The sequence below is a fragment of the Polyodon spathula genome, chromosome 3 (assembly GCF_017654505.1).
Source record: "Polyodon spathula isolate WHYD16114869_AA chromosome 3, ASM1765450v1, whole genome shotgun sequence".
In the NCBI taxonomy this organism is placed as follows: domain Eukaryota; kingdom Metazoa; phylum Chordata; class Actinopteri; order Acipenseriformes; family Polyodontidae; genus Polyodon; species Polyodon spathula.
This window is the reverse complement of record NC_054536.1, coordinates 81089653-81161741: the sequence shown is the minus strand read 5'-3', so window position 1 is coordinate 81161741 and position 72089 is coordinate 81089653. Positions and strand designations below refer to the sequence as shown.

Below are 72089 nucleotides of genomic sequence, written 5' to 3'. Positions count from 1 at the left end.
CAATACACCTTATCCACTGCTTTGCCTTTGATGATGGAGATGCTTCTCGACTGGTTGAGCTTGAACTGCATACATTCTTGTGGCAGGGTAGAGCCCTGTACGTAGAAATGTGTCAGGGTGAGAGCCCTGATGGTAGAGTCACAGGGTGTTTTTTTTTGGTGTTATGATTTAAAAAAGAAATGTATTTGTTTGAAGTTAAAAACACAACGTATTGTTATGATTTAAATGTATTATTTTGTATTAAGTTAAAGCACAGTATTTTGTTTGTTATTGTTTGGCAGCGTGGATGGGGTTAAAGCTCCATCCCTGTAAATGAGTGCAGAATGTGGCCGTCTCCAGATTGATTCATTTATTGCTAATTTGAAGATGGCCACATGTATAAAAACATGTTTTTCTTTGTTTGGGGTGGGTGTTGAAGAAGAGTGACAGTGAGAGACATGGGAGAATGAAAAAACAAAAAATGAAAGGAAAAATACAAAGCACCAGCATGGTACTTGGTTTTGGTTTCAGTAATTTTTTAGTTGCAAGATTTTTTTTATTAAAATCTTTTATTTTGGCTCTGTGAGCTGTAGTTTTTGTCTATCCTTTTTATTTTTGGCATTTAATATATACTCGCACCATCGCAGCAACCAGCAGTACCTATGTGCATGTGTCAGCTTCCTGGTCTGTGTACGTCCCTACCAAGCCGTGCTGTCACACGTGGTGTCCAGCACGGGATAACAGCGCCTCCACGGACCTAGGCCAGAACAGGTACTGTGGGTACATTTTTTTATTTTTTTGATTAAGAGAATATTTATTTTTATTTATTTATTTATTTATTAAGTATTTTTTCCAGAGCCCAGAAGAGGGGAACCCGAGTGTCCAGCACCCAGAAGGGGAGAGCCCGAGCGTCCAGTGCTCAAGAGGGGTAAGCCCACATCCCCAGCACCCAAGATGGGGAAGCCCGTGTCTCCAGCACCCAAGAGGGTGCCTCCTGAGGAACCCCTGCTGCCCTGTTCATCGCCTGGTGATGCCTGTTCACCATTGCCTAGGGGTGTCTGTTCGTCATCGCCTGGGGAGGACAGTTCGTCGACACCTGGGAATGCCTGCCCATCATCACTCAGGGATTGGTTATTGTCACAAGCAGCAGTTTCGCTACCAGAGTTTCTGTTGCCGGAGAAACATTCGGAATTGCCGTGCCAAAAACAGTGACTGCATTACAATAAAATATACAATTTATTTTTAATATAGCCCTTCATAAACTAATTAAGCTACACAAATGCAGGCACTGAGTCAGAGACTTCACTTTTTTTTTCCTCAAAGGCATGTGTTTAAAACAAAATCAAATATGTAAATACAGTATATTATTAAAATATATGCATTCTTGTTATAAATAAGATATCGCAATAAAGGCCATGACATACTGCATTTTTATGTTATTGTCACATCCGCCCATGACAAAAATACCACATTATCTCTGTCTGGAGAACACACACACAAGTATACCTTTTCATAGCCCTGTCACATAAGTCCTATGTGGCGCAAAGTTAAGCATGTGCAAGTAAGAGAGTGATTAGATGCTCACTTTAGTACATATCATTATGCACAGGTGCTTACTTTCTGCATCTCAGAGGTCAATGAGATGCTAAGGACCTATCTGCATATTCCCTGGAGCATCTTTCTGCAGAGATGCGCTTAAGAAATTGCAAATGCACATTTTTAGAGATGCACTGGGCATTTCCCTTTCATACATATGTCGCAATTTTGCACACGCGCAAAACATTTTTGCGCATACGCAACTTTATATTTGTGAAAGCACAACTTTTAGTACATAGGCCCCATGATATATAGCTCACCTTTAATAAGGTGAATGCAGAAAATCTCATGTATTATATCAAAATATTCAAAATATCAAAATATTCTCCATTGCTGGTGACACTGTTACAGTCTTTGAATAACGTGATTTTTTTCCACTTCACAATTAAAGCAATTGAAAACATAGCCTTTTAATAACCTACCATGAGATGCTATTTTTTTCTAGTAATAATTAACGTTTAGGAATTACCTAGAACAACCCTGAGTGGTCAATTTGACCGCTGTATTACAAACAAAATAAAAACGCCAATTCAATATAAAAGTGTTTTTGTTCAGGCATGACACCTACACAACTGAAACATTGTAAATAAAATAACATTTGAACAGAAATGGGTTTATATACAGGGCTCCCGCCCCCCCGTTTTTTTCTGTTTTGTCTTATTGTTATTGTTATTTCCAGATCTCTTCTTTAACATGTTTGTTAAAGGGAACAAGATATTACTTAAAACAGAAATGAACTTGTTAACACATGTTAACTGCAAGGTTAGCATTCCTACCTCTCAATACAATCAAACCACGCATTTTTAGTGCCAATCAGTGATAATGGGTTTATTTTACTTATGGTAATTTTTGGTTAGTTAAGGCTGGAGTTTAGTTTTTGACTCCACAGTAAAAGCTAAGGCAGAGCTCAAGCTGTGCTTATAATAAGGAAGATTGAATTGTTATCTTTTTTTCTGATTAAATTAAAACGTAATCAGTAACTGCACGCGCATGGAATTTTAGCAGTATCGCTGTAAAGAATAAAAGCTACTGTATGATTATTTTGGCAGCCACGTTAACCCTTACAAAATCCTTTAATATCTCTATAGTATCCTCGTAGCTTTTAAGTAAGTTCATGTGTGGTGGTTTCTCATAATCATTAATAGGTACTCTAAAAAAGCATAGATTGAAAATAATGACTTATGGCATGAAGCATATTCAAAAAGACATAAAATAGAACTTCCATCTATACAATTAGTAAAAAGAAAATTATTCTGTTTCCCTAAAGATCCAAAACAATTTACAATTTGGCAAGAGCCATGCAGTTTTAAACTAAAAATGAAGGTGTGGCAAAGTGGCTGGTAAGGGGAACAGGTGTAGCTGTGATGCAGTGCAGGAGTGATGAACAGACAATGGTAATTTAGTGAATAAGTGCTTATTGTGCCGTTTCCAGGTCTGGTGACCATCAAATAATAAACCCCGGCAGTACACAACAATGTGTAAAGCGCAGTGAGGGTGAATAACACAGTACAGTCCTGAACAGAAAAAACAAAGGCACGGTCACCAGTCCTGGGTGAATGTGAACGTGCAGGTGCTCTGTGCAGTGGTGCTCCGGATAGTACTTTCCTGGTGACAGCTCCGGAGGTGTGCTTTAACTGTCTAGTAGTGTGACAAAGACAGACAACTACAGACAGGCAGAAACAACACACAACACGTATAACACTTTTCTTAATATTCTCTGAGAGCTCCTCCTTCCCTTTGGCCTCTGGAGGACAAAGACCAGCCCAGCAAATCTCTGTCCCCAAGCTCACTTGGTGGATGGCCTGTAGGGGTTGCCATGGAGCAGCGAGGAGAAACAGTCTAAGCCGGATCCTACCTCCCCAACTCTGGGATATCCAAAGCCAATGTGGCCCCTCCTGGAGTCCCCAGCAAAGACTGGCTGCCACAACCAGGATTCGAACGTGCAATCTCTGGTTGTTTGACTCACCCTGTGCAGCAGTTTACCAAGTGAGCCATTCAGGGACCCCCATATAAATGGGTTTTATACACAATCAAAACAGCACAACATATTATCAAAGAAGCCCAAGTTTGCACAATCCACACAGATGTTGCGCTTCTCCACATATGCAGTGCACTTTACACACACTGCTTTTGTGCATTGGGTACAGCTATCAAGCGTTACCATGCACTTGGCATCCTGGCATTGTCATTGCTTGAGGCTGGCACCTGGGTTGCAACCTTCAGCTGCGGGTACCAGCTTTGCATCTTATTTTGTTCGAAATGTTTCTGGCTAGCTGCAATATAAAAGTTCTTTGGCTAGCTGTAATATATATTTTTCCTCTTTATCTTCCTGCCCGTGCGTTCCTTGCAAAGAATAAAATAGCTGATGGCTGCAAGATCCAATACATTGTAAAACACATGAACAGGCCACTTGCGAGACCCAGCTTTCACTGAGTATTTCCGTGCCATCTGGTCTAAAATGTCAACTCCATACTTTGTTGTATTTTTTCACCAGTCCTGATGGTAATTGATGGGTGAAGGGAGCTGAGCATAATTACATCCTTTATTGGCTTGCACTTGTAAACTGTTAAGTGCAGTCAGAGTGCTTCAGAATTGCAGTGGAGTACAGCTTGTTTGCAGGTCTCCTGCAGATGGTGGCAGTTCTCTCCTTTGTATAGTTACAGTTCCAACCAGGCTTGTCTTTTTCTTCTTCTACTCTTTTGCCAATTGCAATGAGGTAAACAAATTGCTGGTGGTAACATTTCTCCCTTTTCCTAAATAAGGTCTCATTAGCCAAAATATCACACTGTCACCCAGCCTTTGGTTAGTTGGGCGAGTTTCATCCTTGCCCAAGTAGTGATAGCCTTTGACCAAATATCAGCCGCTGGTAGCCAAAACTCAATCCTAAATTTGTCAGGTTTGTTAAACATATATTGAGTACACCAACAATTTGCTTTTGCTGGAAAAAGCTGCTCATACACTGTAATGTTCTCTCCTGGTTAGTAACAGAAAATTATCATAGAAGCGATTCCAAAACTTTGGATGCCAGGACAAATATATAATTTTGAAGTTACATATTTCTGGTCATCTTTAAATCGAAATGCAAACATTTTATAATTTCATAAAAGGGATTCTGTGCCATTGTCTCTGGAAAAAAAGAAGGTCCACACTTACTGGACTGTTGGCACCATATGCTCCACGAACAAACAACAGTACAATAAATGCTTTCAATCCCTCATAGGGCTCATATGTGGCGAAGTATATACTCATCTATCAAAAAAGCCCTCAAAACACTCTCATCAGAGATGTTGCATTTTGCGTATGGAGTGGGTCCTGAAAAACATTTTGTTGACTTCTTCTTCCTGCAGTGTGGAGACCAGGATTTATAATGTCCCAAACAGTGCCATCACAAACTACCACTGGAGAGGCTGCCTCAAGTGCTGGCGCTACCTCTAGAGAAGCGGCTGGTAGAGGTGCAAGGGATGCCATAGGAGCGTCTGTTCTTCCATTCCCCTTTGCGAGTCCAGTTCTCTGTCCAGGTGTTCCCAATGGAGTGCTGGGGTGATCTATTTATGCACTTGCTTCTGCACTTTGCTAGCATTGTCCCCACTTTTCACTGCTACTGGGATTTTCTACTACACAAACCCACTCTTCACCAGAGTCAGTGTCATTACTGTCAGTGGCAACAACGTTTTCATCTCCAGATTCATTTTCAGATAAATTCTGTAGTAACTCTAGTATTGCTGTACAGTACTGTTTCACCCTGTTCTGACAGCTCTCATTGACTGAAGCAGTGCTAGAATGGTCTCATTTGCCAGCTACAGCGCCTGTCATCAAAAACACCTACTTTGAAATTAGTGGGTTAAGTTTTCGCTTTAAGTATATGGTGACAGTTACTAGTTTGATTTGAAAAAAAAACACTTTATGAAAATTGTGCACAATACCCTGGTTGACGGCTGAAATCTCCGCAGCAGGACAAAGCTGGCCCATCTGCCTGGCCTTCCAATGACTCTGAGTCCAGCTGTGCTGAAGCAGGAGAGGGGGAGCTCAGACTCTGAATAATACGTAGAAGTTGGTTCTGTTCAACTACCTAATGTTTTGTTCTATGCATATTATTTTTACTCGTAAATGTATGCTATAAGTGTCTGTGTAATACACTTTTATATGTTGCGTTTACTACGGTTTATTTGAGAGAACGTGATAAAGTGGTTTCGCTATATGAGACATAAAAAGTGTTCTTTTAAAAGCACAAAGGTCGATTTCACCCATTCTCAGCTTGAATTGAAAAATAAAGATCCAAAAATTAACAGTAAATTCTTTCTAAAATATACGTTGATATTAATCTTCGATTTGGCAAAAAAATTTAAATTGAATAGTAGCAAGCATAATTATCAGTGAAAAGGAGAAAAAAATACCAGATAAATTTAGTTCCTGAAACATGATCTGCTTCTATCCACTCATTTCTTAATACTTATAAATGTCGTAAAAACATATATGTTGAAACACATGAGACTATAAGTCAAATACATTGGATTTATAGTGTTTACCTATTTTTTTCTTCGCCGTAACAAGTTCCTGTGTCATGTCTTCTCTGCGTGCTGCTGTGAAATGTCTCCGCCCTTTAAAAATGAAATGCCTCAGTGACGTCACACGAAAAAATGTCACTTGAAAAAAACGTCACATGAAAAAACAATCAGGCAGTGAAATTGAATCCCTCCCCTCCAATGATCTGCATTAACAAGCTGCACTGTAATGTATTGTGGCCCAGCAAGGCAAAGAAACGCAATGCATTTTTGATCGCATTTACTCGATCATGGGCCCAGAATGACACTTCAGTGTGATCATGTTTACACGATCAAGGTCGTTAAAGGGTGAAATGATTTATTTTATATATTTATAAAACATTAATAAGCAGCACCTTAATATTATCAGGCATTTTAATTATTACAGGCTTAAAATATCCATAAACAGAATTATGTTTAAACATCCCAAAGTACAATAGGTGGCTAAAAACAGTGCCCTTTATAAAATTGTAGTTCCGTCTATGGCTATTGCATGGTTATAAACCATCTATAATGCTGTATTAATACTCTATAACATAGTTATTAAGCATCTATTATATATTTATAAAACAGCAATAAGCAGCCCCGTAATATAAAGTGTAAAGTGTTACCAGGCATTTTAATTATTACAGGCTTAATCATGGATTGAAAAAAAAATGTTACCTTCTTCTTTTATCAGCTTGCATGGAGAATGCATTAACAGCATTTCAAGAACCAATGTGACATTTGTGAAGGTGGTTATTGGATGTGTTTTTAACCCTATAGTAAAAAAACATCTACGATTGTTGATTACACATTAGTAAATTATGGGCGATGCAGATCTCAAAACAGATTCAAATACAAACTCTATAGACAAGGACATATTTACATAGATCTACTTTATAAATCTCCAATTTGTAAACAATGTATATACACATTTTTAATGAATTAACCTCTAGTATTAAACTAACACTTAAATTCAGGTAAGCCCTAACAGGTTTGAGAAGAGAGTTAAACACAGACAGCTTTGAAAATAAAAATTTCATCCTGACTCTTTGCCTAATTAATATGGTAAAAGAATCCCTCCTGAGAGAGACCCATTTCATGAAATGGAATAGTTCTGTAAATTGAAGAAATTAAGTGCACTTTTTATTTAGGTCTCTTCTAAATTGGATTTTAATTTGGATTGTAGCATACTGGGGGTAATGGTGTGAAGCAGGTTAGTTTGGCTCATGTCCTGAAATGTGTCCTTTTTTCCAGGTTGAAAATTTTATACCATGGATAATATGGAATTAAGTCTTCAATTCGTATTTCCAATGTTCGATTAACAATATGGATATAAGTTTAACTTATTTAAACCTACATCCTCTCCGTGTCTATATCTGCCCAGACACCAATGTTATAATGAGGATGACTTTTTTTTTTTTTTTTAGCTCAATTTGACATGCTGATTTGATAAAGGATCATTCATTCAAAGACATTTTTCACTTTATCAGTTACTACAATAGATTGCATTGCCTAATTGTTGGGTTACCCAAAAAATTTGAGAGGAAAAAACAGAACACTGTCACGCAGACAAGCAATATGTTGGTTTGATATTGATGCATAAAGTTGACAGATTCGTGGGCTAACAGATGGTGACCACCACTGCCTGAACTGATGGTCCACCACTGCCTGAATCGATGGTTACCACCACTGCCTGAATCGATGGTTACCACCACTGCCTGAATCGACGGTGACCACCACTGCATGAATCGATGGTGACCACCACTGCCTGAACTCTTGGTCCACCACTGCCTGAATCGATGGTTACCACCACTGCCTGAACTCTTGGTCCACCACTGCCTGAATCGACGGTAACCACCACTGCCTGAACTCTTGGTCCACCACTGTTTGAATCGATGGTGACCTCCACTGACTGAACTGATGGTCCACCACTGCCCCCCACCCCCATGTTTTCTTTGTTTGTTTACTAAAGGCTTGTTAGACTGTTTCAATAATTTCTGTTTGCCTGAGTGTTCAGAAAGAATCCAGAACGAGCTGTGGCAAAGACAACTAACACATTTCACTTTATTCACCTTAAGAGAATGGGCACTATTGTGACACTGGTATTGGAGTAACAGAAGGTCTGACATCTTGTGGAGCCTATGGGGTAAAAACGGCATCTATCAGCTGCTGAGAGAGAATGTGTTGAAAAGGAACTTCCTATCTAAAAACAGCATAAATTTGCATTGCATAAAAAAGAAATACTAGGAGATCATCAGCTACTCTTTAGGCTACCGTGCCACTGAGATATCCACTTGACAAGAGAATTGAGGGACCAATAAGAAGGTGGTTGACAGCACCTGGGTAGTTAGCTAACCAAGGCAAGATTTATAATTCAATTGCAGAGCAAATAAATAAATATAGCTTTTCATAACTACAAATATATCTTCACAACTCAAATAAAAATACTCAAAGTGTAAAAAGTTTCTAGATGACGAGGGTATGTTAATTAATGAAACATTAGCAGTAACATACCATCTGGCAGAGCTGCTAATTTAAATTCACTACTTTGTCAAACCAACTTAAAGTCAACTGGCTATTTATATCCATCAACTCTGTAGGAGACTGGAGGTCACACTGTCTAGCATACATAACCCATTTCTTAAATATGGTAGACATCATTTATTAGGTTTTTAGGCTCATTAAATATCTAACATATTCTCATGGGCACTATATTTTTTATTGTAGGACCAAATCTAGCGGTTTTGGTCAGCATACATATAAAAAGATTGGGACTATGACCCACTTTTAATGTAATTTGAAAATTTAATATAATATATATATATTATCTATATATATATATATATATATATAGGTTATGCGCAAACATATATAGAACAATATAATATATATATTAATTATCATATACACTTGTTTATAAACAAAATGGTTTTTTAAAAAAAATTTTATATCATATTGTATATATATATATATTCATATATATATATATATATATATTTTATGTTCGTAATATTCTCTATATATATATATTATATATATAAGTTCAGAGAAGTCTGGTATAATGTGAGATACTTTAAGATTTAGGTTTTAAGGAGAACCTGAGATTTCTCTTTCACTCATTAAGAGAGCAATTACACCACCCTGTTAAAAACATATGGCACTGAAACAGATATGATCCTGGCTGGTGAACCAAAATATGTGTTAATGGACCAGCAATCTGGTTTGATCTGCCAGCTTTTTTTTTTTTTGGTGCCAAGTGTAAGCAAACTTTTACCAGCAAGACCAAATTGAACTTATAGGATTCAGACATTGTTATTCATATTTTCCCATTTTTTACTTAAACTTCAACATTTGAACATGACAACTTCAAGCACAAGAAAGAGGTCACACCAGCAGGTAGTGCTTGTACAGATCTACGCTCCTCTACTGGCAATATGGCAACATTTCCACATTACGTTTTTCATGTATAAGGAAGGCCTATTAGGGTTCGGCTTTGCGGTGCGGATCTGGACCAAGGTTCACGAGTTGGGAACCCCTGATCTAGAATAATTTGTTTTTGTGCAAAGGAGTCTGTTGTATTATCATTTATTGCACATTGGCTAGTTGTACAATACACTGAACAATATGATCATTTGAGTTATAGCCAAATATACTAACCTGTTCACTGGACACAAATGCCCAGTCATTTCATTAAAGTTTATTCACAGAGGACAGTCATGCTTGTAACATTTCGTAACGTGAATCATGGATTCTGAATTAACTGGCCAATCCAAAAAGAAACAAAAAAATGTACTATTTTCATGAAGAAAGGGAAAGAGAATAATTTTTATAAACGAAAAGCACAAATGCTTTGGCTGATCTGTTGTGTGAGTGTAGCAGTTGGTAAAAAGTGCAATATTCTCTACAACATTTGACGTTATACTGGTTTTAATCACTCCTACACACCCCTGCCCCCCCCCCCCCCCCCCCCACCCACCCCCCCCACCCCCCCCCCTTAACCTCTCTATACCTATCAAGGTAGGATATGTCTTTATCCTACCAGACTAATTGGAGGACATGCGCTGGATCACTAACCAATAGCATAACACTGCCACCACCCGGAAACCCAAGGATATTACATGTAAAAATAAGAAAAAGTGCAATAGGTATAAAATTATGAGCTACTCAACACTTCAGAGAAAAAGAGAGGGACAAGACCAGAGAGGTTTGAGTTTTAATTTAAGTTATTAAAAATCACATCCACAATAAACAAAATACATCTATACTACTATAAATAAAGTACTTAACTATCAGTCTTTATGTTCTTCAATTATTCATACCGTACTATATAAACATATTTATGCATTACACATCATACTAATTGCATTACCTATAGTGCTCATTATATAAACACACCAAGTACTTCTAAAACAACAAAAGTCCCATCTAGTAAATTATAAACATACACTTGTAATTATATTCAATCCACAAGAAGTCAAAACCAAATTATATCAACACACATCCTACATTAAATAATAAAACATAAAAAAACACTCTATATAAATAGTATTTTAAAACAACTATGTGTAAAAATCATACATGCTAAACACACCGCACTGCTTTTATATAACGTTTACCAGGACAATATATAATATCGAATTAGTAGTGGGTTTAAGAAATTACTACAGTTAAATGCTCTAACTAAAAAAAAGTATTCACAAGTCAGTCACCAGCACATAAAACTAAGAGGAGGGAGAGAGAAATGTGAGAGATTTGAGAGACAGGCTTACTGAACTCTAAGTATCACACAATCACTTCCGGGATTTTTTCCCATTATACACAGCCTGTGCCGAAATCTACCTGCAGCAGCTTTTGCAAACAGTATATTAACAATTAAGCTACCTGCATCCTCACGAGAATATTTCAATCAAACAAACAAAACGGGTGCATCATATCAAGTCCACACAAAGGAAGGAGAGGAAATTAGCTATAGTCGTTACAGAGGTACTATATATACAACTGTGCACAAAGATTTTTAAAACAGTCCTGCAGGAAGGGATGTCTGATTGAAGATAGTGAGTGAACTCAAGGAAGCTTTGCAGAAACAAATGCAGCAACAGAAGCATAATTTCAAGTCAATTACTTTCTGGCAAAAACCAAGCAGCATTTACAGATGCTTCATTAGTAAAGGGCACAATTCAGAGAATTAAAAAATAAGTCGGAGACAATGGCTGCTACAAATGATGAGCAGCTGGGAGCAAATTGTAACGAGGAGAGTATTGGCAATATCAACAGATGTCTGTCAAGAGTTAGAAGGGGATTTACATCATTGTAAGAGGTATTCAATTTGGTGCAATTCATTGCTCAGTTGGTTGTATTTGTTTGAGGACTAAGTATAAAAGAAGAATTTTTTGTTACTTTTTTGCCTTTAAAAGCAAAAATCAAATGGGAAGATATCTAAAAGGAAGTTAATTATTTTGCAAGAAAGAATATACCATTTCCAAATCTCCTGTCAGTGACTGCAAAGATTGGCTCTCAGATGGATTTTATTGCATTGGCCTGGCTTCCCTAATTTTTCAGCTATCCCTGTATTTTACATCACCTGGCACTTTGTGGGAAAGTAATGGTATTTGTCTATGTGATAAATGTGACTAAACTCAGCTACAGCTCGTCAGTTTAAGATTTTGCTCAACATCATCACTTTAAGATCCAGCTTGACAAAGTTTCCACCAAATATGGGGGTCTTTTGCTTCAGTCTCATGTAAGGTGGCTTAGTAAAGGAAGAATACTATGACATTTTCTTTCTCTTTTGTCTGAAGCTAATGTTATACTGAGTTGTCAGGCAGTAAGGGGTTGCGTGTTCTGACACTTTAACTGATGTTCGGACATTGGGTGGTTTTATTATCACTTCAGGCTGAACAAGGGGGTATTTAAGTTAAGATTATAGCCATCACAGGGTCTAGTCAGGGATAAATAAATCTGGAGCGGTTGAACCAGGGAGATGCAAGAAGGCGCAGCATCTTACAAGAGGTGCGTCTAGAGGTAAAGTTAGTTAGTGTCGCTCTAGCCCGTGTGTTACAGTGCCTATAGTAAGTATTCACCCCCCCCCCCCTTTTTTTCCCTTTGATTTACACAACCTAGTCAACACTTTGAAGAGGCAAGAGAATTTTTATTGTGACACAACAGTTAATGAAAAATAAAAAAAAAAAACTGAAATGTCTTGGTTAGATAAGTATTCACCCCCCTGAGTCAGAACCACCGTTGGCTGCAATTACAGCTGTGAGTCTTTTGGGGTAAGTCTCTACCAGGTTTGCACATCTGGATCATGCAATATTCACCCATTCTTCTTGGCAAAATTGTTCAAGCTCTATTAAGTTGGATGGGGATTGGTGGTGGATAGCAATCTTCAAGTTTTGTCACAGATTCTCAATCGGATTCAAGTCCGGCTTTGACTGGGCCACTATAGGACATTAACTTTCTTGTTTTTAAGCCACTCCAGTGTTGCTTTGGATGTGTGCTTGGGGTCATTATCCTTCTGAAAGGCAAATCTCCATCCCAGTCTTAAGTCATTTGCAGACTGAAGCAGGTTTTCCTCAAGGATTTGCCTTTATTTAACTCCATCCATTTTGCCCTCTACCCTGACAAGCTTCCCAGTCCCTGCCGATGAAAAGCATCCCCATAGCATGATGCTGCCACCACCATGCTTCATAGAGGGGATGGTATTACCTGGATGATGTGCTGTGTTGGGTTTTTGTCAGACATAACGTTTTGCATTTAGGCCAAATAGTTCAATTTTTGTTTCTTTGGACCACAGAATCTTTTCCCACATCTTTTCAGACTCTCCCACATGCCTTTTTGCAAATTCCAAGCAGGATTTTACATGGGCTTTTTTCAGAAATGGCTTCCTTCTTCCTACTCTTCCATACAGGCCAGATTTGTGGAGTACCTCAGCTATTGTTTACACATTGACAGTTTCTCCCATCTCAACCATGGAATGCTGTAGGTCTTTTAGAGTTGTCATTGGTCTCTTGGTGGCTCTTCTGACCAATGCCATTCTTACCTGACTGCTCAGTTTGGGAGGGCGGCTTGCTCTAAGCAGATTCTGGGAGGTGCCATATACCTTCCACATCTTAATGATCGACTTGACTGTGCTCCAAGGGATATTCAATGCCTTTGAAATCTTTTTATACCCCTCTCCAAATCTGTGCCTTTCCACAGCTTTATCCCGAAGTTGTTTTGAAAGCTCCTTGGTCTTCATGGTAGTATCTTTGCTTTGAATGCACAACCCAACTGTGGGACCTTACAGAGACAGGTGTAATTAATCTGAAATCACGTGAACCACTCTTATTGCACACAGATGGCTCCATTTAACTTATTGTGTGAATTCTGAAGGCAATTGGTTGCACCTGAGCTTATTCAGGATTGTCAGGGGGTGAATACTTTTTCAGGTTTTTAATTTTAATTGATCTATTTTTTCACACATTGAAAGTGTTGAGTAGGTTATGTAAATCAAAGGGAAAAAAATCTAAATGCATCAAGATTTCAGGTTGTAACACAACAAACTGTGAATACGTCCAAGGGGGGTGAATACTTCCTATAGGCACTGTAAATTAGGCTTTAATAAAGTACTATTAATCCCCCTTGGGAAATTAGGGCTGAAATGACATCTTCATTTGGTGACGTCCACATGTTCAGGAGACAGGCTTTTGTTTCCGCCACCACTCCCCCCACCCCCCACCCCGAACACTCTTCAATACATAAATGCATACCAATAAACCCCTCAATTAAAATGTCAGCGTTCTGTCTATGCACATGTCTAGTTACTAACATTGTGCCATGTAATTCAAGTTATTTTGTGCACAATGGGACCAAAAAGATAACAATCAGCAATGAGAAAGAACAGGTTCTGTACCAGCTGTAACCAGTTGATTTAGCATATTAATTTACCATATTAATCCATTTGAATTTGGGGAGTTTAGTTTCCAACATGGTGTGATTTCTGTTTTTAGGACTTGTGTAGTTCATAATTCTCTTAAAAGGTAATAAAAACACCTCTAGGTCTAAGATGCATTTTTTATGTTATGAACTTAAAGATACATAGAATTGGTTTATTGTTATATTCAGTGCAAGTACATATTTTTTATATAATGAAACAGTTTTTTTTTTTTTTGTGTGATTCAATAAAGGATGTCATCACTCCAAATGAAATGTGTGCATGTAAGTGCATATATAGTAGATAAAAGATGCACAATGGATTGTTTGTGATTCTACATTATTTACCACGAGGAGTGAAACCTTGAGAGAGTTACATCAAACGATGAAATGTCATTATTCTATAGGGGACATTATACATCATAGGGTCTGTGGGTTCAATAGCTCACAAGAATCTATAAGCACTGTTTTAAGCAACCAGGTTGCACTTTTTTTTAATAATAATTTTTATTTTTATATAGCACCTTACATAGTGGACCACCATCACAAAGCACTTTACAAGATATGAGACTAGGGTGTGTGAAAATACAGCAAAGAAACATTTAGCCATAAACCCATAGAAGTACTTATTCAACTGTGGTAAAACTAGGTATGGAATTTTTAAGTCACCAGACATGGATCGTAGGATATATGAAGACAGCAGTCTTACTGTCTGTATACCAAGCTTACATTTTTACATACAGTAAGCACATAGTGGATAAAGGTCATGGTGACCTACTTTTTATGTTACTAATCTGAATTTACTACCATGGCAGGGGATGAATGTCACTCTCATATTTGTTTAAACATTATTTAAACTACATTTTTAAATTTCACTCATAAACTAAAAGAGGTCCCAAGTGACCCATACAAATTGGTTGAGCTGATAATGTGACATACATTGGGTTGATAACAATCAAATTGGCTGAAATTAGTTGTATGAAAAAACTAGGGATGGACTGTTGAAAAGAAGCAACTGTGATTAATAATTATAAAAACTGTCACTGCTTCACTGTTTGTAAAATTCAAAAGAAAGTAATTATTATAACAAAGAGGTTGTACAATACATAAGCCCATGCTTACAGCAGATTTTTGTATTTAAATAAGAACAACAATGTGTTTACATGTTACTCAGGGTAATATCAATGCTGACAAAATGTTTTAGAGGAATTCAGTCTTTGATGAGTATGCAATGAAACACACTTCAACAATACATCCAACAATTGTGTTAATTCAGAGACTGGCGGTAATTAAAAGATAAAAAGTGTTGGTTCATTAAATGAATATGCAGGGTCATGCATTCAGACCCCTGTATTGATCACTGTTGACTTGCTGGCCCTCCCCTAACAATGTAATTTTGACGCCACATATATCACATGACCTATTTATAGAATGTTAATTAGCTGAACACTAAACCCAACATCATTAGCTTTTATTTTCAGCAGAACATTATTTGTGGTAATGAGGGTTATCAGAAAAAATGATATCAAGACACTGCAATAAAGGGCTTAGAAAAGCTGTGAGGAATGAAGTAGAGGATAATAACAGGCAACATTTTGCTCCCCTTCATTGGTACATTTTGACCTTGATGCAGATGAACTAGCCGAAAAATATAACCAAAACAGGCCTTTTGTTTTTATCATTTCTATACACATGAAGAAAGTGAGATTAAGAAAGTGGCATTTTACTGCTTGGTTGTATATAATGAATATGTGATGTGTTTTGTTCTAAAAACCAAAAGTAATACATAACAATCACTTTGTACTCACACAATTAGAAGATTGTCAGAACTGCATTCAAGGATAAACTGATAGTTCTCATAATCAATAGCTTTTATTTGCTGCTTTGTCTCTTAACCGCTGACAATATATTCTATTGCACCAATTGCAACTTTCTCTTGATTTTACTTTTTATATATGAGGCTGTGTGGTCCAGTGGTTAAAGAAACATACTTGTAACCAGGAGGTCAGCCACTAACTCATTGTGTGACCCTGAGCAAGTCACTTAACCTCCTTGTGCTCCATCCTGCAGATGACATGTTAAATCAATGTCCTATTGTAATTGACTCTGTATATAATGCACAGTTCACAGCCTACTTCTGTAAAGTGCTTTGTGATGGTGGGCCACTAAGAAAAGCGCTATATAAAGATATTATTATCTTGTACTTTTTATTTTACCAGATGCCGATAAACTTGCTAATCAAAAGCAGAGTTGGAGAGACAGCAGATCAAAAATGACATTCAGAAGAAAAGAAAAATGAAGCTTTGTAACAATGAAAGCTACCATCCAGATAAAAAGAGGAAGCTTGTCAATAAGCCAAAGGTACGATGGTATAGGCTACACATTTTGTATTTATTTATTTTACCAGGAGATTTATCCGTTGAGACTGAGGCTACATTTACAAGGGGGTCCTCGAACACAGACAAACAAACAACACATTAATACTTGTATGGTACAACATTTTTAAAAGATACTAAAAACAATAAAATATGTAGGATAAATGTAGCGCTCAGGTTGTAGTGGGCTACCTCAACTCCAAAATAAGTAAACTCAGTTTTACACATTAAATTCCCTTTCAGGCTTGTGCTGTTTGGGAACTGTGTACTACTTCTTATACTAAAATACATTTTATTTTCGTACACAGGCAAATGTCATTGCACAGCTCCCTTCGCCTCAACCGCATGACCGCATTTCATCTATGCAGCAGCGAACCCACATTGTACCTGCTCATCTGGCAAAGAACTATATTCTGAAAAAGCTTGTGCTGCAGGATGAAAAACAACGGAGAAGCATTAACAGCCTGAAGCGGCAACTTGTACATCTGCACAAAGCAGTCAGATCTGTTACCAAAGTTGCAAGAGAGCTCCTTGAATTCATGCAGAGTCATTATGAGAATGAAGCCACTGGAGTGTACACGGATGTGTGAAGCAATACCAGAAGAGCGTGTAACGACAACTAATTTTCATACATTGAAATTAATTTATAGCTTTGTAGGATGAATTACATTTTAAGCACCCCTATTGTAAAGACACTTGAGTGATGTGAAATAAATAGGATTGACTCCTGTTTTTTTTTTATTTCTTCACACGGCAACTAGGGCATTGAGCAATCAGAGAACAGCTTTAATGCACGTGGTCCACCAGATTGAAACAGTATCCAAAATGAGCGAGGAAAAAATAGTACTTGCCATGGAAAACTACCCAGGGCAATCTTTATTTTATATAACACCTTTCATAGTGGACCACCATCACAAAGCGCTTTACAAGATGCAGTAACAACAAGAAAAGCTATGACAAATGTCATCACAATTATAAAGATACAGATTTAAAAGGTAATTTATTGGAGTTCCTTTAGAAGGAACTGGATAAGTCCAGCTGTGTATGATTTATTGCCATATATGTTGAAATAGCATCAGAGAAGACACTCATAATTTTCAAAATCAATCTAGTCTCACACTGATGATGCAAAATGCCCTTGTAGGAAACTCACTTATGAAGTATTTTGATATAGAGAGCATATTGCTATAACCCTCGCTGAGCTCAAACCTTTCAAGAAATATGAAAAACAAAACAAGAATTGGAAACCAAATAACACCCTCTTACATTTATTGTACAGTAGTTGTCGAGTAACAATGGTTTAAAACTTGAAACAGTGCCTTCCTCTTCTATAATGAATTGAAGTGCAATAAAAAATGAATGTGTTGCTTAAATTAAATGCGCTGAATAATAGAAAAAAAAGGCCACCACTGAGATGGATAAATATGCAATAAATTTGGTACTTAAATTTGTACACAACGTTGTAAATAATGTAATATACTTTTGAGTATTTCAGGGATTGTAATTTCAGGACTTCATTAATCTATTCCAGGACTGCTTCATGTTTAGCTGTTGCAGTTAGTTTAACACAGTAGTCAAATAATTGAAATGTTTGATTCACAAACTCCATGTTTTAAGGAGAGTCATAATCTTAAACTATACACACTTAAAGGACCTTTTTGATGGCACGATTTTCAGTGAGAAATGAAATAATTTTACATTACAAATGGCAAGAAACTATTCAGAACAATAATTAAACTAAGTTGTTTCTTACTTGTTGATTGGTTAACATATATTATGAGAATGTGGATGACCATTCCAATATTGTTACTTTACATTACAATAATTATATATTTTTTTTGTAATTCTACCAATGTTAAAATGGTATTTGCATAGTCGAGCTACTAAATATAACACTGCTCTGCTTAATATAGGCCCCTTTTCCTGGGAGGTTCTTAGTACAAAACGTTAACATGTTCAGTTGTGTTGTAAAAGTGAATTTTTGTGAGCACTTTTAAAACACATAATGTATATCCTGCTTTACCTTTAGGACTCTTGGGCTAACATGCTACTGTACAGTATGTATTTCTAGTTATTTGTGTGAGAATGGACATCTACCCTGTATTTTTAAAGATAGTCCAAACTTGCCTTTCAGACAAAAACAGAAGAAAAACATGTAGTACTTCAACAGGCTCACTTGGGCCTTGTTGCTGAATCCTCTCAATTATTACTGACAGCAGCAAGATGATTTAGCCTATGTATTTAAATTAAAGCCAACTTCCCATTGTCTTTTACCTAAAGCAAACGCAATTTCAAAAGCAGAACTGATTTCTGCTTTTGATGTCAGAATGCTTTTTAAAGTCTCTCCAAACAAATCTAATTTCACAAAGATAAACATACGTCAATGCCAACAATTTTCTGGACTTTATTGGAAAATAGAAAATCCATCCAGAATTATTTGGAGACTTTGCACAGTAAATTCTATGAAAAAGATGTGACATTCTTCTTTAAAAAAATAAATAAATAAATAAACATTTGAACTCATGGTGATGCAGTAGGTTAACATGTAAGAAATTATAAAAAAAATAGATGGCATAGAATCCCTGTGACTCTATGCCATCTATAGGTAAATTACACAACTGTACATGCAATACTGGCAAATGTAATACACGTAGCCTCAATTTACGATGGTCTGTACAGCAAGATTCTTTTATATATTTGACCATAATATTAATGTTATAGTTTATTACATATGATACAACTACTCTGAACTTTCTCTGAAAAAAAATCATAATGCACAAACAACATCCCCAAAACACTGTCAGCCGTGATGCTAGAACAGATTGAACTAAATTATTTATTTCTAAATGATTTAGCGAAAAGGCTAAAACCTGTTCCATTTCCACATTGAACAAGCTGAACATGTCTGTGTGTACGCCTCATGAAATTTCGCTTTAACTAAAGGATGAGTAAAATAAATAATTATTATTAAAATGCTTTTACGAAAATAATTAATTAAATACAAGTATCTTAACGAAAGCTTATACTCAACATTGTTTACGTACTGTGGACACCTGATTCAAAACTCTACGTCTACACAAAAAATATCTTTACAAAAGTATGATTTTAGGTTAACTACGAATACTCATTACGTAAAACACTGTGTAACACTTCGATAATTACAAAGTTATAATTACTGATATTTTTGGCCATAAACACCCACACCCCCCCCCCCACCCCACCCCACCCCCACATTTTTGAGACATCAATGTCAGAAAAAAGCCTACAGGCCACACTGGTGTACAAGTTGCTCCCACCTTTTTAGGACCCCCTAAAATATCTAGAAAATAGACTTATACAATGTTTTTCACAGTACAGTAATTAATCAAATAGCTTAATCTTGTTACATAACTGATTTATTTAAATGTTTGTATATACTGTTACTTGATTACTGTCTTGTTTACAGTTATCTTAAAATAACTAAAATATTTTTGTTTGAAAAAAAACCACAATAATAATACGTTTTTCACCGATTCAGATTTTGCTGCTGATGTATTTATTTTCAAAATGTTGTCTTTGGTATTGCTGCATGATCACTTCAGTCTTGCACCAGGGTCCAGTAAATCCAGCGCCAGCACTGCTATGGACCGTGGACTATACTTGGGGTGAACACCTAACCTTAACTGGATGGGACAGTCCCTAAATGTAAAGATTTTGCCACAGATTCCTAGACACAGTGCAATTTTACAGTTTAGCTCCACAATTAATCCATAGTATATCTGCTTGGAGCCAAGCCCCGTCCCTGCAGCATAACTTTGCAATGCCTTACACAGACCCAGAATAAACGGAAATCTAACCCATCCTTTTGTACCGCTTCAGCACAGTCACTCATTTGATGCCTACCAGTTATGTGACTACCTACTGCAGCTAGTTAATGCTCAGTGATAAGGGATAGAGAACACACACACACCACACCACCACACACCACCCCCCCCCCCCGCCGAAGATACAGCACTTGATTCATAAAAAGAAGTATGTATTTATTTATAAATCAAAAAAGTCCAAAAAAGAAATCCAAGAATTAAATCATATACAGCTTATTAAAGAACATTAATACAATATAGCAGTGTTTTCCTGAAAGAAAACTGTTGCTAAACACTTTCCTTTGGAATACAATCAACCAATTATATGGTTACCATCAAGACATGTTTTCATTCACGGTACCAACCCATACAACTCAAGACCCTTACGGTGAAAAGCATAAAGAGCTGTGCATAAATACTTAAGCATCAGCTGGGCAATAAAACTAGAAATATCTTTGCAAACAATGTATTTAAGCCATGCAAAATACCTTTTAAGATTGTACCTCTTTGAGTAGTATACTATTTATCTTTGAAACTTTAGCTGTACAAAAAAGAAAATCATTACACCTTCTACAGCAATTCATTCTAATTTATCATTAAAAAAAACAGGTATAAAAAAGGAACATTGAATTGTCAGCAAAAAGGTACGCAAATTTATACAGAACAGATTTCTAGATTCTCAAAGTGTACATACAGCATTAATAGTAAATTATTTTTAATTTTCATCACCACCACCACCACAATACACATACTGTACTTAACACCAACAGAACTGGAATTCATTTTCAATCAGGAGCAGAATTTCTTATATAGGATAGTTCTGAACTTGTTGGTAAACTGTAACCGTGTGAGATATTGTATCAGATCAAGTAAAACATAGACTGAGGGAACAGCAGTGAGCTTGATATGAAGGTGTTTTTAAAAACAAAAAACTGATGACAGTAAGTATAAACCTTTTACATGTAATTATAAAACACATCTTTCATACAATTGCATACTTACCATAAAAAACGGCGTATAAGTCGCCCCCCTCTCCCCCTTTTTTTGAGAACAATTTCAGGAAAAAAGGCCTATAGGTCATACCAGTGTACAAGTCATTCCCCCCTTTTTAGAACCCCCTAAAAACACCTAGAAAATAGACTTATACAAAAGGTTTTTACAGTATTTGTAAGCTTTGGTCATAATTTGGGATTTTAAAAGTACAATGCTAAAATAAAGACTGAAATTGAACAAACTGACATTGTTTTACTGTTGCACAGCAAGCAGTGCTCCAAGCTAGGTAGGAAATGCTCATGTAGCTTTCCAATGCATATTGTACATTATTTTAAACAATCCCACTACCAATACTCATTTACAAAAAACAATAAAGTTGATAGCAAAAAGGCACACCAAAAAAAAACTCATTCAACCATTGTCTGTGCTTGACAGTTGAGAGTTAACAATAATGAAGCTTCTAAGTATTAGCAGGCTTGTCTGTAGACAAGAACAGAAGCATCTTACAATAGTAACACATTTTGAATGGGTGGGTTATTATGGGAGATTACAGTAGCAAAATCAGTGTTAGATTAAATGTTCATCAAATACCAAAACCCCAAATCACTCCAGCCTGTGTAAAATAGTCCATATTTTGTAAACACTGAATCATTTCGGTCTGATTGCAAGAGGTTCTCTTAAAAGCCCAACTAGTTAGTCCTCATCATGTCTTCATTTATTTGTGCAAATTTGTGCCAATGTTCTGAATTTTGGTCCCAATGTATTTAAAAATTCTATTCCATTGTCATCATTTAGGTCACTGCAGCACCCCACAGATCCACCAAATGAGCCTCTGCCTTCAAAGCCATAAACGTGCCTAATGTCTTCGGCAAACCTGTCCTTGTGTTCTGTGACAAAGCCATTCAGTTTCTGTAAAGTTAACAAAAAACATTTAGTTTTTTTTTCTTCTTTCTTTAAATTAAAAAAAAAAAGTATAAATAAAAATGGACTTCAAAATGAAAAATCTCTGTACAAGGTTCATACAAGTATTATACAAATCACTTTTGAGAGTATAAAAAGCCCATAATGGTTTAAAGAGCAACTTGGTACGCAAATACAGTGTAAAATGATTATGTTAACAAATGTATTATTCTTGTTTCGATTACTTTCATACTTCATTTTCTGAGTCTTCGCATCGTGGTGACTTTTTAAAGCGTATTTAGCTGCCAGAACTCTTTAAAATCAATCTTATATAAAATCGATGATCTTTCATGTCATATCTTGGCCATCAAATCACCAATCTTGTGGGTTTTTTTGTGTGGGTCATAGCCATGACTACGGGCCACATCTCCATATAATTGGTTTAGAGCTGGGGTGGGTGGGACATACAATATTATGTCACTCTTGTCAATTTAAAACGTCTGTGTCTCCGGTTGAACAAGTCCAGGAGTGCTGATCTACAAGATGTTTGAAAAGCAAGTACTTCGACTAACTAGCTGTTTTGTTATTTAAGTAATTTTTTTTTTTTTTTTTTTTTAACTTTATATCTGCTTTTAAAAAAAAAAAAGTGTTTTTTTTTTTTTGTTTGTGTGTGCGCACGCAGGAGATTACTTTGATAAATAGACAAGACTAACTACTGTACCAACATTATTAAATTATATACGTATTTGTTTTCCTTTTTTTGAAAACGTTTCTCCTCAGGAAGTAGACAGAGGCAAAACTAAATACCTGCATCTGATGCCAAACTAGCGGTAGAGTGATTTTTATTATTATAAGCTATGTATTTTATTATTATTAGTTTATGTTTTCTATGTTTTCTTTGTTTCTGTTTGTGTATTTATATATGTGTTTGTAAAAGGAAGGAGTCATTATTTAGCTGGAGTCTATTATTTATTATTAGTTTACTTTGTTTCTATGTGTGTGTGAAAGGATGGAGTATAATTATTTAGCTGTATTAGTTATTTAAGTATGTATTTTATTATAATTAAAAATCTTGCTATCAGTTTTGTCAAGTTCTTTTATAATTAAAAAATTGGGTGGTATTTCTAAATTATTGTGAATTCTATACTGATAAAATAAATATACTTTTATTAAAAACAGGGTAACATTGTTTCCAGTTTTTGGAAAGTTTTTTACAGCTGGTCTGTTTGCCATTTCAGAGGTTTTTCATAAAATAACTTGTGTCTGCAACTTTACAAGCTATTTCATTTCTGAATTGCGCAGCTCGTATACACTAATTTGTTTTCTATATCGCTTGGAAAGAGGTCGAAATTGGCAGTTTAAAATATTATTTATTACACATTTTTCAATATTTTTGGGAGGCGTGGTTTATATGAAAAAAAAACCTAAAAAAACATAATACATTCCACAACAATACATTATAACATTGGAAACAGCTACTTATGCCTTTCTGTAGATATACTGGGTTTTAATTTTTGGTTTAAAGTTACTAAAACTACAAGTACTAAAACACAAAAGTGGTCATATTCATGCCCATATACAGTCATTCTGCTCAGGTAGCAATGTGTTAAGTCAGGGGTACTTTGTTTAGGTTATTAATTACTTCCTTCAGCAGATGACTTAAGAGTGATTTTGTTTCTACAGCCCTTACCTGATCAATCATCAAGCCATTTGTTCTCCAAATACTGGTAATATTTTGATCTGCATAATGCTGAAATCCACCTCCAAACTGTTGTCCATAGTTAGTTTGGAAGGTGCTGTTGGTGGCAGAGAGGAATGAGCTAGGATCATTCTGCATACCATCCCCCAGAGTTTCACTACCATAGATATTATTAACATTCTGGAAGTCAGAGAGCCTAATATCTTGCAAACCACTTCCAGACTGCTCTAGAAATTGTGTTTCCTGTTGATGAGCGGCTTGTTGTGCAGACATCTTGAAATTTGGAGCCTGTTAATATAAAAATAAAGACTTTTCAGACTTTAAAATATATAGTAATGTAATATAGAAAACTACTCAATCTGATTATGACAAAGCAGGTGCAAGTCATTCAATTGTGTTTTGTCTGTTGTATTTTTCTGTTGTGTTTTGTCCTAAAAGATATGTTCTGTGGCATTTAAACAAGTGCAGAAAATGTCCTCTCACAAGGAAGGCCAGATCTGTAAAATAGCCTCTTGACCAAAAAAACAGCATTTACAAAAGTAATAATGCACTTCCTTAAATGTACAATACTCTTATTTAAAGTTTGTATTAATCAAACTTTGAACATGTGTAAAAATACATTACTACAGTTAGTGGTGTATATTTGGTGTACCAATTTTAAACTTACCATTACTTCTTCACCTGGTCCCTCTGTATTAGATTTGATCAGCACTGCCTCAGCTCCATTATCAATGTCTAGTTTTTCTTTCTTCTTCCCACAGAAACAGGTTAACAAAATACCTGATTAGGCAAAATGTATTTAATGTAATGCAAACATCCTTTTATTTTAGTTCCTGTGTAGTGTTAAATATACTTCAGATTTTTACTCTTAAGCACACATTTACTGTTCCTATTTAATACAACAAAACACCATCATTTTACTGGAGATGTTCTTTACAAGCTGAGCAGATAAATACACGGATAAAAACAGAATTATATCAGGTTGGGATGGATTATAAACTGATTTATGACTGCTGTTACATTATTATTATACAACAACCAGTTACTAGTCTTCCATTGCTTTCTACGGAGATCAACCATTCTGTTATTGCTCAATAATAGAAGAGACGACTAATTAAATGTTCTAAAGCCACTGCTTACAGATTAAATGTTCACATGGATGCTCTAGCCCTGCTCTCAAAGTTAACTCTTTTAGTGGAGCTCAATATAATAGGGTAACAGTGATAATGATATTGCTGTGGCAAATTATTTATCTTTACAGTTTAGAAACAAAATGTACCCAAATACAATATAATCTGATAATATTCTGCATTATAATTAGGTATTATGTCTTAAAGTAACATAAGCTGATACATATTTATTTTAAAGTTCACCACATGTTGACGTAGATACATCATTCTCAATATCACTAGCTATCATTGATTAAAATACAATTACAGTTTGCAGCTCCAGCGTTGCAAATGCAGACGTGCAAGATGGATGTTGACAAATTCACATGCAAAGGGAAACATAACCATTAAAATAACTATGTTGCGTTACGGTTTGCGGTCTGGAAATTTGCTCTCCGGTAGATGTAATGCTAGGATGGTTCAACATTTTGCGTGTCTTAAAGCAACATTTAAAATATATAATAAAGTATAATACTTACAGAGCAGCAATAATAAAGCTATAGCTAACAGCAATGCCACGATCCCCCATACTCCAAGTGCAGTTGAGGTCTGGCTTGCGACACACTGCCCACTGATGCATTTGCAGATTCTGATTGTTACGATCTGTTGTTCACCTTTGCCTTGTTGATCACGAATAATCACAGGGACATTGTAAGTACCAGTAGGTAGTTCTGTTGCTTGTTCAAGGTGTATGGAGGTGGCTAAAAGAAAACAATAAATAAATAAATGTTGGAAGAAAGCATTTTTTGAGAAAGTTTGTTCAATCAGACCAAAAGACCATTTTTGAATAAAGGCAAGAGTAAGTTTGGTACCAATAGAATATCTATAAATTATAGTGTATACAAACTTGAAAACCAAAATATCAAAAACCCTGTCATCTTCACTTAATATTTTCTGTGCCCATCAACTATGCGCTACTTATTCTATGTACTGTTGTTAATTCCATAAACCCACAATGGGTTTAGATCAAAATGACTGCGCTGAGTGAGCTAGACGACTGAACATTATATACATTTTTTCAACTTCGTCAGACACATATTGTTTGGTGTACTGATGCCTTGCTATCTTGGAATATTTTTATCTACATACATATGCTGTGCATCAACATATCACTCGAAATGTTTTGATAGTTTTACATGTTTTTAATATATTTTACCAAATCTCTCACACTTTACTGTGTTTTCACTACGGTTTACCACACTGTGCTATGCTTTTAAACTTTATTAAGGGATGTGAGCATCTACCCAATCCATAGGCTTTTAAAGGTTCTCACATGTAATAAAATTATTATTTGCATACCTTTTTCATTTGTAATCTTCCAATTTCTATCACGGTCCTTTGGGAAGCCAAATACAAAAGGAGATGACAAAGGCTCGGCATCTTTATCCTGTGCTTCAACCTTTACATATCCTAACCGTCCATACTGCTCACAAATCACCAAGTCTTTATTGGTGATGACAGGGTTGTTATCATTTTCATCTTCTAAATATATCATTACTGTGCCAGTGCCTGTTTTTGAACCTAAAGCAATCAAGAACAAAAGTTAAGTTCTGTAGCTTTGTCTTAAAAGGTGTAGTAATCGCAGTCTTAAAATCATTACAGAAGTCCACATCAGTACCCAAGTTATAAAATACAATAGCTCTGATAATATTGTGCTATACATCAATTACTCAGTATGTGAAATAGCTTTAACAATTGTCTGTAGTAAGTTAAGCTACAACAGACACACTCATATTATATACGGAATATTTGGAAGTTTAGAACGGATTATTTGAATCGAGGATTTGAAAATATTACAAGGATATCAAGTGGTTTACTTACTCTGGTCGACAGCAATGACTGTGATATTGTACATGCCGTTCGTCACAAATGATGACTCACGATCCATGTTGTTAGCTACTAGGAGTTTGCCAGTGGTTTCTTCGATTTGTACCCATGATGCAGGGTCTGATATTTTATAATATCTGTTAAACCATAAACACCAAAAATTAAAAATAGTTTTACCCTAAACTTACAATAAATAAATAAATAAAATACACATTTCGCTGTGGTGAAAGCATAAATTAAAAACTGAGGCTTACTTTCCTAGAGCAAAAGATATTAAAAACCCAATGCAAATCATATTACATTTAATAATTTCAATAATAAAAATCAAGATAACATTGGCTGTACAGAATATTTTTCAGTTTCAGTAACATCAGGACACTTCTCAGGACACATTAAATACAACCAGTGCACCACAAATTTAAACCAGGATTAATAAATCTTGGATTAAGCAGGTAATCCTAGATTTTTGATTAGCAATCAGTCATTATTTAGCAAATGCAAAAGCAAACAAACAAACAAAAAAAAAGATGCGTTCAAGCATAAGAAAACATTACATTATATTAATTGTACTTATTATATTCTATTTATCTACTCAGGTGATGTTTTAAATTAATTAATCAACAAGTGACAACATAGGCTCCACATGCAGCCTGTGGCTTTCTGACAACCCTTGACCCGATCTCTAGTTATGCTGAACGGGTTGTCCTGCAATAGCTTTGTTTTACTTTGCGTAAACTTTAAAATATTTTATTGCTCCTGATTATGATGTTTCAGGCAAAAAAGCTACAAAGTTATTGAAGATATTAATTTATTGGATTCATTTATTAATTACTGTTAACTTAAAGCCTCTAAAGTTTGTTAGACACTGGTACATGCAGGGGTTAAAAGGTACCGATTCATATTATAAAAGGAAGAGGGACAGAATTTCTTCTACCATATTCCACAGACCGTGATTTACTAACTACATAGCAAGGGACTTGCACTACCAGAAAAGTACTGTATCAGTTTTTGCTTTACATTTTTATTCTGAACCCATAGAAGAAATATATGAATGACTTAAAATATAAATATAATTTAACAAAAAAAAAATATTTAGATGAATTATGTGGATGAAAAAAATAAATAGATTTTCCTTACTTTATACCAACACTGCTTTTAGTTTCTGGGTCAAATGCTTTGTAGGTCCCAATAAGTGTTCCGTTTGGCTCGTTTTCTTTAAAGCGAATAAAATAATTTGGTGTTTCGAATTCTGGGCCCTCGTCCACATTTACCACACTAACATCCACTGGAATGGTGGCCCAAGTGCTTTTGGTGCCAACCAGTTTTGCTTCATTCTCAGCTGCCACCTCCAACTTCACAGTTGTATTTTTCTCATAGTCGAATGGCTGTAAAACAAGTTTAAAATAAACAAACAATTGTCATACAACATTACTTTTAAACAATTTTCAAAAGACAGGGAAAGATGTATCTAGGTTTTTACACCAAAACTGAACGTATGTTTCCTTTTTGTAAAGGAAAAATGTAACATTTAATACAAAAATCCTATACTTATTTAAAAGTCAGCAAATGTAAAATACTTCATAGCTGTTAAGATTAGTGTTGTAGAGTATTACCATATTGTGACTTAAAATGCAGCTCTTCCACATACATGTTTCTGAGTCAATATCAAAGCATAATAGAACATGGGGAGTTTAAGTTTCAGTTTCAAAAGACACCATGAACAACCAGACCAACGTAAGAAATGCACCCTAGAAAAGTGCAGTTATAGGTTACAGATCAGCTTCAAGTGCAAGCAATACCCCTTTCACACAGACAAGTTATGATGGGTCCGAACCGGCACTGATGCTGCATTTTTGTCTCTGTTGTAGAGGGCAGTGCAGTCAAACCAGGTTATTGCTGGATGTAATATACAATGTTTAAACTTGTTTGAGAAAGTTGCAAGTTAATGTTTTTTTCTCCCCCCATCCCCCAATCTATTGGTCAAAGTAGACAAATGCAGCTTTGTGAAGCTAAGATGTAAAAATTCCTTTGCACAATCACAAACAGATCTCTGCAAACAGACAATTGTGGACACTGACATGAACCAGTTCTGTTCCCCCTAGAGAATGCATAGCGGCAGACAATACAAAGAAACTTTCAGCGAACTGTCAATCATAAGCTGTGGGCAAGGCGAAGGAGTGGCCAGAAAGAGGTCAGAAATGGAAGTGCATAAAAAACAAATGTTCTGAAAGAGTTCAGAAAATGGTCAGAAAGAGACAGAGACATAGGTCTCTTGAGAGAGTTTTCCCATGACATCACTTTCATTAAGAGCACTCCCTCTGGACTTGTGACCGTGTTGTGTTTGTGTCTTGTTTAGTGTCTGTTATTTCAGGACTGAACCCTGTGGTTTACCTGCGCGACACACTGTGTTGTGTAGAGCCAGACACTTATTTCTGATTGCAAAACAAGCAGCCCAGCCAAATAAGAGCTGTTTAACTGAACTGTGTTGTTTCAAATCATTCGAGCACTACATCACTTCTACACTGCAGACCACTTTGTCACAATTGTGTTATATGACAAATAAAAGGCTGTTTTGAGTGGGAACTTATCTTTAACAATTTTGAGTCCCGCCATTTCTCTTCCCCTTTAATGCACCCGACATGTAAGTGTATTGAAAAATAATTATTCTGCTTACCTTAATAACATACAGAAGTCCTTCATTTGTGACAGGGTCGGTTTCAATTCTAAAATTTCCATTTTCATTACCCTTTTTTATAACAAACTTAGCTTTCCAATTAGATGTATTAACCAAATCCTTGTCATCCACTGGAATTCGTAAAATGAGAACATCTTTCTTATTTTCTTCAACTTTCGCTTCATACTGTAAAGAAATAAGTACCAGTAACAATCATTATCCTCCATTGCAGTAAATACATAATTTGAAATATAAATATTTTTAAAAAGTAGATCACTATGGCCCATATCCACCACATACGTCCTTGGAAAAATGTATGTGTTAAGTAAAAATGTGTGACATACTTGCAAATTATGTATTATGTATATACCGTGCAGTACTGTAAATAGACAGACAGGTAACCTCTTATGTCTACAGATTCTCATATGCCAAATTTCAGTTTCTTTCCAATTGGACAGACGCTCTTTCTCGTTTACAGATCGCACAATTCAGATGTCTGAGGTCCCTCGTATGGAGGGCAATCGGTTCGGCCTCACCTCAGCGAGGGTGGTTCTCTGAGTAGTCAAGGGGAAACCCCTATTCTATTACTAAATCACATGCACTTAGCATTTATTCTAGTAATCCTTTTATACACGCCTGGCTCCTGCCTTGTTTATAATAAGCTCACACTTCATGTGCAGGGTGTTTCATTATTCTCAGTAGCCAGAACATCTCTGCTCAGTTTTACAGTCCTCTCACCCAAACTGCACACAATTACAACTCTTATACAATAAGAAACACTCAAAGGTATTCAGGTATACTGGTATGGTGACCTAAAGCATGCCACTGGAGTTCCTGAATATGTTTGCTTAAATGTCAAGCTTTTTTTTTTTTTTTTTATAAAGTTAAAAACTTAAGGAAAACTGTAGTTCCACATCTTGTGGACAGGGGGAGACAAAAGCTGGTGAATCCCCCACTTATTCAGAAAGAAACCCTTAGGGGGTCCTTCCAACAGTCCCCTAGGCATGTTACATTGACTATTGCATAACACTATCTATTTACTCAGGTTTCAGCTTACTTTTTTGGCTTTGAATGTAGGTGGATTGTCATTTATGTCTGTTAATACAATCCTAACAGTTCCTGTATTCGACAGTCCATAATGTTGGCCTTTACAATCCTTGGCTTCTATTGTAAGTTCATAGGTGTCTTTCGTCTGAAACGAAAAAAAAAACCACACAATTTTAATTGATCAGCCAGAGTTATTTAATTTTTTGTAAACACTACCATAACAAAGTACATTGCGCCTAGATGCTTAGTAATGAGTAGTACAGGTCTTCCAGGGTAGAAGTGTAAATTTATTTAACATCATAAAATAAATATTGAATTGGGACAATCACTACCATATAAACATTTTGTAGAATAAATGTAAAAGTAATAATGATAAATAAATGAAGATCACAATGAACTCACCTCTCTATCCAATACAGTAGATGCTGTAAAAATAACTCCTGTTTCTGACTGAATACTGAACAGGTCAGTGTTGGAAATAATTCTGTAAGCTATTTGCGTAAAAAGTGAACCAGGCTCATCTCGGTCTGTGGCATTTACTTGTCCTACAATAGCACCTGCATTTGAAAACAAAACAGGTTCAAGAAACCTTATAATCCCCAGAATTTAAATGTAGATTATAACAGGAACTAACAGCAGTTGATTTAAATGATAACCTTTAGTATTGCGCAAGGTAATGTTGTTGCACTATTGCACAATCATCCTGTGATGTTTCTCAAGAGTCTTTTTCACTGCTTTAAAAGTTCAAAAGGAATTACACAATATGATTAACATAATGTTACAGTACTTCACAATGTTACACATAACAGAGCTCCACCCAACTCACACTTGCTTCCCAAAGGAAACTATGTGAAGTTTAATTGTGTGTAAAGGAGAGAGGAAACCAAGTACTAAAGGGGAGATCAAAAAGTACTCCCATCTAAAGTATGGGGCAGTGAAAGGGTAATTATCGTTACCAGAAAAATAACATCTGGAAAGCAAAAGTGAATGCACAACTCAACTGACCTTTAAAAATCACACATAGCATCAACAAAACACTTAAATTGGCTCTAAGCAGACTACAGAGCATCTGTTAAACCACAAAAAGCTTTTTCCATTGCACATGGACATATTACAGAGAAGTTGCCAAACTAAGTTCCATATGCAACGTTCCAGAAAAAAGCATCAAAAACAGGTCAAGATATGGAATTAATATTAACTGGCTACTTAAGAAAGACGTCTATGGAGAAGACATGCTAAGAAACAAACACAAATGCCTAAATGTTCCCAAATTTACATTGAAAAAATGTACTTTTACTGGAATATTGTTGTATTTTTTTAAGATGCAAAATACTTAATACAGATTTAAAAAATGTATTTAGATACTTGTTAATACTACGTTTTGCATTGATCGTAAAAAAATATTAGCACAGGTTTTAGTAATATATTTTCTTCAAGCAGAAATCAAATGAAATAACTCACCAATTTCAGAGTGTTCAGGTACAGAGAGAGTAATAACACCATCAGGAAATTCAGGGCGATTATCATTTTCATCTTCAACTTTAATAGTTATATCAAGATCCTGATCTCTCTTAATGCCATCGCTTGTTTTTGCTTCTGCAAAGAACTAAAAATAAAAAAAAGTTAGCTAATGCTGTTTTTATTGCTTTTGAACATTGTTAAACAAAGCACAACTTAAAGATATAATTAATAATAATAATAATAATAATAATAAAATAAATTTAGATAAGGCCCTGGTGATAAGACATTGACTGGAGAGAAAAATCCAGGGACAAAGTATCTTTTTCTATAACTGACTACACCCGTTTAGCCACTAGATGTCTCTGTTTCTCCATGAAGTAGTTTTTTTTTTTTTTCCCTTTCACAAAAAAGCAACATTGAATTGTACATTAACACAGTTTATAATGTGAAATCTAGAAGTCTCAACTGTTCTCACTTTATAGGTGGCTTGCTGTTAAAGGTACTTGCTGTTTTGTGCTGCCGTAATTTCAGTAACATGAGAAGCCACCTGTTTTAAAGTTTTATGAAAAGTTGCTGTATTATTTTTTGCATCTAATTGTATTAATTTTATAGAGAAGTCTTCAAACCCTTTGTTGTCTAAAGAAAATCCATGGTACAATATTTGGTAAGAATTTCTACTACATTTGAGGATGGCCCTGCAGTATGTGATTCTCTCTCTCTCTCTCTCTCTCTCTTATGAACCTCAATAAAAACTAAACAAATGAAAAGCTAACTAACGAGGTAGGGGTAGGAATGTAAAACTGAATGCTGGTAAATAAACAACCTTCCCTCTCCCTCTCTCTCTCTGTCAGTGCGCGTGCACAGAGTGTTCACGATGTGCCCTTCAGGCTGTGACAGACACAGACTTACTTTGTACTCAGCAATTTGTTCACGGTCCACAGCTTTGTGTACTTTCAACATTCCAGTTTCTGGCACCACAGAGAACAAACCTATGGGCGGTAGGTCCACTCCCTGACCATAGATTTTATAAATGATATTGTATTTCTGTGAACTGTCAGATTGGATCTGTAAAAAAAAAAAAAAAAAAATTAATTATGAAAGTTAGATTCCTAAATAGGATTCAAAAGGACCCAAAGTCATAAAAAGTCTTCAAATCACAGTAAAGACCACATTTGCAAAGCACTGAACACCATTCTACATTAACACCTTTTTCTTAATATTGGAGGCTGAATTTTCTTTGCCTCTCATTCTTTGCTTAAAGAATAAGTAGCAGGGTTCTAAAAATTATATTGTTACACATCCCCACGTTGATTTTTCTTTTCATTGTTAACATCCTGACAACTTTTTACACTTACACCTTTAACCCTTTGCGGTCCATTTATTCAGCGCCTGTGAGGCGCATGAGGTCCAATTAATTTTTTTTATTATAAGCAATTTTATTCAAAAGTAAAACAGGTTTAAAAGGCACTGCGTATCAACAGGACACTCAATACTGCATTTCCAGCCCTGCCCTCACCCTTTGTTTGCTGCATTTATCACATACCTCTTCATAGTCGTGCATACTGATAAATCATCTCCTGATCACTTGTTTCAACATGTTTTATTTAATGCTATCCAAGTTATTATTTCATTAATATAACATCTCAAAAAGCTTGGCATATGTCTGCGATATTCTTTGAGCACTGGATGCGGAAGCAGCCATCTCGTTTATGTCCGTGTTTTGTCTGTGGTGACTAGTCTATGGGCCTCATGCACTAAACTGAACAAAAATATAAACGCAACCTGTGAAGTGTTGGTCCCATGTTTCATGAGCTGAAATAAAAGATCCCAGAAATTTTCCACACATCCCTGTTAGTGAGCATTTCTCCTATGCCAAGATAATCCATTCACCTGACAGGTGTGGCATATCAAGAACCTGATTAAACAGCATGATCATTATACAGGTGCACCTTGTGCTGGGGACAATAAAAGGCCACTCTAAATGTGCAGTTTTGTCACACAACACAGTGCCACAGATGTCTCAAGTTTTGAGGGAGCGTGCAATTGGCATGCTGACTGCAGGAATGTCCACCACAGCTGTTGCCAGAGAATTGGTCATTTCTCAACCATAAGCCGCCTCCAACGTCGTTTTGGCAGTACGTCCAACCGGCCTCACAACCGCAAGACCACGTGTAACCATGCCAGCGCAGGATCTCCACATCCGGCTTCTTCACCTGCAGAATCGTCTGAGACCAGCCACCCGGACAGCTGATGAAACTGTGGGTTTACACAACCGAAGTATTTCTGTCAAAAACCGTCTCAGGGAAGCTCATCTGCATGCTCGTCGTCCTCACCAGGGTCTTGAGTTGACTGCAGTTTGGCGTAGTAACCGACTTCAGTGGGCAAATGCTCCCCTTCGATGGCCACTGGCACGCTGGAGAAGTGTGCTCTTCACAGATGAATCCCGATTTCAACTGTACCGGGCAGATAGCAGACAGTGTGTATGGCGTCGTGTGGGCGGTTATGGTATGGGCAGGCATTAGCTACGGACAACTAACACAATTGCATTTTATCGATGGCAATTTGAGTGCACAGAGATACCGTGACGAGATCCTGAGGCCCATTGTCGTGCCATTCATCCGCTGCCATCACCTTGTGTTTCAGCATGATAATGCACGGCCCCATGTCGCAAGGATCTGTATACAATTCCTGAAAGCTGAAAATGTCCCAGTTCTTCCAGAGCCTGCATACTCACCAGACATGTCACCCATTGAGCATGTTCGGGATGCCCTGGATCAACGTGTACGACAGCGTGTTCCAGTTACCGCCAATATCCAGCAACTTCGAACAGTCATTGAAGAGGAGTGGGACAACATTCCACAGGCCACAATCAACAGCCTGATCAACTCTATGCGAAGGACATGTGTCGTGCTGCATTAGGCAAATGGTGGTCACACCAGATACTGACTGGTTTTCTGATCCACGTCCCTAATCACAATATAAATAGAGCAGACCACAAGCAGTGATGTGTGGGAAACATGATAAAAGCCTATATCTGCTAAATGCGTATACCAGTATATCTGGTACTGTATATAATTTTTTCCCAGGATAAACGATTGCCTGTGTTCCACAGAACACTACAAATCAAATGTCAAATATAGGCTTCATAGGATGTATTTCGTTGGTTTTGTGGATTAAGGCCAATATTTTAACACACAGTGTTGTAATACTGTACTAACATGATTCTGAAAATGCAATTTACCAAAAAATGACTGCATGTGAACTGTATTTCATAATCATTTCCTTTATTCCAATTCCATGCATCTTGCTTTCTCAATGCAAGATGCACTGTAGGAACAGACAGTGCTGTATAAAATCCTAAGATTTCCCATTATGACGTTGTACTGCCGAAATGGCCAAGAGACAACTCTTTTAGCACATGAATTACACTGAATTATTTCGGCCGTGAAAACATTAGCATTTGTGAGTACTGCACAAATTGTGGCTAGCCTGTTCAGCAAATCAAAATCGCCGGATATGTAGCTGGAAGGTTAAAGTTTCTTAAAAGAAACTGAAAATACACTGCAATCCCTTTAAAAGAAACATTTATATTTAGCCAACATTTCGGTACTGGAGTACCTTCAAAATAAACCAGAGGGGGATAAAGGTGAACAAACAAATATTTGTTTTCAGTTCATTATTTTCTATTTCTCCTCTTTGACCGTCTCAAAGCAAGACATTTCCTGTTATTATGCAGAATTCGGTATCCCTGCATGATACCATGCCTGTGCAGATGCAGTTTTTCAAAGCTGGACTTGGATGTGTGAAATTCCTGTGCCTGAGTCCCGCGGTGTTTTCTCAAACACTACCACCGAGTTCTGCTGTAGTTTGCAACAAATAACAAAACAAGACCAAACTAATTCTGTAGCAAAATAAAACAGCATATTTAATACCACTGATTTTCTACAGTACGCTCAGTCTCCTGCATTGCTCAATACACGAAACACTTGATTAAAAGTAACCTTATAAAACTGTATCTTTTAAAACACATATACATTTTATTACATGTAAATACTGTTCAGAAACATTAAGCGTTCACTTATAGCGATCTTGATCTACACAAGCATCAAACCTAAGGGGATACAGAAATCCACGTAACACCGGGCCACCTCCCCTCATCCTACGGAGACCCACTGAAGATGTAGCTGGTGATGGCTGCTGCCTTCTTGGTCGCTGTTATTCTGACAAAGTGAGAGCCGGAGTACCTGTCCTTTGGAGTGCCCATATGCTAAAATAAAGGGTGTGTAATGCATGAAGCATTTCGCGTGCTATGATGACTGGCAAATGAATCATTTACCTCGCCTTAGTCGTGCATATTATTATATTAGTGAATAGAGCAGTCAGGTCTTCCTTTTTGCGAGCAGTATGGGTTTCTCTTACCATGCAGTATTTAAGTAATTTACCAAAAGTAATTTGCATGAGGCCCTATGTGTATTGGTCAAATCCGGCCCAATTTTTTCGACTTCTCTCAGCTCCTATCGGTCTTACTCGGCCATTGAAAGGTTTTCTCAATTTCTTCTTGAGATCAAATGTCTAGAGACCTGTGCTTGGCGTCTGTTTGATGATGTCAGACAGGGTCCAACATCAGACTGGAAAGGGAAAATTGTAATGTTAGCTACGGATCCTAGGATCCGCCCCTAGGATCCATAGCAAACAGCTACTGGTTAGAATGCAGAGTAAACTTACCAAGTCTTCCATTTGTTGTAACTGCAATGCTATAATAATGCAGGTGACAGACTGGATAAAGCAGGACAGTCAAAAACAAAAATGCTACGACAGGTTTGAAATTGCTTCTTGCTGAATTTCCTGAAATGCATGGCAAATCGCAATGCTGAAAAAACAGTATGTGACTTGAAACAAAAAAGAAAGATGAGCTGATAGAGGAGGAATGTGTTTATGGCCCGATGTAGATAACATTTTGTTTGAATGGAGTACTTGAATGACTTTAACACAGACAATAACTTGTTCTACATGTCAGTGCATGGTTCTGGTTAACAAAACAAAATGAATGTATTCGTACAGCTGGAAATTTAATGCAATTATACTACACCACATGCAACATTAATATGTTTTGCTTACTGGTTATTAGATGGAGAATTTAAGTTTATTGTTTTTTTATATTGATGCGAGCAGCACTGTTTAATACTTTTCTTTTAAATTTGAATTAATACAATGTGTAAAAGCCAATGCAGCTGGAGCTATTGTTCAAGTACATTTTTGGAAAGAAATGTTCTGTAAAACAAAGATGATATGTTCTTGAACTTGTTTTGGTACTTGATAAGCTAAAATAAAATAGGTCAACACAGATGTTGTGGGAATAACGAGGGCAAATAAGGGTTATTTCGAAACTAAACCTGTATATCTATTTATCAGTGATGATCATGTAGGAAAAAAAAATAGGTTGTAAAAAAAGTATTAAAAACACAAAAATAAGTTTTTCCTAAAATTGAAGTCTCAAAAAGTGGGGAGCGACTTTTACACTAGTGTGACCTATACAGTGATTTTTTTGCAGTACTCAATGTCTAGTGTAAAACTTCCAGAGTGTTCTGTGGTTTTTTTAACTTGTTTTGTTTTAACCACTATTTACAATTCATAAAATGTCTTCCAACTTGCTTAAAAAGGAATAAGCTTTATTCACAGACCAAAAATGAAAAATACAAATACAGTCATATGTGCAGATTACAGTACCTGTTGAATTTCTTTTGGAAATGGTGTCAACTCATTCTCTCTAATGGAAAAAGGTAGTGGTCTCCATCGTCTTTTGGAGCGCCTCAGGGTTACCTCTCTCTTTACCTTAAGAAAAGAGAAAAAGAGAAGAATACTATTACACATATATATATATATATATATATATATATATATATATATATATAAAGGTGGCATAATCTATAGGGCATGTCACAATGGATTGAATGGTTTGTAAATTGATATGTCCAGAGGTTACAAATAACGCGGCACTGAAATGGTTAAAGTTCACTGAACACCACCGGTAATGGAACTATGTCATAGCATGTGGTCTGCATTTTGCTACTAGTTTTTTTATGCAGTAGCATGTTTTTGATGCCTTAAGCTGCAGTTTATATGACCAACCCTGTGTGAACACATACATAATTACCGGTATTAGTTTTTTTTTTTTTTGTTTTGTTTTTAACACATACATAATTACTATCTTTCATAAAGCGGGAAACCATTGCTAATAGATCCTCACGATTTGTAGATGACTGAGGTTTGTACCGGCCCTTGTAAGTACGTGCGATGCCCACCATGCAAATCGTATTGGACAGTGGAGTACAAATACCTACAGTACTACAGAACAATGTGGATACAATTTCAAAAGGTATGAAGTTTATTTTATAGATCAAAAGTAAAACTGTTAAAAGCCATTAAGATTTATATGATAACAGGCAATGATCTAACAGGATATTAAGTTGATTTAGTGTCTATAAAATGCAAATTTAAATCTGTCAGAGAATGATGAATAATGGTAACCTTGGTTTCACCCATGCTAAAAATGAACACAGGTACATTCACATATCTATTTTTCTTAATAAGAGATTAATATAATATTATCTTATGGTGTCTGTCTTGCATAAGCGTTTTTATTTTAGTAAATACAACACATTTTCACAGAACATCAATCCATGAAAGAGTTGAATAGCAAATTACAATGCACAAGAACTGAGAATGGATTTTGTCTTTCATGCAAACATATATAACACTTACAACTCTTTACGAACAATCTTTTTCTTTTACATTACATTTAGACCTTTCGGCATTTAAAAAAGAATGGACAATGAAACAGGTAAACATTGGTTAAAAACAACTCTCCTACCCATCTTCCACAATATAAACTTGTAAAAACTGGTATACATAAAAAAAAAAAAAAAAGTTGAACAGCAACATTAACAGTAATAACATCAATAAAACAAAACGCAGCTTGTGACACCAGTAAAAAGCATTTACACGCCTGAAACCATGCTAGGCCAAATGAAGGAATTGTGGACAGTCACCTCTACTGAAATGAGCTTTGTACATCCAAACAGAAAAACTCCCTTTTCACAAACACATTTTTAAAATGAATAAAGTCTGCTTTGATTGTAGTAAATGCAGACGTATATTTCTAAGTTGGCAGCAGACAGTGCGGATCATTCCGGATGTTGCAGAAAATGTAAGTGTGTGTAGCAATAACAAACCAGCCCAGCGTTTAATAAGCACAGCGCTCTCTCATGGCTACCCCGTAACATATCTTAGAAGTTATTGAACGGTGTGTTCGGATCGAACAGTTTCACAATAGCAGGAAAGAAATCAGTGTATTAAAACAATTGCTTTAAGCGAGTTTTGCACATGTTAAATTTATATATATATATATATATATATATATATATATATATATATATATATATATATTATATATTTTTTTTTTTTATTTAATTACTACTGCTGTATTTTTATAATGATGTTACTGGCACTTGTTTTGAATCTTGGGGAGTCCTTCATCCTGTTGTGGATTGAAAAAGGCTGAAGACAATGATAATGAGGCGGAGATCTCTCTCTCTCTCCCTCGTTAGATAGAAATAGATGGCACCGTCAAACTATAAAACTTACACACAGTGTGACATAAGTGATATTCTTTGAGCGCTGGATGCAGAAGCAGCTATCTCCTTTGTTTATGTCCGTGTTATCTATGTGGTGCATGGGTCTATCAGATAAGCCCCTTTTTTTTCAACTTCATTCGTCTCCTTTCGGTTGAAAGGTTTTCCCTGCTTTTTCCAGAGAAAAAAACGACTAGAGACCTGTGCTTTACATCTTTTTGATGATGTCGGACAGGATCCAACATCGGACTAGAAAGGAAAAAATGTAATGTTGGAACTGGTCCGACATAGGACCGCAAAGGGCTAAGACAATAACTCAAAGCGTATTGTTTATATGCAGCTGTTACTTCAAAAACCATATGACCTCAGTGAAGTATGAGGACAATGTCATGGTTGCCAATACATTTATAACTGAAAATACAAAGTAGCTAAGTTATACAGGTTGAGTTTTTGATACTGTTGTGGTGGCATCTTTACAAAAAAAACCTGCCAGGACTTAAAATGTTCAGTGAAGTGGTAACTCTGGAGGCAGAATCTTTTGTGTATTTACACTAAAGAAATGTGGGTCATTTTGGTTTCTACATTCATTCCCAGGCCTTGCTTAAAGCTAAAACTACAGCTTTTAATAGGACATAGTTACTGATGTGCAGGAGCTACTATATAGAAAACACAAATTCTTAATGCACTACAAAATCACTCCATCCTACTGTACAACTATAAAAAACACAGCTGATGTATTAGCTTAAAACTTACAATGAAATCCACTGACCTACCTTATTGTGTTCAACTGACAATGTGACATCTATTTTCCACTTCTGGAGAGATTGTTGGTCTTGAAGCCATATTAAAAAAGCCCTTTCTCCAGAACGTATCCTGGTTGAATGTACTGCATAGAGGAGGCCATCTTGTTGAATGGCAAAGTCTGGATCACTGGTAGTAAGTTCCAAGAGTGTGGTGTTTAAGCAGTGCTGCAAGTTAACTATTCAAAATACAAAAAAGGGGAAAAAAAAATAAAAAAATAAAAAAATTATATATAATATATATATATATATATATATATATATAGATTATATATATATACTATATTATATATTATACACTATCATACATGTATATATATATACATGTGTGTTATGTATTGATTGTGATATATATATATTATAGATATATATATTATATATTATATATATATATATATATATATATATATATATAAATGATATATATAATATATAGATATATATTAGATATTCTTAACATGCATTACAATTGTTCCAGTCCGAGGACTTCTCTTGTGCACAGCCTTCTTTAACTCATTCCAAAGATTCTCAATCTGATTTAGATCTGGACTTTGACAAGGCCATTCCAGAACCTTCAACACCATGACATGAAATGAAAACGCAGTACCATGCCGTATGTGTGTACATCAAGTTTCTCCTTCTAGTCTATGGTCTATATATATATATATATATATAATATATACACACACACACACACACATACAGTGCCAGTCAAAAGTTTGAGTACACATGCTGGTTTTTTTCATAACTGACAATGTTTTACGTTGTATACGTATCTGTAAATACTTGAAAATGAAAACACATGTTACAATATACAAAACAAAACATAAGAAGTATCAAATCAGTGCTCAAGAAAATTTAAAATTGTCTCTAAATCTTAGCTTCCTCAAACTAGCCACCCTTTGTCTTAATAACAGCCTCACAAACACAAGGCATTTGGTTAACAAGTTTCAGGAGGAAATCACCTGACATGTCTTCCCAGCTCTTCTGCAGCAATTCCCAGAGATGTAGGGCACTTGCGGGTAGCTTTGCTTTGACTTCTGTCCAGTTCATCCCATATAAATTCTATGGGATTGAGGTCTAGAGACTGGGCAAGCCAGGTCATTAGATTAAGTTGTCCTTCACTTTCCTTCTTCGCCAGATAGTTCTTGCACAACTTTGAGATGTGTTTCGGGTCACTATCTTGCTGAAGAATGAAGGACTGCCCAACGAGCCATAATCCTGATGGAATGGCATGCCTCTGAAGTATGCTGTGATAGCTATGCTGGTTGAGCTTGCCATGGACTTGGTAAAGATCACCAACTCTGTCACCAGCAAAGCAACCCCAGACCATGACACTGCCTCCTCCATGCTTGACAGTGGGAACCACACATGCAGAACTTATGCGCTCACCCTCTCTGCATCTTACAAATACACTGCGGTTGGACCAAAATATTTCAAAGTTTGACTCATCTGTCCATAAGACCGACTTCCACTCATCCATCATCCAGTTTCTGTGTTTTTTGGCCCAGGCAAGTCTCTTCCTCTTATTCTGCACTCTTAACAATAGTTTCTTTGCAGCAATTCTTCCAGTTAGGCCAGCTTGACACAATCTCCTCTGAACAGTTGATGTTGAAACATCTGTAGTTCTAGTAGCATTTAGCTGAGCTTGTATTTCAGCATCAGTTAAAAATCGCTGGTTTCACAGACTTGTGACTCAAATGAACTTGTTCTCTGATTCGGAGTTCACCCTTGGCCTGCCTGACCTTGTTCGGTGCTCATGAGTGCCAGTTTCTTCAAATCATTTGATGGTCTTGGCCACAGCAGTTACAGACACTTGCAAATTTCTTGCGATTTGTCTTAAAGATTGACCTTCATTTCTTAAAGTAATCTTTTTTTTCTTTGCTTAACTGAGCGTATTTTGCCATTTTCTGCTCCCTTACATTCTGGAATGACAAACTTGTGCCTATGCTACCTATATTTATAGTAATCATGGACCCTCATCTGTTAACAATAATTGGTGACAAAAGGTTAATTAGGTAACATACTAGTTAACTCAGAGAACATCTAACAAAGACACATTTATACTTAGGCCAGTGTTCTAACAGAGAGTTATACACATTTCAGACTTAACTGACTTGGGCTTCAGACTGAAATCCCCTTGCTTTGGATGACCATTTCATTGAAATTGACAAGATTTACACTTTCATTTAAAAATTACATTTTTGAATGCAATTCACTTATGATTATTATCAGCTTATATAAGTACACGTATCAATGAAATATTAAAGTGTTTATAGACACGTTTATACAGTTAAAAGCATAGATAATCATGAAAAACCTGGTTTCAAGCAGGTGTACTCAAACTTTTGACTGGTAGTGTGTGTGTGTGTATATATATATATATATTACATTTTTTGTTTTATTATTAGTTTTACTTGTTTAATTGTAGTTTATATAGTTTTTAGTGAAAGCTAAACTTGGCAACATGTGGTCAGAGACTGCTACAAAAATGAAAACAAAAGAAGACGCAAGAAAAATGCATAATGTTTGCAAAGGCAACTCCGGGTTCTGTTGTATTGAACATTTCAATAAATGGCACAGAGCAAGTTGATAATGACACACATTTTGATAATTACTATTTACTGATTATTTCTGTTATTAGCAGCATTTTTGTTTTCATTGTTAAAAAAAAAAACGTCTCTCTTTAGTGAACATGGGTATGTAGTACACAGGAGCATAAAGGGTTAATGAAAAACAATTTGTATTTTATTCATCACAGGTTAATATTTTGTAGCAATTACAGGTTTGAAAACATTATTATTATTATTTTCAAAATCTGGTACCTGGAAAAGGGTTTCATTTTTACATCTGGAGTTGAAGTGGTTAACCATTCTGAAGTAGATTTTGATGTGTGCTTTGGTTTTTGTCATGTTGGAATATCCAGTTGCGCTTTAAATCAAGTTTTGTAGTGGAGGATTTCAGACAGTTGGCCAATATCTTTTAATATGCTATGGAATCCATTTTACCATGTATTGTAGCTTAATTTCCTGTGCCATTTAAGGAAAAACAGCCCCATAAAAAGATATTCCATGCTTGTCAGTAGGTATGGTGTTATTTTCTTTGTACGCCTCACCAGACTTTCTCCAAATGTAACCATTGTATTTTCCACTGTATTTAATGTCTTATGCATTATTTATTTTACTGTATTTATTATGCATTTCTCTGTGTTTAAAGTATTATGGATTATCTTGTTGTTACTGCATCTTGCAAAGTGCTTTCTGATGGTGATCCATTATGAAAGGCACTATATCAAATAGATTGATTGACTGACTGACTAACAGCATGACCAAATAGCTTGATTTGTGTTACATCACTCCACAAAACTCATATCCACCATTCAAATGTTGTTTTGCAAACTTTAAGCGATTGTCCTTGTGATGGCTTTTTCCTTAGCCTGCGACCTTCACCATGCAATACTCGGCCTGTGATTGAAATGGAAACCCCATTCCCACTTGCAGACAATTCACTTTGAATATCTTTGGCAGTCAATCACAGATTGTTATTAACCTTCCTCACCATTCTTCTACTTGTTCTTGGTGAAAGAACCTTTCTTCCAGACAGGGGGAGCGTTGTGACAGTACCACGTGTCTGGTAGTTCTTGATAATGCTTAGAAATCTTCTGTATCCTTCTCCAGCTTTATGGAAATAAATATTTTTCTGCCTAAGGTCTTCAACTAACTCTTTACTGTGTCCCATATTGACTTATTAGTAATACCTCCGATCATCCTATGCCTAACCCTTTTATACCCTCCAAGGATGATTACCTACAAAACAGCATTTTGTTGTAGTCTTTTCTAAAATTAGGTTCTGCACTATCATATGGAAATTTCACCTTGTAGACAATAATATCACAGCATCAAAGGGTATGAATCCGTTTTAATTAGAATTTTTGCAAAAAATTCTTGCAACTTTTTTCCTCACCTACAAAAGCAAAACTTTTGCTACAAAAGATTCCCTAAAATTCTTTGTTTTCAAGAAATTTCTAGAAATTCTAAAATTTCCATTGGTGTATGTAAACTTTTGACTACAACTGTCTGTGTGTGTGTGTGTGTGTGTAATATATATGGTATAAACCACGACAGGCAGTTTGGTTCCCATATATATACCACACAAGCTGTGATGATCGGTGGAGTTTCAAATTACACGAAGTAAGGAGAGCAGCTGCGATGGAAACTGAAGCCGTGTCGAAGTGAGTTTGTGAACTCGCTCTATGCAAAGCACACATTCCCATATATATACCACACACAGCTGTGATGATCGTGGAGTTTTCAAATTACACGAAGTAATGAGAGCAGCTGCGATGGAAACTGAAGCCGTGTCGAAGTGAGTTTGTGAACTCGCTCTATGCAAAGCACACATATTCCAGTACGTTTTCATCTTTTTGGATCTCAAAATATGTTTTTGTTAGTTGATCGTACACTATCAATTGTTTAACTAAATTATCCAATAAAAAAGCCTCACGATTTTGTTTTTTTTTTTGTTTTTTTTTTCAGAGGTGGTTATTTTTCCAAGCCATGTTTTTTTTTTTTTTTTTTTTTTTTTTTTATCTATATGAAACTTTTTGGGGGATGTACACAAAAGATTTAAATGCTATTCTTTCTACACAGCTGACGAAGGGCTTTTGTCCAAAACGTCCTGAAATAAGACAATAATTTAAACACTTTGTGCACATTAAAAAACATTTTTAAAAAACTTAGCATTTTTCCATTTTTGTACACTGCAAATGAAATCCATTAATTTGGACACCAAAAATTCAAGATCTCTGCAAATCCATTAATTTGGACTCCAGAAATTCAAGATCACTGCAAACCCATGAATCAAGTTAAGTATGATACTGTACCCAGTACTCTTGCAAACTTGATAGCTACTGACTGCAGATCCATTAACATTTTAGCTTTGGTTTATTTCAATAACAACATTTACTTTTTAAACTATATTATTTACAAATATGGAGGACACAAAAAGCCACATATTTCTTCATAATTCCAGACATTTACCAGTACAAACATATTTTACATAGTGCCCTTCACGCCATGACAGCTCAGAGCACTGAACAAAGTAAGGACCTAGCTTCGGTAAATCGTAAGATTAATCGGTAAATGTCCAAAAGCAGTATATTTCTTCATAATTCCAGACATTTACCACCTTAGTAAAATGCTTACAGTTACTGGTAAAAATTTAAAATTAACAAGGCTCACTTTTATCGTAACATATAGACCATACAACACAACCAAAGTCCAATGTTGAATTGGTAATATTTTTGATATACTGTAGCTTACCTGCTGAGATTATGTATCCAGCCTTTAACTCCTCAGGCACTGCTGCCTCCACCTTATGAACACATGCTTTGACGGATATGGTGGACACCTTAAAAATACAATTATAACATGCTTACATCCATTTACATACCACCAAAGGGTTGCAAATTGTTTACTGTATGGGAGAAATGTAATGACTGCCTTAACTTACCACACATTCCTTTAAAAATTAGTTTGTATTTATATTGTAAAGCAAAAAAGTGACACTACTCAGTGTTTTTGCCCAAGTGAGAGTTAGGTGAGGAGACAGTCTATCTTTATGATTAACACAGATCAATCTGTAATGATCAGTAATCAAACCGAATGAATTGAATTCACATGCCCTGTGAGGAAGCCCCAATTTGTCATTTATAGGTTAAAAACATGAAATGCCAAATACATTATATATTATATATATCAAAACAGGAATAAACATATCTGTAGAAAATTATTGCAAATTGCTATTTAAAACACACACACACACACACACACACACACACTATTAAAAATAAAGCCACAATTAATACCTGTTGAAAAGAGTTTCAGCGCAAACCAGTGCCAGGTTTTGCACAGCGACGGTGTTTGAGATGTTTCTTTAGTAGCTTTTTTGTTTTGTTTTGTATTTTTCTCTCCTTGCAAAATGAATTTTAATCTATATATTACAGCCGATTAACAACAAAACACCACCAGGCCAACATGGTAAAGTGATGTAGAAGTTATAAGGTAAAGGTAATGCTTCGGCATAAATATGCACCCTCGAGGCATACATTTTAATGCCGAGTTCTGATTTTAGATTTTGCAATAATATTGTAGATTTCGAAAATTATTTATGTAATGTTTTTGTTATTTAGTTTGTGTTGACTCAAACATATTGTAAAATCCCGAGGGTAAACAGTTTAGAGCTCAGGCAGGACACGATTTAAACGTTACAGTCTTGGCGATTACTGCAGTCTGTTTCGTATGAAGAGACGCATAATTTGCAAATGGATTATCAGTAAATTTTATGTAAAATGTATGTATTAGTAACACCAGAACCATACTTTTTTAACAGCATACTTTAACAGTAGCATGCTACGGCAACATTATTTATTTATTTATTATCTTAAAGTTCACGTACACTACCAGTCGAGTATAATAATATTAATTTTAAAAAGGTAAAGCGCTGTTCTTATTTTCTACAACATAACAGAGATAAACTTCAAACAACTGTGAAACGTTTTCACTGACTCAATCAATAAAACAATGCAACATAAAGTAACTTTACATGTATTTTAAGATGTGTTCAAATGTAACTAGTTTATCGATTCGTCACATTAAATCAGACTGTGTAATGTATATACAAACACATGTAACAACGCAAAACCGATATATGCACAAGGGCATTACAAAAACACTGAAATGATTAAAATAATAACAGTAATAATAATAATAATAAATAAATAAAATAATAATTTTAAAAAGCTTACCATAAACGAGAACCCCAGGAGAAAATAATGAGTTTTAAAACTTGCCATATTGTTCCTGCTGTAAAAAAATAAAGCCCCTTTTTCTCTCACCAATAAAACACACTACATAAATGCCGTTGGTTTTGAACATGCTCGGTGGGGTGGGGTGGGGTGCAGCCGAAGGAGGAGGTTTTAACCCTAGTAACAGTTTCACCTACACCACTGCAGGGTGGAACAGATCCGTTCAATGACTAATTCAGCCATTGAGGCAAACTTCCTGCACAGATTAGATTTCTCATGACGCGTCTGTTCTTCGCTGAGTGCTGCTGTTTATTTCACTCCACCCAGACCATCTCCATGGAAACATGCAGGGCATGTGGTACGTAGTACTGTTCTTTTTAAAAGTGGATCTTAGGTGTTTATTGTCTCATTTTTACGATTAATAATATGTATATTGTTTATGTAAAATAAAATAAAAATTAAAAAAATGACTATTTGATCCTTTTCACCATATTGTAAGTGCCGTATAATTATTGAGACATTATTTTATCCGAAGTGGCACAAGAGGAATATATATTATTTAATTGATTTTACCAAGGTAGTATGTATCTATGTCATTTTCCAGACCCTAATAAATCATTTCTTTACTTAACTCATGCTCTCCTCCAAATCCTGTATTCTCTAATTTTTAATACCAATTCACCATTTTTCTAATATTATTTTAGGATGTCAGTTGTGCCATATAAGTAAAAGGATAAATTATTTAAACTGTACAGTGCTATATATGTATATACTTTACCAGAATGTTTTACCTCACAACATAATATTTTTAAAGATATTAACAATTATGTATGCCCGTTTAAAAAACAAAAGCATTTTCAGTATATTAAATAAATTTCTAGCAAGCACCTACATGTATTTGTAAAGTCAGAGGATGGCTGAAATACTTAGGCAAAAATATTTCACATGCCTGGCTTTGTTTCAAGAACGTGAATGTAACAACTGAACAAAATAAAGTTAATCTTATCAGCAATTGGTCAGAATGTCAGAATGAAACACTTAATGCCCTGCAATCCCCATTCTGTGGTGGGCAGATTACAAAAAGGGAAAAGGCTAACTTCTTCAGGTACACAGTACTGTACCAATTAGGTGGGAAACACACATTTTCCTTTAGCATAGGAAATGTTTCCCTTTACCTAGGTAACCTGCACTTTCCCTTTGCCTTGCTAAAATTCCCATTTGAGTACACCGTTTTTTTTTTTTTTGGGGGGGTTCCTGGGTAGTAAGTGTTATTGTTGTGAGAATCTCTTACACATTAGTCATGGGTGAAATAAATGTATTTTTGTCAGATGGTACAGAGGGGAAAAGAGAGTCATGAAGTTCGCTATCCCAAGAATTTGGCGGGAACCCACTGACCACTCAAGCAACTGCTGCTTCTGCATGGTGGACCCTTCCAAACGTCGGACTGGCAAGAATGGACTTGCTATCACGTATCCGGACCTTCCTTCATCCATCGCTCCGGTGCCACACTGCCATGAGCTCCCCATACCCACTCCTCCGGAAAGAGAGCAGCCGTCTTTAGAAGAGAGCAGCAAGTCAGAGAGCGAGGAAGACATTGTAGATCCAGATGACAATCTCAGAGGTGGAGCTGAGGAGAGAAACCCATACTACCCCAACCAAAAAGACCTCAACGACTTGATTAGAGATCTTGGTCTCACCAAGTCCAGTGCCGAGCTTTTGACGTCTAGGCTCAAGCAGTGGAACTTGTTGGATGAAAGTGTGCAAGTCGCAGATCAGAGGAAGCGTCACCAACCTTTTTCCAGCTTCTTCACCCGTCAAGATGGGCTCTGCTTCTGCCACAATGTGACCAGTCTGTTCGAGGCAATCGGAATCGCCTGTAACCAGAATGAGTGGCGCCTCTTCATTGACAGCTCATCCAGTAGCCTCAAAGCCGTGCTGCTCCATAATGGTAACAAGTACCCATCTCTTCCCCTGGCTCACTCGGTGCACCTCAAAGAGGATTACAACAGCATCAAGACCTTGCTGGATGCCTTGAAGTATGATGAGTATGGCTGGTAGGTCATTGGAGACTTCAAAATGGTGGCATTCCTGATGGGTCTCCAAGGCGGTTTTACCAAGTTTCCCTGCTATCTTTGCCTTTGGGACAGCAGGGACACCAAGGCGCACTACCACAGGTGGGACTGGCCACAGCGGACCGAGTTCTCTGTGGGGAGGAACAACGTCAAGTGGGAGCCACTGGTGGACCCCCGGAAGGTGCTGATGCCACCACTGCACATCAAATTGGGCCTTATGAAACAATTTGTCAGAGCTCTAGATAAGGAGTCGGCAGCCTTCAAGTACCTTCAAGACTTCTTCCCTAAGCTGTCTGAGGCAAGGTCAAAGCCGGTGTCTTCGTCGGACCACAGATAAAGAAGATCCTGGAGTGCAATGAATTCCCCAAGAAGCTCACTAGTAAGGAACAGCTTTGTCGCAGTGGTTCAGGGCTTCCTGGGCAATCACAAGGCCGAAAACTATGTGGAGCTGGTTGAGACTCTGGTGAAGAACTACGGCACAATGGGCTGTAGGATGTCCCTCAAAGTCCATATCCTTGATGCTCATCTTGATAAATTCAAGGAGAACATGGGAGCGTACTCGGAGGAGCAAGGCGAGTGCTTCCACCAGGATATACTGGACTTTGAACGCCGCTACCAAGGACAGTATAACGAGAACATGATGGGAGACTACATTTGGGGGCTGATTTGTGAAAGTGATTTACAGTATAATCGTAAATCTCGAAAAACTACTCACTTCTAAATCTTTTGTAGTCATTTTTGTATTACTTTAGTATAAATACATGTTAATTTGGATTCATATGTTGTTTTTTTCTGACTTTATGTGAACGAAAAGACACAAATTCGCCCGTTTTCTCATTGGAAATAGGTAAATTTCAAAATATCACTGTCCTGGTCACAAAAGCAAAGTCTGTGGGGAATAATAGCCATTTTCTATACTTTTGAGGCATAACACTTAGGAAATAACACTTACTACCCAGGAACAAAAATTGTGTTACATAGTGTTATTTGAAGTAGATTTACCTTTAAATAATTTACCTCAGTATCTGCAATACCATTGATTTTGTATCGGATAAATAAAACGTTTCATATACAGTAAACATTAAAATTTATGTTTAACTGCTCTGACATGAAATTAAAACTGATATGCACTGAGCACAATTTGGTTAAATAAGTAAGCAAGTGAATGTATTTGACAATCAATTGAACACTACGTGTGTTTTGTTTATTCATACTTAATTAAAACAATTATCAGATTGTTTTATAAACTCATTTTTGTATATACATGTTTAAATTATTTAACAAACTTATTTATATATATGCATATTTGAGAAACAATTACCATTGTTTTGGTTTATAAAACTTTATTAATAATGTAATATAACTTGTAAAGTAGATCACTTTTTTTGCATGGAATGGATCTATCACAAATACTATATAAACGGAGTGTTTGTCAAAAAGCTTTTTTAGCACTTTTCTACACTGTTTGTCTATAACATTTAACAGCGAACTTAATCTAAATATAACTTGCCTGGTTTAATGGAATTAAGATTATGCTGCTCTACTACAACCGTACATATCTGATTAATGGTACATTGTACAGCTAACTTAATAAATATACCCCAATGTGTTGAGTACCAGAAACTACAGTATTATGATTAAACACTGAACATGTAGACAAGCGTGTTGGACAATATTCAATATGAATTATGTGCATTCGACAGTTTCAGTTATACTTCAGTCTTTCTCAACCGAATCCAAGTAACACCTCATACTGAAAAAATGCAGGAAACACTGATCAATACAGATAGAGCTCTATTGTTTTCAGTGTATCTGTGGGGAATCTTTGCACTTAACTTTGAATCACATGCGCTCAATCTCCATCTGACCTGATCTGATTACCATAAGTGTCCAACTTATGTCATGATAAGATCTCAATAAAGGATACAGATTTGATATGCAGACCGTAGAATTGTATTTTACACATGGGCATAAACGTTGGCCCTGAACATTAATTAATTAAATGTTGACAGGAACAGAATTTTTACAGCACATGTTAGTCCCGTGGGATATCAAATGTTGACATACTTTTTTTGTTTTATTAGACCAATCAGAGTGAAATTTTAAGTGCAACTTTATAGTGCTTTTAATTGTTTTTATGTTTCTTCAAACAAAGTTATCATTGCATTTCCTGGAATGTTCCTTATCCACAGTCTAAAAACACTGTGTGTGTGTGTGTGTGTGTGTGTGTGTGTGTGTGTGTGTGTATATATATATATATATATATATATATATATATATATATATATATATATATATATATATATATATACTATCAAAGGGAAAAATACGAACCAGGTATGTGTTTTCACACTACACGGGATTGTGACCTGGGTAGCCAGAACCCAGGTCCAGACCTGGATAGAAGTGCCATTGTGAAAGGGGCTTTACATGGGAGGCAATTTTTTTAGTTTTTCCTACCGCCCGCCTGTAAATCCACCAATAAATCTGTATATATCTGAAAAACTTAAACAATTGTAATGAACCTTGATAAGGACCATTCTGAGTTATTGAGACTATTCACACACACAAACACACACATATATACTTTTTCATGATAATGACAGCCCTTTTTAAATGTATAGTCAAGTCATGGTGTCAGCCTTACAGCATCATAATTTGCTGATGCACTATTACTTGTTACAGGGATATTGTGGAAATTGACAATAGTTGTATTATACTGTATGAATAATATCTAAAGCAACACCAAGCTGATGCTAGATAAACTAATTAACTGGGTTTGTGAAAGTAGATGGATATTAGAATTGTATTCATGAAGAGTTCCACTAAATCTATCAGAATAATTCTATATAAAATTAAATGGAGAAAGAAGTATTTGGAAGTCTAGAGACAAAGCATATTAAATGTTAACTTATATAAGTATGGTTTGGGGGGCTGCTTCTGGGCTTCACTCTATCCTTTCATCGCCTATCATCAATCAAATCTACTTCCTATTTAAACCCTTAGTCACGCCCTATGCAGTTGTCGTGTGTTTTTAGTTTTTGGTTCTGAACCTAAGCGGATTGCAGCTAATTTTTTTCAGCATAAAGATTAACCCTTAGCACTGTTTATTTTACACGCGCTGTTTCATTTTTTTTCAGAGTAAAACAGGTAGAAAAGGCACTGAATTGCAAAAGGACACTCAGTACTGTATCTACAGCCAAGCTCCACCCCTTGTTTGCTGTATTTTTCACATACGTCTTTATAGACGTGCATACTGATAAATCCTCTCCTGAGCACTCGTTTTATCACCAAACCATTGAAAGGCCATTGAAAGGTTTTCTCAGATTTTTCCGGAGAGAATAAACGACTAGAGACCTGTGCTTTACGTCTTTTTGATGATGTCGAACGGGGTCCGACATCAGACTGGAAAGGGAAAATTGAAATGTCGTCCCTGGTCTGACATAGGACCGCAAAGGGTTAAGGACTGGACTTTCAACAAGCTGATAAAGACCCTCCTCAAAAATGGCAGCAAAATCCCAGCAGGGAGCAATCGACAATCCCTTTTCATTTTCTATTGTGAATTCATCTCAGCAGAACCTATTTTTCCACCCAAGAAAACTCCCCAGCCATGCTCAGCTGTTCAGCAGCTCAGGTCATTCTCCCGCTGCCAGAATGTCACCACGACAGCAGGCAACCGCTCCAGCCAGTGAAATTCAACAGGAACATTCTTGCATTTTCAATTAAATAAAACATTCATGCAACCATTCGCAGATACCTTATCGTCATGCAATACCAAACTTAGCAATTTGGATAAATTGGTGTTCAACATCAAGCAAGGTTTCGCAGTTTCAGTATTTTCCTCCATTCCTGCCGTTAACGCAGCTGCCGCAGCAGCTACCATCTCTTCTGATTATATCAACCTCAGTTCCCACAATACAGCCTAGGGTCTACAACCCTGCAGATTCGATGCATTTATTGTATTTTCAGAGGTAGGCGTCCTGCTCTCAGAACAAAAAACAATCGCCCCCTTCCTTCACTGGAATTTCTAGGAATCATACTGGACACAGAAAGTTCAAAGCCAGCCTCCCTTTGTCTAAACTCGATAATATCTGTTCCGGTATCCAGACCTTTCACATCAATAAAACAATCAGGAAATGCGCACCGCTCTCGTTGCTGGGTCATTTTAATTTTGCAATTCACATTATCCCCCAGGGTCGGACATTTATATCTCACTTGCTTGCTCTTTCATCAGCAGCAAAAAAACAATATTTCATCAGAAGCTAGGAAAGACTTTAAAATGTTGTCTGCTCTCATACAGCACTGGAATGGCCTCTCTGTGTTCTATGAGGATTTCATTTCAGCACTGCACGATCTGGCTTTATTTATGGACTCTTCATTTAGGGGAATCAAGGCTCTTTTAAACAATTAATGGTTTTCTAGTGCATTGCTACTAGAAATTGAAAACCTATCACCGCATCTAAAATTCACAATTATTCTTGAAATTTACCCAGTAGTCACTGCAGCACATCTATGGCGTCATCCTTGGTTAAAGAAAATTATACTTTTGCGAAAACAAATCTACAGTTCATATTATAAATAAAGGCTTTTCCAGTTCACCTCTTATTATGCAATTATTGCAGCGGTCAAATAATCTTCTAATCCTAGTTCGCCATCTACCGGGCATTTATAAAAATGCAACTGTTGCTCTTTCTCGTTTATAAGTTTCCAGATTTCACAGTCTGGTCCCTACAGCTCTGCCGACTCCAGCAGTGACACCCCAGTTCAACCAGTTAATTTTCAACTGAACCCAGCCAACTACTCAATACAGTGCAAGCATACATGGCTGCAGCACTGGCTTTTTCCAGCAGATCCTCTTATTCCACTGGCTGGACCACCTATTTGACTTTCTGCTCTCAAAGCAGGATTCATCCAACCCCATTCAACCAGGACTGGATTATGGCTTTTATAATACATGCAAAGAACTCCTTACACCTTCCACCAGCTACAATCAAATCTTATCTGTCAGGAATGCAATAGTGGTCTGTAGTTACCTGGTTCAGTTTTGTTTCGCTTTTTGTGGATCGGTATTATGTTTGCAATTTTCCAGTCTGTCGATACCACCCCTGTGTCAAGAGACTGTTGCATGATCTTGGTTAGCGGTTTGTAAATAACTTCTTTCATTTCTTTGAGCACTATTGGGAGGATCTCATCCGGCCCTGGGGATTTGTTTATTTTAAGAGCTCCTAGTCCCTTTAACATTTCTGCCTTGGATATGCTAAAGTTATTTAAAACTGGATAGGAATTGGATGACATGTGGGACATGTTGTCCGTATCCTCCTTTGTAAAAACTTGTGAAAAGTAATCATTTAATATATTTGCTATTTTTCTTCAACTATGATTTTGCCATTTGTATCTCCTAGACATTTAACCTTCTCTTTGAATGTTCTCTTGCTGTTGTAATATTGGAGAAACATTTGGGAATTGGGTTTAGCCCCCTTAGCAATGTTCATTTCTATTTCTCTCTTGGCCTTTCTAACTTCTTTTTTGACTCGGTCTTGCAGTTCCATGTACTCTTTCTGTGTACTTTCTTTTTGGTCCCTTTTTAACGCTCGGTAAAGTGCCTTTTTTTGCTGAATATTTTTTTTAATTGATCTATTAAACCATTTTGGCAATTTAGTTTTACATTTAGATTTGTCTACTTTAGGGATGAAACTGTTTTGCGCCTCTAGTACTACATTTTTGAGGCTGAGATAAAAATGTTACTTAATAAGTAATACATCTGCATTACTGCTGTATAGGGTATCAGATATCAGTTCACATATAAAAATCTGCACTGGGCCTAGAAGGTTATTAATTTAATAACAAAAATGATGACAAAATAAATTTCAGAATTTTTCGGATTGTATCTCCAATTTAATTCTCTTTCTTAAAAAAGGTACCTCATTGTAGTTTTACTTGCACAGTATGTAAGAAGTCTCAAAAGTGTAAAACACCTGTTCTTATGAATTGTATTTTTGTAATAAAATATTATGCATTATTAAAACCACTAAAACAACTGGACATATGCTTAATACATAATACACCGTATTAAAATGAAAATCCTCAAATATTGCTGTATTTGTGTAAATATTTTTATTTTACATAAATAAAAGCACTTTATTCAAAAAATAAAATGCATTGGTTTATAGAGAACTAAAGTTTTTATAATTAATCAGTATTATTAGAACACAATTATTTTCAAAAGATTACTGAAATAATTTGCCAATATACTATATTTCCCACCTATTATTAACTAGTTCTTAGGTAATAATAATTCCTGGCTCTTTTTTAACTGCCACATTTATTTTCAATTGTCTATGTTTACTTTACATATACTTAAGAACCTTTTAAAATATCAGTTTAAAATATCTATTTTTAGGTTACTTTAAAATATATTAAAGGCAATGATTTTTGACAACTTGGCATTGGAAAAAAGTAATTAGATTATTAAGGTATTTAATAATTTGTTCATCATAATGATTTATTTTTAAAAATGTACAAAGTTTTTGAGAAATAACTATAATATTTGTAACCAAAGTTATAAAATAAAACAATTCTAAGCATCAATTTCATGATTCTTTGGAATAGTAAAGGCACTGGTTGTCTAGCAGTAATATTGCATAAAACATTTTTTAAACAGTTATTGACATAACCTTTAATCTTTTCAGAAAGATCTTAAATCTGCTTCAGGAAGACTGTTGAGCAATTTATACTCAGGTAGCTCCTTTAAAGCAAGAACTAATGTCTGCATCACACATTGCCATTGCATTTGATCTGTGGACCTTTACCACAAATCAGAAGCAATTTCTAGCAGTAACATGCCACTTTGTTGACCAGAAGTGGAATTTGATTGCGAAATGCATTGGCTGCATCCTGCTGATGAAGCCCATACTGGGGAGAATATTGCCTTCTTAGTGCAAAATGTTTTCGGCTCCTGTGATTTAAAGCAATTAGTATGTGCTGTTACTGACAGTGGTGCCAATGTTGTACGTGCCTAAGTTGAAACGGTACCTTTGTTGAGCTCATACATTGCACCTCTGCCTGCAGGAGATTATTTTCCCAGGCAAGGAAAGCAAGTGTTACTAGAGGAAACATCTGCAGTGATTGAAAGACTTTGATCCATAGCCACACTTTTTAGGTCACCTAATGCTTGGAGTGTCTATTCAAAGGTGTACCTGGCTGAAACTGGATCTGAACCAGTGAAGATTCCCGAGAGACTACATTACAAGATGGAACTCAAGCTTGTCAATGATTGAAAAGGTGATCCAACAAGTGGAACAGTTAGAAATTGCAGCCTTGAAATTGAAGAGACCAGCACTAAACATTGCTCCTGAGGATAAGATGCTTCTGGAAGAAGTGAGTTAGATGTTGAAGCCAATTCAGGAAGCAACCACAACTATTTTTGAGGCAAAGTATCCTACAGCATTTCTCATTGTGCCCACAGTGGTTGGAATTCGCAGGGCGCTTGGCAAGACTGAAGTGAAGTCTAAACCTGGATCGAAGATGTAAGGTCTCAACAAGGTTATCAAGCTACACGAATTATCTTAATTTTCAGATGTCAGCATTCCTGGATCTGCGGTTCAAAAGCCATCTCTTCAACAGTCAGCAAAAAGAAGCTATTATAAAAGGTTTGTTTGTTGCATGTGAACCTTCTGAAAAGGATCCCTACCCTAGCTTCTTGTTTCTGAGTCTCCCTTCCTGTCGGTAACAAGCCTTGCCAGTGATGCTACCCTGTTACCCACTTAGACCATGCTACCAGGATGGTTTTTGTTCATAAAAAACACATTTCTAGTTATTGGAGTTGGAAATAGACTATTGCAATGGAAGTACAATTGACAGAATGCAATAGATCATGACTTGTGTAGAAAACTAAGAGGTGCTTTTCCCATCCTGTTTCACATATTTAAAAAGAGCTGGTAGTCTGGCATGCAAAAATGTAACACATAGATGTAATTTCTAACAGATGTGTGACACGTATCATTTAGATTGTAGCACTGGAAAAACGTTCGTCTCCGAGAGGCAAAAAATAAATAAATAAAAATTACAATAATAATCTCATGTCCAGTGCCAACGAACAAAAGGTGTCATCTCATTGAGCTCTCATAGTTTCCATTTTCTCACTTTGAACGTAAGAATTAGTCATCAAACATTAAATCTAGCCCATCTCGAATTTCACTGGAAAGAAGGAAAAGGTTTATGAAGGGATGTCCCTTGCTGTGATTTTTCAAGCAGGTGATGTGAACTGTTCAGATATCAAGAATGTAGTATGGTCATATCTTAATATGGGATGGTTGATGCCATGAATGGGGTTTGTCTGAGATTGTTTGTGGCATATAGAAATAAGGTGCTCTAAATGTCTGCAGACTCCTGAGCAATTTATATTATTTATTTAAAGGTGGTGGGACAAAAACAACTGAAATATATTGTATTTATTTTAAAAAATAAACTATTTCAATCTATGTTCAAGTAAATCAGAGTGATTATATTTTGTTGAACTTAAATATTTAAAAATTACATTTTGGCCTTGAGGTCCCTAATGTTTTGTATCATATCAGAAACTGTAGTTAATGACCACATTTATTGTGCATTCATCTTCAGTCTGTTGATTTGGTTTAGTCTTGGGCCTTGCCTTTTCCTCTCCAACCTCGACGAGAAAGAATAACTTTGTTCTTGTCCTTCATTGGTTCCAAACTGGAGAATAAAATTGGTACCCATGATAGATGCTAATTGGCTAATATAAAATGAATTGCATCTGACTACTAAGGGACAGAAAAGTCTAGGCTTAAAGTAATCAGTTATTTGATGACCAGTCATGAAAATAACAAAAATGTAAAGGATGAATACAAATAATTCTGTGCTTTGCAAAGGGCTTTCTTATTTATTTATTTGTTTATTTGTGTATGTATGTAATGCAAAGGGCTGCATATTTGTAGTAGCTTCAGTACTTTTTTTATAACCTTTCTTATAAAACAACCAAACTATAACGCAATTGTTTTATGAGTCAATGGCACTAATTAAAAAAACAAATAGTGTCACATACTGAATGAAGAGGTCTCTAAACCCTACTCTAGGGTTATTTTTTTATCATTTGGTCAAACCTTGCCAGGGCTACTTCCAGCAGATCTCAGATAATAAAGGATTGTTTGGTATGGCCTTTACATAAGGTATAGTAGGAAGTCGCGCAAGGTTGTAAGCATAAGGTAAGGCTGCCGAACATGTTGTCATGCAAAAAAAAAAAAAAAGTTTTAAAGTCATACAATGTTTTAGACGCACACTTCCTGTAGAATGTGGAATGTTTTGCTACGTCACATAAATCATGACGGCGCAGAGAAGATAACAACCCGGCCAATGACAACTCATATGACACCAAACAACAAAGATGGTTCACAATATGTAAAATTCTGAGTGAACACCATTACTTCATCAGTTTGTTATCCCACATACCATGGATTCAAATCAATTTTCGAAGCGTCACGTAGAATTTTAGGATTGAAACAATTTTTTAAAAAACTGAAAAAAAAACTATGTGAGCACAATTTAGATCTTTTGTTTAACATCATGTAATCAAAGAAAGTGCTAAATGATATTGCAAGATTTTGAAATGTCAGATGTTTCCGTTTTTGTCAGTTTTTCATGAAGTATATGGAAAACTACAAAGCAGTATGAAATTGTAGGGTAGATGTACTAAGAGGCCAGTCGCAAGGCAAACATACCGCAATTTGCATTTCTGTTGCAACAATTAGCAAAGTATACATTTTGTTGTATGTACTAAGTGAAAATATGTTAATAAAGAGAGCTGCAATATACTCATTTAAATAGTTGTTGCATCCTCTTAACAAGATCTCTAGCATTGCAAGTCATAATGAATAAATAATGAAAGGTAGTTTAATCCCATCAGATTCTATAGCGGGACCCCGATCTTATACATTTCACCAAAGACTTCCGACTGATTTGCGACTATTGTGACAGCTGCAACACTTTAGTACATTTACCCCTCAATATGTTAACACAACGTTATTTAGCATGTTTCATTCAACTTTTTGAAGCAAAATTAGTTAGCTAATTGGGTAGCTTACAGGCAGGCCCGCAGGCACCCAGCCAGTCTACAGGGGGGTCGACCTAGACCCTCCCCATCAGGGCGGCGCTCGGCCAATTGTACGCTGCCCCCTGGGAACTCCCATCCACGGTCAGCAATGGAATAGCCTGGAACCGAACCAGCGACCTCCAGGCTATAGGGGGCAACCTGTACTCCATGCGGAGTGCCTTTAGTGGATGTGCCACTCGGGAGTCCCGAAAATGTATTACATTTTTAAAGATTGTTTCAATAGTGAATCGAGTTACAATGTACTTTTTTAAAGAGTTGACTTGGCTAAATGTTAAAATGTTTTAGCCTTGGTTTCAGTAAGACATTTTAGGCAGCTTACATCAGTAGAATATAATGTAAATAGAAAATGTTTTTTGTTTTGTTTTATTGTTTTTTTTTAATAAAAAATCGGTTTCGTGACACTCGTGAAACTTTTGCGAAATCTTTTTTTTTTTTTTTTTAATTTGAATTTCTGAATTTCATTAAAAAATACCATGAATCTTCTGGGCCACTATATGACTGTTGTTATAATGTTCTTTGATATCAGATGCTTTCTGACTTTTTCTTTGCTCTCAAATAAGACCAATTTGAAATCTGTTTTACTTGTGGATCCTTTTAGGACCGGTGCTGCAGTTCTTCCTCTTCATAAATCTCATTTTAATATCATAGACTTCATTTACAAATGAGCCTAACCTACAATTTGCCCATGCATATAATTAAATCTTGACATGTCTTAAAATGCACGACTAAGGAGCGTCGGAGCTCATTTTGGCGATGCTAACACGGCCTTAACTGTCATGATACATATGGGGCAATTTTAAGGCTGGCGTAAATTTGGCTCTATGGTCTTAACACCATTGCAAACACTTCACACATGTCCCTGTGACAAGGTGAGAGGTGATCCGAGCAATAAGCGGCTTTCTCGACCAAAGGAGGCGCTGAGAAAGGTTTACTATACAATCGTTCCAGGGGCAGCCGACTGAATGGTGGGGGCAGAACCGGAAATCCACCATCTTGGTGTGTGGCGGAAATGAGGTACTGCACAGCAACTCCTAGGTGGTCAGCACTGTGGCGGGCACCGATTGGCTAAGAAATGGTGCAGTGCTGATCATGGGGAGCAGCCGGACAGTATGAAGGGATTGCTTTTCCAGGAGCATGGGGACTTAAACCGGAGCAGTTGCCGCAAGTTCAGCCAACTGCAGAGTAATTCAGGATTCCACGGACAATGAGAGCCTTACTGTACCACGAGCACCTTCACCACAAGCACCCTTACACTGTGCACGAAAGGACAACAGCAACCCAGAGAAGAGGGGAGGGGGAGTGGTGTGCCAGTCACCGTTGAACTGTATTCTGTGTTGCTGTGTCAATTGCTTAATTAAAACACTACAGTTCACATTGTTGTGTACCGTGGCAATCAAATTTCATTTCCTTGTTCGTGTGACATCATTCACCCGCACCACTTAAGCCACCCTGTCACAGTCCCTGTGGAAGGGTGGTGGGTAAATCACTGACACAGGAGGCAGACAGGTGGATTTGGCAACACCACACAGGTGCCCAGTTTTATTCTCGGGTGCTATTTTTAAGTTTATCCTGCAGATGGCGCTGTGGGACCGTGGTCTGATTTACCAACGATGTTAAACAGAACCATGGGCATACCAAGCGATGGTACACAATACCGGCGCCTTGCAGGTGCTCAAAGAAATAACAATGACAACAGAAGGCAAAAATAACAAGGGAAAAAATAACACAATAACAAAACTACAAATAAAAGGTGCTGCACTCTGCAGCAATATCCCAGTCGCCGCTGCCCGTGCGACCCAGATCTCCGTCCTACACTGCCGGCTACCTTACCTGCTCTGTTATACTTTTAAGGGGTCTATCCAAGGGTTCCCCACCCTCACTGTCTTGCTGAGACACTTTCGTGTCTTTTTCTCTCCCGGCTGGTTCTCGGTCCGCGACCAGCGTTTCCACACTCTCAGCACGTCTATAAGGGCAGACATGAGGAAACAGCAGTGCGTTATTTTATAGGACCAATAAGACTCACCTCTCAGCCATTCAGAGAGGGGAAAAGTCCACACACCCACTTTCCCACCTCCCCGTGTCACTGCCATGACTCACAGGCGGTTGTTGGACGACTGCCACCCTCTTCCTGCAGCCCTGTGAACACGACAGCAGAGTCAGCACAGATCTCTCCCTGCTACAGTCTCCCTTACTTTTTTCCTCAAAATATATGAAAACAAACAGGACATATCAATGCCATTTTGGTGACTCATATGAATATATATGAATACATATGGTTGTTCCAATAATACAACCAGTATAAACATGGTTACCAAAATCAATGGTTGTGATTGTGCTCCCAAAGCCATAAATGCAGATACCAATGAGGATGGCGGTGACTTTGATACTCCCTGTTGAGTTCTTTGATTTATGTAGATCAAAAGGTATTGCAGCCTTGGTAATTAGTAAAGTTTGTATTTACACAGTATTAACCACAGTTTTTTGGTTTCCTCAGGCATTATATTTTCTGGCTGGGCACCCAAAGGTTAGTGAGTTGATCCTGAAAGATGTTACAGAACTTGCAAGAAAATTTTTTGTTTTTTGCTTTAAGAAACAATAGTGCAAGGTACACACCTTTTCCTGTGTAATAGTTACCAAAATGTGAATGCTTAAAAGCAAGGTGTGGACTTTGGCATCCAACCAAAAATACCCACATTTTTTTTCCTTTGTTTTCTAGTCCATTTATCTTGAAGCCATTCACACAGATCAAGCTATCTATACAAGTAAAAGAAACATAATGAAAACATGCTTGGTAAAAGGGAGTGGTGTCTTTTTTTGCTTACCTTAAATATGCAATTCTTATGGGAGTATTATTCAATGCCTACATCCCAGAAAAGAAGCTTGCATATTATATTCTGTTTTATCAAACTATAACAAATAAAAACCTCCTGTGTAGGATTTATGATGTAAAACCCTCAAGAGCAGGATATATTTTTTTGGGTCATCAAAGCTATGAGAAACTTTAAAAAATCAAAAAATATGTACCTAGCAAAACTGTTACTGTATTTGTCATATATAGGTTATAAGTTTCTATCAGCAATTACTATTACACATTCCTGCCCTAAAAATAAATACATAAATATGTATGGATTCATAGTTCCTTTTTTTATATTTTTTTATTATGGATACTGGAACAAAAACATATTTTAGAAAAGCTAATATTAATAGAATAAAAAATGTATTAAGAGTTTGAGAGGACCTGTTTGAGGCAAACACTTTAATTAAAAAAATATTGAACCTTCCAACACTAAGTAAAGTTACAAGGGTGAATTAGTTAATTAAAAAAAAAAATGTTTTGCTATTCTTTAAAATGCAATCCCATCCAAATCCTAATCCTGTTGGTGAGTCATATTGATAGCTAACACTGGCTGATTTAACAGCAGTGAACAGTAGATCAGATTTCAACAATGAATGCACTGTTGTTGCACAGCTATTTTATGGGTGTGGCTATTGCCATGGCTCTGCTATCTGTTTTTCTTTAAAAGCCCTGCTGATGAACCCTAGTAGTGAGAGGAATGCACTTACGTGGACACTGTTTTTTTTTTTTTCTCCTCCCAGAGTCAAAGCAATAACCTGATCAGCAACTTGTTTTGTGTGATGGTGTACACATACAGGCCTGAAGGGAAAAGACTAGAAGACGACACTTGGCATTTATTCTTAGACTTGAAATTAATTAATTAAAAGTCTCTAGCTGCCATTGACGTTGATTAGTATACCCTGCAATATAGTATCCAGTGTTGAAAACTTTTGATGTCCATGGACTACAAAGGCTCCTGCTGACATCATAGCTTAGCACCCCGATGTCTCTTAAAGGCAGACAGAACAGAAGCATACTCCATAATGAATTTTAAGGCTATACAAAACAAACAGCTTGTGATAAAAAAAAAAAAAAAAAAAAAAAACTTGTTGAGTCTGGAACTGGGATTTGCATTCACATCAGCTATAAGTGATTGTTACTTCACTCTAAATGCAAGTCAGATAGTGCACCTGTAGAAATAAAGGAACCAGAATTGTGAATGCTGTATGTGGCTGTTGCTGGTAAACATATGTTTTTGTTTGCTGTGGTACACAATTAGACCAAGTTCATTTGGCTATAAAATTGGACTTGCCACGATTAACATTTGGGGGAAGACAATAATTTGAATCGGACAGTAATTATATATTTTAAAACAATAACGTTGCATTATTAAAGTTGTTCTATGCTTTGTTAATCTGAAAAGCCTGTTTCTGCAAATCATGTATAGATTGTATTTAAAATTGATATAACCTTCAGACCTGCTGTAAGCACAGCAGTGCAATATACTTTTCAATTAGAATTTAGAATCCTATAATTGTGAGGCTCAGTTTTGTCTAAGGAATGAAAATTCATGTATTAAAAAAAGGAATAAATAGATACATCTACAAAAACAATAAATAAACTGACTAAATAGAAACACAGCATCGGCTGTGATTACAACAAAGTATAACTCAGCATATCACTTTGTTGGAAATAGTTCCACAGATAGAGACAAACCCTATTTAAAAAGAAGATGTACTGTATCTGCATTCATGCTGTCATGTCTGATCTCAGATATTGGTAAATGTCTAAATCAAAAATCAATTACTATTAAATCCAAATAAAGTAAGCAACATTCACACTTTACCCTAATGAAAGCATTAATCTTTTTTCTTTGTTGTTGATATATTACAAATAAGAGTAAGAATTGAATGTACCCTTATTTGATCTCCATATGACTTTACCAGGAAAATATCTTAATTTGTACATAATTATATATTAATTATTAATGCTTATTAGAAGGAAGTGCCGGGGCAAATATTCAAACAAACAGTACTTGAACTATATTTGGCAGCAATATTCTTTATATTACAGAATGCATAAATGAATGTATCAGAAAGATAACATGCAGAGGAAAGCAATGCATTAAGTGAAATAAATAAATAAATAACATTCTGCTGTACAGTGTTCCCTGCCTTTAATTAATAGGTCATTTGATGGGGTACCAGGGTTATTTTAGAGATTTTTTTATTACTGGAACTGTATATAGAAACAGAATGTTATATATATATATATATATATATATATATATATATATATATATATATATATATATATATATATATATATATTCACCAGCTTTATTTTAAAGTGCAACTTAGTAATGTACAGTTGCATAAGATAAAGGCAATAATGAGTTTATAATTTGGGGGATTTTTGTGACACATCTTTCCAATAAATTTAGACAACATTTTTAAACTTCAAGTGTTTTACATTGTTGATTTATTACAGTACTGTAAATTCTGAATATATTGATAGAAATGATATGTAAGCAATAAGGTACGACAGGGTATGGGATATATTCTAATATCCACACACCCTGGGTGCGTTATAAGTCACAAGGTGAAGCCAACATTACAAAAAAAAAAAGGTAATAAGGCATACCATGAAATGCATACATTACTGCTGTTTCTAGTTCATTATTGAATGATACATTTAACTCTTTTTAAAGGTTATGAGTTGACATATGGTAATGAATAAATGAAATGTACTTACTTAAAAACATGCACTTTAACACTGCAATGCTACTCATTGAAAATGATTTTTGTTTCTAAATTGCCGATTTATTCCTCTGACAATAACTAAAACTCTTACTACAATTTTAATTATAGTATTATTATATTGTCAAAACTCTGTTTTTGCTCCAGTATGTAGTAAAAAAAAAAAAAAAAAAAAAAAAAATAAACTATATTTGTAAAAGTCCAACATTTGGTAAAAAAAAAAAAGCACATGAAAAGAAAAATAATTGAAAACTAAAACAGCAAAATAAGTAAGTAAAAATACAGTATTTACCTACCTGCATAGCTCTGTCATTGGAATAGACATAGTCCTGAAGAAAGTACCAAAAGAAACTGAGGGTGTTCATTGAAATATTGTGTGGTGTTCAACACCTGTGGACTGTTCTTATTTTATATACAGTATGTATACCATTATATCCCTGTGTGCCTGCATGCACACACAACTACATCATTTACACTACCCACTTTATGTGTAAGTCCTAGCTATGTATATATATATATATATATATATATATATATATATATATATATATATATATATATATATATATATATATATAATATTTATCTTTTAAAAGGATCTTTTATTTAACACCATGTAATCAAAGAAACTACAACATGATATCGCAAAAGTCTACCTGAAACAATAATGGTATTCAGCAGGTTGCATTTGACTTTATGAAGCAAAATTTGTTCATTCTATTGGGTAATGCAAGTCTTTTGGCCACAGCTGCAGGCATGGGTGTTAAAAAAAAAAATACAAGATATTACATTTTTATTCTAGAGTAGAGCATGTATTAAATAATCTCCACACCCAGATTAGTTACACTCAATTAATACTGTACCATTAATAAGGAATGGGAAACAAGAATCCTAATGTGATGTTCAGTCATTCATCTGATTCATCTACATTTTTTATCATAACCTATTATTTCCAACTAAGTGTAAATCTGTTTCTTTTGGAAATGGTCCCTCCCCTTTTCGATTCTACACTGTTAACCCCGAAGTCATTCTAAATAAATTAAATCAAGTTACATTAACTTAAAAATTCAAATGTTATTCACAACTATCATCCATTTTAAAGTTAGTTGAACATTCAAATTTACTTTAGTTGTTCAAACATAAATGGTTTAAATAGAATCAGGGGACTAGATTCCCATTAACCCTTGCGGGAACACAATTTATTTTTTGGAATTTTTTGTTGTTTATTGTGTTGTTGTTTTGTGAATGTGCAGTTGCCCAAATGTGTTGTGTTTGCTTGTCTTTTGTGGCCTGCTCCCTTACATGTGTTCTCCTTGTGTTGTGTGTGGTCACCCCTGTTCGGAGGTCAGTCACATCTCTGCATCTGCCTGGTTCCAGCACTTGTAAATGCTGCTATATGCGCATAAGCAGACGTGCTGCACTGGTAGCTAATAAAATAGCTTGTTGATTGTACATTCTGTTGCCTCAGCTAACTTTTTCTTATTTAAATGAAATAGAAGTGTTTCAGATTAACTTGACTATTAAAAACTAAATCTAACTCAAATGGATTAAGTTACATGAGTATACATGTTACAAGTTTAGTCAGCCCCAGAAAAAGTTGTTGTAACAAAAACTAAATGAGTAACTAAACTTAATTATATTAAGGCAATGAGTTTAATCAATTTTTTTGAGTAAACTTGACTTATCAGGGTTTACAGTATAACCCCTTGACCTAGGATTTTCCTTCTGTTTGGCTTTTAAGTGACAAGTTATCTGACCATGTCGACTGGTCAATACCTGCAATTGCATCAGTGTAAGCCTGTGTCAGAATTAAATCTCCAACATTTTTTCCATGTTCCTACTCAATAGTGTGTCACATTGAGATTCTGCCAACTATGCCCAAAGTCTTTCCAAGCTGGATTGTTGAGAATGGGAATGTGAAAGCACAGTAATATTGTGCTTACAGTGCAATAGTGAGCTCTTGAAAGTGTATTTTCGGATGTAGAACAGAACAAAACACAGCATACATGATGTGCAATAGTTTGGGAAAAACATGTTGCCCAACATAGTTTTACTTCACAGTACTTTTAAAGATTAGTTTAACATTACGGAATTTAAATTGTTAATAAATAAAATTTAAAAAATCACTTTGTTAACCCTTTTTAACTGCAGTAACCTATGTTTTTAGGTTTGTAATAATACTCTATCATTCATTCACTGTAATATTCACTGTACTTCAATAAACAGGTACCGTATTGTCACTAGTGCAATCACACAATCATACAGAAGGTTGGAAAGCCTATGTATTTTTTTTGTTAACAGACATATCCAAGATGAGTTTAAGACTAATGATGTCAGCGTTTTTACATTGGTACTTTACAAGGTTACTGTTATATTCAAATGGTATTGTGCAATATAAATGCAGAAACAGAATGAAGGTATTACATTTGTTTCTATTATTATAGTTGGATCCAATTTTTATCTGAACTTTGTACACCTAATCTCAATACATAAGCTATGTATGTCCCAACCCCCAGATGTTGAGAAGCACAATAAAAATAAAACAATTGTCTCATTGTCCTTGATGTTGTGCGTTAACTTTCCCACACACCACCAGAGCTCTGGTACTGTCAGACAGCCAAATTCAGCTTAGACTATCACAGAACATTCTTGCATGTTTAGGGTGAAGCTTGGTGACCTTAGTTGTGAGCTCATTCACCATGCATTCTCTGATACCCCATAAAGAGGCACAGGTCTCTTGGCAGCCCTCCTGCAGTGGAGCTTTTAAAGTAGTATTAATCTGCACTTCCTAGACATGAATAAACCTGTTAAACCATGCAACATTAAATGCGAGTTGAAATACAAAAGCAGATTTATGCTTTTTAAATTGATAATATGTAGTATATTTTCTCAAAATCTACTAACCAGGTTTTGAAAATCAACCCCAGTCTATTGCACGCAGAGTTACTTTAAGTTAACATTATGAGTTTAGTATTTTATTGTCTTTTCAATGTGATCATTTTGTAAACAAAAAATAAAACAAAATCCATTTGTCATTGGTGCAAGGCAAAGCACCAAGGTGATACATATTACTAATTTCTGTCAACTGTACCATTTCTGTTAGAGACATTGTTTTCCCTTCGAATACATTTAAAAATATTATTGGGATATTCAAATAGCACTAAATTATATATATATATATATATATATATATTATATTATATATATATACTATAATATATATAATATATATATATATAGGGAGTCCCTCATTATAAAGTACATGTATACTGACACAACGTAACTTAACTGTGTTGCATTTTATTATTACTGTGTTGCATTTTATTATTAATAATAATATATAATAATAATAATAATAATAATAATAATAATAAAGGTCTCAAAATGTTCTCCTAGAATTACTAGGCGTATTATATATAAAAATGTGTAAACAATCAATGAAAAATAAATAGTTAAATGTATTTTGTATATAAACCTGTAAAATGAATATTGAAAATGCTGTACAGAAAAGTTAGATCTTAAAATAATTAATTCACCACAAAAGCTCTTTAAGATGCCATTCAAATGATGACCTATGGTATACACTGATATTGCAAACCACATTGCATCAGAAGTGAATTTGATAGGCCCTAGAAATGTGCTAAACACACACACGCTGACGCTCCATTGCCATCTACACTCTTGTGCACTGATAATCTAAAATCGTACATTGCATTGGCCTCGACCCCACCCTCTCCCCAGTGCATGGTTTATAGGCTTTCAGAAAATTTGTAATTTTGGACTGCCCCTAATATACAAGACTAGATTAATAAAAAGCTGTTACATTAAATTAAAAAAAAAAATACTTAAACCAGATTTTTCATTCTTGTTGCTTTTATTAAAAAACACATTTAACCTGATTGAAAAAGAAAAAAAAAAAAATTAGGATGATACTATCACAGAACCCTGCTGAACTGTCGGAGCCAACTAAAAGCACCTGTGGCTGGGGCAGCAGTGTGGAGCTGAACTACCGGAACCACTCCTCAGCCAGAGCCAGCCCTAACTCCAATGCATATTTCCACCTATATACTTTAATGTCGAGCATACTGCTCACAGAACTCTGCTTAACTGTCAGCACTTACTCACACTAGACTAGACTGCCTGTCTGCAATCATCAGCCTCACAGGTGATGGTTATCTATTTACTCTCAGTATTAGCAAAAAAAACCCTTAAAACTCATATCTCGAGATTATTTTCAAAATGTATTTGAAAAGGGTAAATGGTTTATAGTTTGTCAGCCCTACATATTTCTTACCACACAAAAATGCTGGTAATACAAAGGTTGTTTAAGATAATCAGTAAAACATTTGCAGTATTGCATACTGGAACCTGTACAGGGGGGCGAACGAGGTTTAACTATCAGGACTTTCTTCCTTTGCATCGGGACGCAGGACATTTGCTAGGAAATCGTGACTTATATAGGAACATATAGGAACTGTTGGCATGTATGGTTCTGTTAATGCAGTATCTGTCTGCTTATTATGTATGCATTTCATGGTATGCCTTATTACTGCCTTGCCCTATTTTTTTTTTTTTAGATTATCAATTAAAGATAATACATTAGTATGCAATGTATACTGCCACACCTTGTCTAGTCCATGGATAATAGATATTAAACATTAACTTTTTCTCAGTTACCATAAAAAACTGTGGAATTATATTATCATCTGTTAAGCCGTTTTATGATCAGCAATATAAAGACATAAAAAAGACCTGGTGATTTGGCATGCAAGAAAAAAAATACGGGCTATGAGGGATAAACAAGTACAGTGTAACATTGAAGAGATGGGCTTTGCATCAGAAAACTGGTAATAGAGTCAGAAATATATAATGGGGATTTTATTCTTAATGCAAGGGTGGTAGAACACTACTGCTGTGTATCTAGGTAACGGATATCTGAGTGCTTACTGTATATCAATCCAACATGATCATGAAATAGATTCTATTAAAACGGGACTTGGTTACAACCCTTATAACAATCCTTCATTCATCATGAAATGACTTGAATACAAGCTCACAATGATTTGTTTCCACTTCACTGGTCGACACCACAGTATCTCCAAATCCAAAGAACAGCAACTGGATCAGAATAGCAGAATTCGAATAGCTTTATGGCACAGATTGACCAAACAGCTGGGCAAAGAGGGTTTGGCTTGTAAACAGTACAGTAATTCATTGTGGCAGTGTCAAAGCCCTGCCAGTGCACAGGTTTGTATGTGTTGGGGAATATTGGGTGGCAGGGAGGGGGTTAAATTCCCACCCTGCAAAATCATGGGGGAATGTGGCTGCCACAGGTGTATAAATAGAATGATCACAGGTGTTAGTGGAGAATTAATTTAGAGTTAATGTTGGTGTGTAGGTTTGTGGTGCTGTATTGTGTATGTCCACGTCCTGTTTACGTCTGAGTGTTTTGTGTAGAACTTTTGTTTTGGCCCCTGTGCCTTTTTATTTTGTTAGTGTATTTGTTTGTTATTAAAATGTGCACATTAGTGCTTCACTGCAGCTTTCTTTTCTTCGAGTCTCTATTCCTGCCAGTAACAGCTTGGCTGTGATGCTAACCTATGGCATTCATTAATTTAGGCTGCAACACAGAGCGCATATTTTAAATCAAGCCTGTATATTAAACCTAACCATTAGCAATATCTTCATGTGGTCAGATGCAGTGAATGAAGCAAGTCCACACAATCTTTCTCCCAAAACAGTCTGCGTGTTTTAATAACAAAAATAAGTCCACCCCTTTACCAGCAATGGTTTTGGGGGGTACATGGTTGCTCTCTTAATTTAAATTAAAAGTAAACAAAAACAGGACTTTGTCCGTCCCCACGTTCTCCGCGCACGCAGTGCTCTTGGTCCTAAGAAGCATGGTGCTGTGCTGTGCAAGGACATGCTCTGTATTTTGCCGGTCCGCGGCTCACTCCTCCTCTGCAACACAAAACACACGTAATCCAAACAAAAACAAATCAATACAGGCTCTGGCCGTCTATTCTCATTCTCAGCGTAAGCAGAGGTTTTGCCATAGCTGCTCCCCTTTGTACCCAGCAAACTCCTCCCTGCAGTCACCGCGTCGCCATGGTTTCCCTAATAGAGGGCTGCCCCGCCCCTGACTGCAATGGAATTGTCCTGAGTACTTGCAGCTACGCGACCCTCCTAATATGGTCACCTTCCGGTTTTCACCTACCACCGAGGTGGCAGCTCTGGGAGGCAGCTTACCTTCCCCCTTACACAGCGCCCTTTCTAATCGGGAGGGAGATTTACAGCATTGATCCTTTCTCTCCATCACACTTCATTACAAATATGTAGAGGGAGACAGTAATGAATACTATACTCCGATTTACCACAGACTATTCCAAACATGATTTAGAGTTAAATAAAATGGTAACAAATTAAGAGAAACGCAAAAGACAACTATAATAGTAATCCAAATACATTTGTTAGAACATTTCAGATGTTTTTCATAAACAAAAATGGTGCTTAGACCACAAATCAAGATCAATGACAGAAATCACACAATCTGACAACTACAAGAAATGCAACAAAAAAAAAAATGGCCACTGCTACAGGCCAATTTATGTCTCTGTATACTTTTATCAACATGATTATTTCAAGCAGAGTGTAAAAATCAGCAGCAACACTTTAATTTATAGGTTTATTCAATATGTTGCTTTCTTTTTTAATTTTTGCTTTTTTGGATCAAAGTGGATCAGATGTTTTATGATCTAAAATAGGTCATGCTTTCCCTCTGTTACAGTACCTTAAAAGGGTTCTGCTGCTGTGCAGGTTTACATAGCTCTTATGCAACAAATTGTATATCAAGTTGTGACAGGATGACGAGTGGTGGTGTTAGGCCAGATGCAGGAAGCAAAACACGCACAAGGTACTGCAGTCACAAAGACGCACCATGCCCCGTTTATTTGAATACAAAAAAAATAAAAAATTGTTTTTTAAATAAAAACAAATCACGAACACAAATTACCTTCACTGTTCCTTTGTTTCGTTTTTACTTGCTTTTGCTCACTCTTGTT

The 72089-nt window shown here is 36.0% G+C and overlaps 1 protein-coding gene and 1 long non-coding RNA gene across 2 annotated transcripts; both read right to left on the bottom strand.

Annotated features, from left to right (window-relative positions):
• Positions 1-20393: 20393 nt before the first annotated feature.
• LOC121313486 (desmocollin-3-like) lies at positions 20394-47494 on the bottom strand. The gene is made up of 16 exons (XM_041246090.1): positions 47236-47494; positions 45752-45839; positions 40404-40609; positions 37727-37831; positions 32909-33064; positions 32000-32144; positions 30941-31095; positions 30549-30683; positions 29492-29677; positions 27955-28202; positions 26812-26954; positions 26290-26511; positions 25470-25691; positions 24489-24601; positions 23813-24109; positions 20394-22131 (listed from the first exon to the last, which is right to left on the bottom strand). Exons 1-16 carry the CDS (start codon positions 47281-47283, stop codon positions 21934-21936), a joined length of 2667 nt encoding a protein of 888 aa, XP_041102024.1. The 5' UTR covers positions 47284-47494; the 3' UTR covers positions 20394-21933.
• A 14037-nt stretch (positions 47495-61531) lies between these two features.
• On the bottom strand, positions 61532-65509 carry LOC121308708. Its single transcript, XR_005948549.1, has 3 exons — positions 65325-65509; positions 62047-62187; positions 61532-61569 (listed from the first exon to the last, which is right to left on the bottom strand). It is a non-coding gene; the product is annotated as an uncharacterized LOC121308708 (long non-coding RNA).
• Positions 65510-72089: the final 6580 nt, after the last annotated feature.

Coding starts and splice junctions, on each gene's coding strand:
- LOC121313486 (XM_041246090.1), bottom strand. CDS start 47,283: ATGGCAAGTTTTAAAACTCATTATTTTCTCCTGGGGTTCTCGTTTATG. Junction 29,678..30,548: donor CTACATTCAAAGCCAAAAAA/GTAAGCTGAAAC, acceptor ATTTCTTTACAG/TATGAAGCGAAAGTTGAAGA. Junction 26,955..27,954: donor AAAAGCAGTGTTGGTATAAA/GTAAGGAAAATC, acceptor ATGGTTTAACAG/ATATTATAAAATATCAGACC.